This window comes from Cibotium barometz, chromosome 36 (assembly GCF_041138505.1).
Source record: "Cibotium barometz isolate CiBa-2024 chromosome 36, ASM4113850v1, whole genome shotgun sequence".
NCBI classification, from domain to species: domain Eukaryota; kingdom Viridiplantae; phylum Streptophyta; class Polypodiopsida; order Cyatheales; family Cibotiaceae; genus Cibotium; species Cibotium barometz.
The window spans coordinates 6,088,724-6,160,812 of record NC_141081.1 but is presented as its reverse complement, the minus strand read 5'-3'; the positions used below and the strand labels follow the sequence as shown (position 1 = coordinate 6,160,812).

At 42.5% G+C, this 72,089-nt stretch overlaps 1 protein-coding gene across 2 annotated transcripts; it reads right to left on the bottom strand.

Annotated features, from left to right (window-relative positions):
• Positions 1–27,920: 27,920 nt before the first annotated feature.
• LOC147617443 (uncharacterized) lies at positions 27,921–67,761 on the bottom strand. 2 transcript variants are annotated; one of them, XM_086775713.1, is made up of 10 exons: positions 66,637–67,754; positions 66,278–66,528; positions 65,941–66,158; positions 62,839–65,846; positions 62,250–62,704; positions 61,944–62,162; positions 61,393–61,832; positions 61,182–61,273; positions 29,197–29,344; positions 27,921–29,048 (listed from the first exon to the last, which is right to left on the bottom strand). In XM_086775713.1, exons 1-9 carry the CDS (start codon positions 67,349–67,351, stop codon positions 29,211–29,213), a joined length of 5,532 nt encoding a protein of 1,843 aa, XP_086631839.1. In that variant the 5' UTR covers positions 67,352–67,754; the 3' UTR covers positions 27,921–29,048; positions 29,197–29,210. The 2 variants fall into 2 exon arrangements, with proteins under 2 accessions (XP_086631839.1, XP_086631838.1); XM_086775712.1 differs by having other exon boundaries at positions 66,278–67,761.
• Between the last annotated feature and the right edge of the window lie 4,328 nt (positions 67,762–72,089).

Below are 72,089 nucleotides of genomic sequence, written 5' to 3'. Positions count from 1 at the left end.
ATCCACATCCATTCTTTCACATACATCCACATCCATTCTTTCACATGCATCCACATCCATTCTTTCACATACATATCCACATCCATTCTTCACATACACATTCACATCCATTTTCATCGCATATCATCCATTCACATCCCATATCATATTCATTTACATCTCGATTCACATGACATCACATCTCATCCATCGATCTAGTTCACATGTCATCACATCTATTCACTCAGGGACCGCTTCGTCGGCCCTTGCCCACCATACCGGAAGCGCACCATTTTTCAACCATACCGAGGTTGGTCAAGACCAGGCTTTGCCACGTGAGCCGTCCTTTGAACACTCCCCGCCAGCTGATTGCAACCAAACTTCCCTTAGAAAAACATATACCAAATGCTCCCAGCATTCTGGCGTAAGACAGACCTTTAGGAAAACAGGGTTTCTATGCAAGTTTTCAGTTTGATTTTCTTTTGAATCCAAGGAGTATTTCTTGAATCAGTATCCCAAAACTTCTTGATCGAAATTCTGAATTTCTTACTAGAATCCCTTGAATTCTATAACCTTGATCGATAGATCAATTTGAAGGGTCTCAAACTTAGTTTCAAATTTGGCGGAGTTTTGAGTGTATTTTTCTTAACTAGTCGCACCACCTTCTTTCCTCGAAAACTGACGAAAGAAATTGGTCTTGGTCATAGTCTGATTCAAGGTTCGAGTCGGATAAGATTTTTCCTGAACTATCTTTCTCGAAAAGATTTGATAATTCAGTTACTATTTTACTGAATTTCTTTCTTTGAATATTCACTTAATCGATTTCTAAATTAGTTACGAATTCCAATGAGGAATAAATTTGCATCTTTCTATGCATAGAAATCAAATTTAATAAGAATAACACTTTTGTAATTAAAAAAATTTTCTTTATGCATCTTTCTATGCATAGAAATCAATTTTAATAACAATAACACTTTTGTAATAAACAAATTCCTTTATGCATCTTTCTATGCATAGAAATCAAATTTAATAATTAATATTAAATTTAATAATTAATATCAGTGATATCCATGCATATTCATAGGTGAATATGTACATGGAGTAATTAGAATATTTCTTTAAGATGCAAAAATGGTGGGAATTACTCTTTTGAAATATTATAAAAATAAACTTTCTTTTTCACAAAATTCTGGAAAATTTTGCCATAACCTCCTTTGTATGGCTAACCATTTCTCATTTTTATCTTTCTCCACTTAACTTAATTAACCCAATTTAGAATTATAGAACTCTAATCTACACAATTTTTGAAATTCAAGAGAGTAAACAATAAGAAGAGTTTAATTAATCACTTAGTTAATCTTTCTAGGATTAAGAAAGGTTGGAATGTAAAGAAGAGAAGGGGTGGCCTTTTCAATCAAAGGCATAGCATTTGAATTCAATCATTTGCAAAACATAAAAATCAAGAAAACCATAGATTTTTCATTAAAATTCATAAACAAAGTAAGAAAATTAGCTTACATGGAGCTTGTAAGCTCTCCTTTGGCTTGGGGGATTGAGGGTTCTACTCTTGTTTGAAGCAATAGTGGCCACCAATTCACTTTGGAGAGGATTAGGCCAAAAACAATTGAATTATTAAAAAATTCAATGTAGATGGCTCAGGACGACAGGAGTAGAGTAACAGTGCATAAACACCATTAAGCTTTTACAAAGAGGGAGGCTTCTATTTATAGGAAAAAGTGAGCCTCTAACAAGCAAACTCCAGAGTTTTAAAATCATATCAACCACATTCGAATTGATCATCTGGATAGCATTTTTGTTTATAATTTCAAGGTCTTAGATTTACTCGTATATATACTGCCAGTAAAGAGCTACAATTATACCCTCAGTATATACGGGTAGTCGCGGTCCTTGGAATTATAAGGTAAATACCATCATGTCTAGGCCTCAAGCAAGTCAGGGATTCCATACAATTGCAGTACTTCCATTTGAAGACCCAATTACCTATTTATGAATCTTCATTCTGAATATCAATTTGTATGAATTTCATCACACAATTACAACCTTTTACTGCTACTCCATAAATTTTTGACATTTGTGGTTTCTCGGTTAATCCACTTTAGCCAATTCGCTCTGATACCAGCTGAAAGATCCCTGTCCCCACCGCGCAACGAATTCTGGGGTGCTAGCAGCGGAAGTAGCACTTCTTGCGCGGGGCAGGGTCCCTCACTCGGGGCCTCGCCCACGTATATCCGGACAAGAGACTAATCCCTCGGTTCTTCCAAAACCGACGAACCCGGAAAAACTTCCCTCACCCGGAAAGCACGAGCGATTCCTCCAGGATATTTTTACTCTAACGTAGTCAAGAGCCTTAACTAACTGAACTGATCTGACCGAACTCGTAATAAGTCCCATAGTCAAATCAAGGAAAAGACTTGCACTTGGATCATAGAGACCAACGCTTTTTTCCTCATTGAGAGGCACAGCCGTTGATCCTTTTCCATAGAATAATTTTTATCCGGGATTTACTTCATCTATCATATCATAACAGAATTGAGTCTCATTTTAGGGATCCATCAAACCAGCCTAACCCCATCGAGGTCCCGTGGGTTAGCCAACCGCCCAACCACTGTGGTGATGGGATCCATTTAAGAATTTGGTTAGGTTTTGTCCCGGGTACCAGGGAAAAGAGTTCCCAGGGCCCCTAGTTGGATATTCATGCAAACTTAAACTTAGTCACACCACTTACACACCCAATATGAAATTGCCTTTTTCACAGATTCAACTGTCTTTAAAACAATCTTTTAATGAAACTATGGTATCACTGATCATAATCCTCCAAAATATCCTGTTGAATCCTAATTTCCAATTTTTCCTTCATCGGTGTACCTATGGCATCATTGGCAACCATAACACTCACCACCTGTCCACTCAAAGGCCTTTTCGATAGTTCCTATCGCATAGTACTCGGCAATATATTCACTTATAAAAATCAAAATGGAAACTCCGTTGAAGATCAGCAAGATCAACCCAACAGATCCATAAAAAAGAGCCACGTTGAGGACCAGCAAGGTCAATCAACCAGATCCACCCGAATTCAGAAAACAACTCTTACTCCTTGATCCAAATATCTTTCCCGACGCACGTGTGGGTATCTTCGGTGACCCAGATCCCGAGCACCGTATGGTCAGCACCCTCTAGGATCCTTCATGTCACCTAGCGCTTCACTCATAGGCCGCTTCCTTGGTCCCTCATCCACCATACCGGAAGCTCACCATTTAAATCAAACTGAGGCTGGCCGACCTTGCTACGTGAGACATCCTCCATTGACTCTCCGTCAGCTGTTGCAACTTTATCAGTTAGGTCTCCAGGACCTCATTCAATCACAAGACGGTCAAAATGCTTCCCCAGCATTCTTGACACAAAATAGTCATTTAAAAACAGGTCATAAATACAGTTTCTATAACGAACTCTCGTCTTTCCACATTGTTCCACATCAATCCACATTATTTAATCCAGATCCATTTCATATGTACTCCCATTCTCAGCCAATCACATCATTTTCATCTCATCACATCTTTCCTCATTTATCCTCATCAGATCTCATCCACTCGCATGTACCCATATCCACTCGCATGTACCCATATCCACATCTCATCACATCACATTCATCCACATCACATCCATTCATATCTACCCCAATCCACTCGCATCTACCCATATCCACATCTCATCACATCACATTCATTCATATCACATCCATTCATATCTACCCCGATCCACATCACATCTCATTTATTCACATCCCGATTCACATCACATCACATCTCATCCATTCACATCCCATATCATTCATTCACATCCCGATTCACAATACATCACATCTCATTCGTTCACATCCCGATTCACATCACATCTCATTCACTCACATCTATCCATTTCACATCACATTACCTCCATCCATTCACATCCATCACATCACATTCATTCATATCCATCACATTCATTCTCATCACCATTCCATCACATACATTCTATCCACATAACATCACATCACATCTATCCACATCATATCGCATTCATACACATCTCATCTCATTCATCCACATCTCATTCATTCATTCATATCCATCACATTCATTCATATCCATCACATTCATTCTCATCACCATTCCATCACATACATTCTATCCACATAACATCACATCACATCTATCCACATCATATCTCATTCATACACATCTCATCTCATTCATCCACATCCATCCAATCGTTCACATGTACGACTACCCACATCCATCCATACATTCATCCACATCCATCCAATCGTTCACATGTACGACTACCCACATCTATCCATACATTTATATCTATCACTTCACATCCACATATATTCATGTCACATCACATCACATTCTTTCACATACACATCCACATCCATTCTTTCACATACACCTACATCCATTCTTTCACATACACATCCACATCCATTCTTTCACATACATCCACATCCATTCTTTCACATACAAATCCACATCCATTCTTTCACATACATATCCACATCCATTCTTCACATACACATCCACATCCATTCTTCACATACACATTCACATCCATTCTTCATATACACATTCACATCCATTTTCATCACATATCATCCATTCACATCCCATATCATTCATTTACATCCCGATTCACATGACATCACATCTCATCCATCTATCTGATTTACTTATCATGACATCTATTGACTCAAGGCCCCCTTCGTCGGCCATCGCACATCGTACCGGAAGCGCACCATTTTTCAACCATACCGAGGTTGGTCAAGACCTGGGCAGGCTTTGCCGTATGAGCCGTCCTTTGAACACTCCCCGCCAGCTCATTGCAACCGAACTTCCCTTAGAAAAACATATACCAAATGCTCCCTCCAGCATTCTCGCGTAAGACAGTCCTTTAAGAAAATAGGGATTCTATGCAAGTTTTTAGTTTGATTTTCTTTAGAATACAAGGAGTATTTCTTGAATCAGTATCCCAAAACTTCTTGATCGAAATTCTGAATTTCATACCAAAATTCCTTGAATTCTATAACCTTGATCCACAGATTAATTTGAAGGGTCTCAAACTTAGTTTCAAATTTGGCGGAGTTTTGAGTGTATTTTTCTAAACTGGTCACACCTTCTTTCCTTGAAACTGACAAAAGAGTTTGGTCTTGGTCATAGTCTGATTCAAGGTTCGAGTCAGATAAGATTTTTCTTGAACTATCTTTCTCGAAAAGGTTTGATAATTCAGTTACTATTTTACTGAGTTTCTTTCTTTGAATATTCACTTAACTGATTTCTAAATTAGTTACGAATTCCAAATGAGGAATAAATTAATCATTTATCTTAATATTTCGATCTCGATAAATTTCTTGAATTTTCTTTTTACAATCCGTGTGAATATAAAACGATAGAAATTTCTCTCTTAGAGTATTTAATTATTCATTTATCAAATACTCATAGAATTTAAACATAGAATTTAAGAGAATTCTAATTTTGATATAAAAATTCTTTATGCATCTATTTATGCATAAAAATCAACTTCAATGGGAATAACACTTTTATTAAAAAAATCCTTTTATGCATCTATTTATGCATAAAATCAAATTTAATAGGAATAACACTTTTAAAATAGAAAGAATTTCTTTATGCATCTATTTATGCATAAAAATAAATTTTTTATCAGAATAACGCTTTTATAATTTAAAAAAATTCCTTTATGCATCTTTCTATGCATAAAAATCAAATTTAATAAGAATAACACTTTTATAATAAAAAATATTCCTTTATGCATCTTTCTATGCATAGAAATCAAATTTAATAAGAATAACACTTTTGTAATTAAAAAAATCCTTTATGCATCTTTCTGTGCATAGAAATCAAATTTAATAAGAATAACACTTTTGTAATAAAAAAAATTTCTTTATGCATCTTTCTATGCATAGAAATCAAATTTAATAAGAATAACACTTTCATAATTTAAAAAAATTCCATTATGCATCTTTCTATGCATAGAAATCAAATTTAATATGAATAACAATTTTGTAATTAAAAAATTTCATTTATGCATCTTTCTATGCATAGAAATCAAATTTAATAAGAATAACACTTTTGTAATTAAAAAAAATCCTTTATACATCTTTCTATACATAGAAATCAAATTTAATAATTAATATCAGTGATATCCATGCATATTCATAGGTGAATATGTACATGGAGTATTTATAATGTTTCTTTAAGATGCAAAAATGGTGGGAATTACTCTTTTGGAATAACATAAAAACAAACTTTCTTTTTCACAAAATTTTGGAAAATTTTGCCATAACCTCCTTTGTATGGCTGACCATTTCTAATTTTTATCTTTCTCCACTTAGCTTAACTAACCCAATTTAGAATTATAAAACTCTAATCTACACAATTTTCTAAATTCAAGAGAGTAAATAATAAGAAGAGTTTAATTAATCACTTAGTTAATCTTTCTAGGATTAAGAAAGGTTGGAATGTAAAGAAGAGAAGGGAGTGGCCTTTTCATCAAAGGCATAGCATTTGAATTTAATTCAATCATTTGCAAAACATAAAAATCAAGAAAACCATAGATTTTTCATTAAAATTCATAAACAAAGTAAGAAAGTTAGCTTACATGGAGCTTGTAAGCTCTCCTTTGGCTTGAGGGATTGAGGGTTCTACTCTTGTTTGAAGCAATAGTTGCCACCAATTCACTTTGGAGAGGATTAGGCCAAAAATAATTGAATTATTAAAAAATTCAATGTAGAGTAGCGTAATAGTGCATAAACACCATTAAGCTTTTACAAAGGGGGAGGCTTCTATTTATAGGAAAAAGTGAGCCTCTAACCAAAACTGATTCTAGAATTTTCCAGATCAGTGTGGTCAATTTTTGACCATTTTTGGGTCAGTTTAGCTTACTTTTTGGATCTATTTTTGAAACAGGAGAGAGGAGAGATGAAAATATCTCATTTTATTGATTAAAAATTGGGGGTAATGATGAGAAAAAGGCGCCTACTTCATGAGGGGAGATCCCCACACTGAGGTGTCAAAATTCAGTTTTTTAATTCTTTTATTTGGTCCTTAGTCCACTCTTCATCTTATGTGAGCATTTACTCATTTTTGGGATATTTTTCTTTTATTCTTCAATTTATCTCCTCCCTTGATCCTATTGGCCCATAGGAACCTTAATTGAACCATAATCCAAAAATTTCTGAAAATCTAGACCCTTAGGCTAAGGTAAAAAATAGGGTAAAACAGGATCTTTCTTTTATTTCAGAAAGGGGAATAATTATAAGATCAGAAGGGAAGGTTCTTACACCTGTACACCTCAAAAGCTGGAGGGAGGAATCTTACAGAAGACATATTTGTCTTCTCAAACACAACATCTAAAAATTTTATCTTTTCCCTACCTGTAGAGTGGCCTGCAATCAATTGATAGTTGGCCGCCTGTTTAATGAGGCATTGTGCACGATCTTTGTTGAGGAGTAGGTCAACTGGTAGGCCATTGGCTAGGAAGTGTGCAACCTCCTCTCCCCATTCTGGAATTAAGCATAGTTGGAACAAGGCGGCATCTAGTAAATTGTCATTGACTCCCACCAGTGGCTCGTCGTTGTTGGGGATGCGTGACATATGGTCCGCCAAGAAATGTTGTGAGCCCTTCTGCACTATGACAATGAAGTCAAACTCAAGCAAGATCAGCAGCCATCGGCGGGTGATTCTTCTGATTGTATAGGGTTTGTTTACCAGATATAGAAGAGCTTAATGGTCTACGAAGAAAATAAATTTGGTCTCACCAAAAGATAATGGCAAAACTTCTTGACCGTGTAAACCATAGTTAACCCTTCCCTCTTAGTGGTGGTATAATTTTGTTTTGCCTCATTGAGTTGGCGACGACTGGCAAAGCTGATGGGGAAATCCATCTTACGCTCATCATCGAGTTATGCCAGCACACACCCAATTGCAAAGGTAGAGGTGTCAATGTGGACATAAAATATGATGTCCGTGTTGGGGGACCTTAGAATAGGAGCACTTGCCAAGGCTTTCTTTAGGGTGGTAGATGCTTGTTAGCATTCCTCTATCCACTCAAAGAGGATCATGAGTCTGTAAAGGGAGCGAGCTATATCAGTATACATGAAAATGAAACACTGATAATACCTAACGTGTCCCATGAAGCATTGGACTCCCTTAAAGTTGGTTGGTGGTGGTATCTCAAGGATGAGCCGCACCTTGCTGTCATCCATGGAGATTCCTTATTTGGAGACACTATGTCCCAGGATGACTCCATGTTGAACCCAAAACTGGCATTTCACAGGGTTCAATGAAATACGGTAGAGCCTACCTCTTTCTAGAACCTTCCGTAAACATTCAAAGTGTGCTTTCCACGTGGTTTTTACATAGAGGTCATCCATAAAGACCTTAAGGAATTTTCAAATATACTCCTTTGGTTTTGTGTTGATCTTTGGGATCAATCAATATGTGATTGTATCTCAAGAATTCATCCAAGAAGCTATAAGCTTTCTTTCCTATGACTCTTTCAAGCATGTGCTCTTCTGTGAAGGGTAAGGGATAGTGATCATGTATATAGTAGCGGCATTCACCTTTTTGAGGTCCACACGCAATTGTATCATTCCGTTCTTTTTGGGGCACTATCACTATGGGTGATACACATTCTGTGTGCTCAATTTTATAGATGAATCTGGCATCTATGAGTTGATCGATTACTTTCAGACCATCTTGGACTACTTTGGATTCCTAGGGTAGGCTCTTTGGTTGACCGACCTCACTCCATCAACTATAGGAATGGTGTGTTTAACTACTTTGGGAGGTACACTCTTCACATTCGTATACTTCCAGGCAAAGCAATACTGGAATTCAGTGAGGAGAGCGATGAGTTTGGTTTCTTCCTTGGTCGAGATGTCATCCCCAATTTAAATTATCCTCGGGTCTTCGTCGCCTAGGCCCGCCAGATTAACTTCCTTCACCTTGGTTGGACCATCATACGAGGTCCCTGGTTCTCCATTGTGAGACCTTTGGGCCATGTCATATTGTACAAATCTATCCACCGTCTTAAAGTTCTGAAGTGTTTGGGCACTTGTTTAGTCTCTTCTACTTTAGTGCTTTCTTCTTCTATCAAATTATTGGCTTCTTTTTCTACAAGTGCTAACTTCTTGTTGCATGCTTTGCATGTAGAGTGGCAAAGCTTTTGGGGTTCAGGTTGGGGAGGATCAATGGGTTCCATTGGTTTGGGGGTGGTCATGTGGACCAGGAGGGAATTATTGGTGAACTCCTTTTGCCAGACTTGGTAGAAGTGTTTAGTGGCAAAGCTTTTGGGGTTCAGGTTGGGGAGGATCAATGGGTTCCATTGGTTTGGGGGTGGTCATGTGGACCAGGAGGGAATTATTGGTGAACTCCTTTTGCCACACTTGGTAGAAGTGTTTATGTTCCTCAACTCTCTGTGAAAGGTGAGTCGCTCATGGAATGAACCTTCCAAATGTGTAGGTTGATCTTGACTGTTTGGTCTTTTTGTCGAATGTAGATGTGGTCGGTATCCCAGTCATGGATCATTTTTGTCTCCCTCATGAAGGGTCTTCCAAGGATGCAATTGTACAAAACCGGTTGTCGGCCAAAGTTTATCACCACACGAAGGTGTGGCAAAAGGTGGTTCCAAGATCTTGATTAAATCCTTCAAAAGACTAATGGGTCTAGTAGTGGCTCCATCAGCAAGTTTTACCAACAAGGTGGTGTCATCCATGGCTAGCGCCCCCCATTTCTCCCAGCATTGTTTGGTGACAATGCTTACTCATGCCTCCCCATCTAGGATAGTGACCTAGAGGCCATCAAAGGTTATTGGTAATGCCGCATTGAGTTCATCACCTTCGAAATATTTTTCGAATTTGTTGATGCGAACTTGGGGGTGTCAGTGATCTCATGGGGTTTAATGAGTTCATCCTCCTCGGTCTCATTAGAGCTAACTAGCTCCGTGGATTCCTGCATCCCTGATCCGAGGCATACCTCCATCCAATATTTTAGATCCTTCCATAAGCTTGGGCTAACTTGAAGCAAGGTGCCGATAGGGATCTGGATCTGAGAGGAGAGGAGGGAAGAGAAACCTGCAATGTCTCTGGGAGCAGATGTTTTTCCTTGAGGAAGGTCACCTTGGCTTGTCCTCAAGCTCTTATTCATATAGGGAATTGGGATTTGGACCTCTGTGTGTCTGTCCTTTTGAGGTGGTCATCCCCTACGTTCTTAAGATATTCAGCTACCCGGTTTCCTTGGTGGGGGGTAGTAGTCGCAGTAGTGGGTGTTGCTGCTTGTGTTGGCCTATTAGGGGGTGCTTGTTGTGGGAGCTCTATGTTATATACCTCAGCCTCTTTGGTAGGTTGCATGTTGGAAACCAAGGGGCAAGGCTCTAGGTAAGCTGTTGGAGGCTCATCTTCTAGTAGCTGAGCTTGGCAGTCCTAGACCAATTCTTGGGCTACCATTAGCCTTTCCTTTTCCTAAATGGAATTAGGGTACTTGGCTAGCTTTTGGGAAGCTGGTTAGGGTCAAGTGGCACAGCTTTTGGTCAAGCTGGTTAGGGTCAAGTGGCACCCTGGCGGCACGAGTGGCTGAAGGTAATAGGTGTTCCTCTTCTAATGAAGAGGTTGATGCATGGGCGTTTGTGCCATCTTTCGAACCGTTTTTAATGACTACCCGGCTATCCCCTTTGCCGATTTGTGTGGTCTTCTTTCACAAGCGTCTAGTTGCGCGCGCGCTTGCCCAGGACATTCTTTTGGGATGAAACTTTTGTGTCTCCTTTGCGAGGTCCTCGATGCCTCTATTGCAGCATGAGTTGTGGCCCTTTGTCTGTTTTGTAATCTGGTCATTGCATTGAGAGGGGGCGTATAGATGAAGCCATCTCTTACACTCAGCAAGTTAATGCTAGTGCTAGGATTAGCTTCACGATCTTTTCCTGATGTGCCTGCTCTCAGTTGGCGAACAGTCCTTATACATGTGGTCTATCCCACACCCAACGCATAAAGGGGTTAGTGTGGAAGCACCTACAGAGGTACTTGCCATCCCTTTTTTGATTGGACACTTAGCTACTCGGTGAGGTCCTGCGCAATGGTAACATTTCATAGGGGGTCATTTAGCCATAGTATTCATGTCTCGTCCCCCATGGAGTTAGGGTGGCTAAGTATACAAGGAACATTTGGTCACCCTCCATCACATAGTGGCTTAAAATTTGGGAGGGCAGACTGTTTGGCTCAAGAGGCTCGTAAGTGGGTCCTTTAGCTACTCCCCCCCATCCCCTTCTTTGAAAAGTTTCGTCACAAGGTTAGCTGAACAAGGGTGACTCGTGGGTAATGGGGGTTGAGGTGGGGGCGGTAAGGGCATCTTTGGTACCCTAAGGATTCTTCTTTGGGCCACTTCCTCGCCCGGTTGCCGGTTGAGGTGCGTTATGAAGTGCAGAAGGCTAGCGGTTGCCTTAGGTTTGCTGCTGGGCAGGCTTGAGCAACTCTTTGCTGATAGCAATTCGTAGAGCTTGGGCTTGAGCAACTCTTTGCTGATAGCAATTCGTAATTTCATAACTACCCCATCTTTGGCAGTATGTGCAGTAGAGGGTGGGATGGGGACAGGTTAGCTTGACAAATTGGGCACCACACTAGATCCCTTTGGGGTAGAGATGGGGTTGACCGGTTCTCCAGTGTTGTGTTATTTGCTGCATTAATGCAGTCGGCCCACTAGTTGTTTGACATGTTGTCCCATAATGGACTCCTTGCTTTTTCCCTCAAATCTGGTACTACTTGTTTTGAATGAGGATTTCGATGTACCCTTGTGAATGTGTTCCCTTGAAGTTATCCTCGAAGTCCATAGCACTCCTACAACATTGCTCGAAGGAGATATGGGCGAGGGCATACAAAGAATTATTTAAGTGTACGTCATCTAGGCCTTCCAGAAATCTTGTCAGAGAGCTTGTCTCTAGCACTACAACGGGAGTGGAGATACCTTACCCTATTGATGTAGTCCCAGATGGTTTCGCCATCCTTTTGTTTGACATTGTGTAGCTCAACGGGACTCCATCTAGTTCCTTGACGAGAGTATCCAACCTTGAAGGCCTCTTTCAAAGCTTCTAAGATAGTGTTATCTTCTGTCTTCAAGGACCTAAACCTTTGGCTAGCTTTGCCATCTAGGGTGAGGCCGAATGCACTCACCTTGACTTGGTCATCCACATGGCCAAATGCTTCGCAGATTTGATTAAACATCTGTAAGTGCGGTATGGGGTCTCCATTCCCATCAAACTTGGTGATCAATTTAGACATATTAGCGGGTTTGCTCCACTCTTGTTTGGGCCCTTGTGCAGGCTAAGGAGCTGGTGTTGGGAGAGTGATGCCGGTAGCTACTCCCCTCCTTATTTCCATGGCTATTCTTAACATTTCAGGGGTTAGCCCACTGCCATGGTTGGAGCGGGTGATGGTTGGAGAATAATAGGTGGAGGAGCTGGGCTGGGTGGATAATAGATCATTGGGGGTCCTTGTCTCATGGGAGGATTGGATTGTGCCTCATATGGCCCCATATGATATCATGGGTATGTTCCTCGAGGTAGGTATTGTTGATATATTGTTGCCCTAGGCTGATATGACGGGGCTAGGTAGTCCCTCTCTCTCTGATAGGACATCTTGGGCCCTTGGAGAGCTGGATCTTGTCCTGGGTTTAGCATTGGTCTCATGGCTTGGTATGAAACGGCCATTCTTGTGGTGGACATAGCCCTCTAGACCAGTGGTGGACATAGCCCTCTAGACCAGTGGTGGATGGTCTAGGTTTGGTTACTTTCGATTCGCCCTATCTCTGTTCTAGGATCTAGAGAGTGTGGGCTTTCTTTCAAGTTGGTTTTCCATACCACTATCCCTAGGATGTGGCTCGTCTCACTATGCATTTCCCAGGATAAAACTCTGGAGCCTCAAAGCAAGGCTTCTTTGTGAATGGGTAGGGGATGTTGGGTCTTGCTTCAGGACAGGTGGTCTGTCCCTCTAGTCCTCCTGCTTCTAGGTCAAGAGTGACTCATCCTATGTTGGGATGATCCTCACTCTCACTAGTGCTGTCAAACACTAGCACCATTTCGCTCCAAGCGGTGTTGACCAATGGGTCTAATCTTATGAGCAAGGGAGCATCATGAGAGTTTATATCATCAAATAGAGGGTTGTTTCACACCAATTTTCTCGAGCGCAAGTGCATGAATGTGTGGAATAGCAGTGCTGGATACCCCTATGGAGGAGAGTCTCTCTGTCTGTGTTTTTTTTTGGAAATCATATAGCTATACGCTTTCAAGATGGTATGGGCATACGCTTTGATGATGAGGACATGAGTGTACGCTCTAAATGGAACGAGTGTGGTAGAGGTGACATAGGCATATGCTTCCAGGAAGACACGGGCGTGGCTACAGGAAGGAACAGATGCGCTTGTGAAAAATGAAGGAACGGGCATACACTCGAGATTGTACAGGCGTAAGCTTTGAGAAATGGAAGACGTGGCAGTGGCAAAGAAGAAGGAACAAGTGTACGCTTAGCTATGTGGTGGGAAAGAAGGAACGGGCATGTCAGAGAGAAGACACGGGCCTACGCTTTCTACAAAGGGAATGGAATAGGCATGGCTTCTGGTGGGAAGGAATGGCCATATGCTTTGGATGGTACGAGTGTATGATTTCAATGGTACGGCCGTACGCTTTTAGTTCAAATAGATTTTGAATGGTGTAGGTGCTAACAATCACCCACTAAGATTCCCTAATAGTACAGTTGTACTCCTTGTTTAATGCTCTTTATGCTTAATTAATGTAATTTTTTCATTTTTAATTGTCCTCTGCACAATTTAATGCTGGAGATATCAGAAGATATGCTCTAGAGAATGGAACAGGCATGGCAAAGTGCCATAGCCATGGAATTGAGAAGGGTACACCAAAGTGAAAATTTTGCCTCTTCTCCTCCTCATATTTTTGATAAATCAAGTACTTCCCAAATGTTTTTTTTTTTAGTTTTTGTTTTTGTAGGAGGCTAGAGCTAGTCTCTAGCTACCTAATGATGCCTAGAATGCCTAAGAAAATCTAATTAATTGAGATTAATTAGAGGATTAAGCTAATTATACAAAACTTAACAAAGGTTGAACAAAACCCAAAAATTGCATGAATCTTAAGAGGAAAGTTCAAGCACCTACTTGTGTCTCCCGCATCCAGTGAAGACTTTGACACTCCCATGCTTTATTTATCTCCATTGATCCATGGTAAGAGTAAACAATATCAAACAACAAGCAAACAAACACATATAGCATGCAACAACCGGTGGATTTGCACTCCAACTAGGCAATGTGATGGCTCTAGAGCAAGTGAAATGTATGGAGGACCCTAAGCTAAATGCTCATCCCCGGTAGCGGCGCCAAAGATGTTTACCAAAACATACTACCTTGCACAAGAGAGGGAGAGAAGAAGAGAATGAAGTCATGCGAGGGTTGATTCAGAGACTTGTATTTAGCCAACCCTAACGAGGGTTAACTCCCCTATGTGAGGCCGCTAGGGGCTCACTCCGCCACCATTTGTGTCACCTAAGTGGAGATCCACAAGCTAGGTAATGAGAAAACGAAGAAGGGAGCTATGGAAAGCTTTACCTCCACTCAATGCCAATGTGCATGCAAGAGGGATCTTGAGAGAAAGACAAGGGAGAAGAGAAGCTAGACTAACACCATCCAATCCATGCATACACAAAAATCAAGCAAGCAAGCATTCACAAACACAAGCATGCAACCATAAGCATGAGTGAGAGAGAGAGAGAGAGAGAGAGAGAGAGAGAGAGAGAGACTCAATTGTGTGACAAATGGGATTGTCCCTTTTCATATTCCATAAATCATTTATATATATGAGCTCGCTTTTTGCAGTGGCCGACTGCCTATTTACAATTGGGGGCCCAAAATTGGCTCTATGTACATCTAGCTCATTCCATATATCACAAGCTGTAAGCTTGGCCATCCCATATATCTTTTATCAATAAGCGCTTTGAAGGAGAGGAGGTTGTAGAGAGGATTTACGAGTTTGAGGGCAGCCCCATTTTGAAAAGGAGATAGAATGAGTTAGAAATGTCAAAATAGGGCAAGGACATAGTCAATCTTAGGGTTTTAAGCCATGCCGAACACAATGGAAGCATCCATTCTATGTTTTGAGGCATGTATGAAAATCTACTAGCAGTATTAATTTTGTAATTAGGATAATTAACATGGTAATTAGTGATTAGAGAGTGATACATTGATGATTACTGAAATTAGAGTGGAAAAGGAAGAAATTGGAATTCTAGAAGACTTGGCAACAACACATTTACTATCAACAGTGCATCCAAATCAAGTCAATTATCGAGGTATTTCTCTTGTTTATGCTTAAAAATGGTAGTAATTCGTGAATATTAAGAACTTCAACATGTACTTTTAAAAATACTTTTAATTGGAGTTAGTATACACTAAGATTGATGGAATGTATGAGTTTCATAAAAATCTAATAATGTTTAATGGGTTAATTAAGCACTTAATCAAATCAGACTAGAATGTCAATTAACAAAGGAAGCGGTTGATAGATTAATGATAAGTGAAATGTTATTTACAACAAAGAAATAATTTGATGAGAAAATTTTATTCTGAATTTTTAAAATTTTGTGGTTGAGATTTAGTATTTAAAGATTACTTTCCAAAATTGGCAATATTTTAATAATTATTTCAAGAAAGTGGGTTAAGGAGATAATTAAGAGTCATAAAGAGGGTCAGTTATGATTATGAATGTTTTTTAAAATCACAAAAAATTTTCAAAATGTTTAAGTGATGTTTAGTCTTTCAAACTGGGTTTTACATGTTTTTGAGAAGGCTACAAAATGTTTGGGAAACTATAAATAAATAGAAAATTATAGAAATTGAATACAAAAAATTAAGGGTATGTTTTTTTATATAGTAGGAGGAAAATATTAAAAGGCTTTAATTTAAAAATACTATTTTGTTGCAAAATTAATAACTCACTACGGTTAATGAATTTGGAGATGAACTAAATAGAAAATATGCTTTATTTGTCATAAATAATGTTTGTGTAAAAGGGTTTTGACAGAAAATGAGTCTAGATTAGGGCTGTAGTTCAAATTGACCATTTTCAAGGATTCCTTGGAGGACTCTTATTTTACAATGCATCAAAAATTTGGGAAAGAGTTGAACCAAGATGCTATCTTATTTAAGTAGTTATTTGATTGTGTAAGAGGTTTTGGTTAGATTTTAAGTCTATGATATAGTTGTAGTTCAAAATGGCCATATTACCTAGCTTAGTGGAAGATAAATAGTGAGTGTCATAGAGTGAATTAAAGGAAAGTTGCTGAATATAAATTAAATTTTTTGTGTGTTATAAGTGTCTACAAATTTTGAGTTTGATATGAGTTGATTTGACCATAGTTTCTTTGTAAATTTGCCTCATTTTAAGCATAGTGAAGGGCTATTTAAAGTACCCTTGAGCGTATAAGTGTGATACAATGAGAGGGGCTTGTTGGTTATGCTCTCTAAAGAGTATGTGCAGACCTTATATGCTGAGAATAACCAAGGAGTGGTATTAGAATCCTTTAGAATATATCATGAGTTAGACCACGAGTGGACTATTTAGGAGACTACAAGAACTAGTTGGACTACATTGGCCAGAGCCTTATTCCACCTTAACTCATATCTTGTTAGACTTTAAATACCTCTTATGTAGCATAATAGCCTAATACTTATCTAGCTAAAAACCCGATTTATGGATATATTGAGGGGAAAGTATTCGTGGGTCATTTTTTGTGCGTTCTCCGAGAGCTATAGTAACGATACAATAATGATAGAATAGATGACCGATATAGATTTGTTACGACTCAATGAGATCTTTCCCAAGGATGTTAAGAGGAACATCGTTACAAAAGCTCCTCAATGAGATGTATACAATCTATTTTAAAAGTAAAGAGCAGGCAGCTTTACAAGCAAGCCTACAAAATGAGAGTGAGGAAGGAACCAGCCAAGAAAAGGAAGATAAACAGCCAAATTGGACCTTGTGCATTGATGTTTTTAGGTTAGAAAATGTGAATTATTATTACCCAAATTGGACCTTGTGCATTGAGAGTAATATAACTAGTGACTTATTGGAAATTACTAGATAAGTTAGAATTTAAGACAATCAATTTCTCTAGTTGTTCAGGCTATTGGACAGGACCTAGGCCCTCAACATTAATTCCTAACTACGTGCACTTTGAGGACTTTAAGAAATACCTTCCCTTGTGTAGTGGTATGAAAGTAGAATTTTGTCCAAACACTAAAAAGGAACTAGAAGATCTAAAGTGTGAGAGGAGAAACCTTACTTAGAATAAAGGAAATTGTTTGAGTACTTAGGAGGGTTAAATACCTGGACATATTACTAAAAGGGAACTTAAGAGGGTGTTAGGAAGACTAGCATACTATAGATTATTTATAAAGAATTTCTCCTATTGTAGCACGACCTTTGCAACAACAGCTGCTATTAAGTGAAGCCTCCATATCACTACCAACAATAGAAGAAGTGATACCTATTTAGAGGAAGAGATAGAGTGGATTTAGGAAAGGAGTGAGTGAGAATTAGTATGGATAAACGGGGAAAGTACAAGAGAGGAATTAAGGGGGGAGAGAGAGAGAGAGAGAGAGAGAGAGAGAGAGAGAGAGAGAGAGAGAGAGAGAGACGAGTGACGAGCGACGGAGATGAAGAGACAAAAGACGTAGCCAACAATTAGCTGAGAGACTGGAGAGAATAAACGATTTAATCCAAGAAGGATTAAGAGGGAAACAAACATTAGTATAAAGTTAGATCAAGGATGTGTAACAGGCAGTACTCCCTCGAGTATAAGAAAAAATGATCCCTTATTTTATGATTTATTAGTTTCAAGTCCACCAGTGACGAAATAGGATGTCATCCTAATATTAGTCTAATCAAAGAGGAAAGTGAGAGAAGTGCTAAAAAGAGTGAAAGTAGTGTCCATACTCCTGTTCCAAGTGTGTGAAAGAATCTTGAAAAAATTTTGGATAGCCCAGAATTTGGACACACAGAACTCTTTAAATTACCTAAAGCAAGGCCTTAAACTTCCTTGACAAGGAAGACTTTGGTCTTAATCTTCTATTTTCAATGGCTTTACCTACACAAAGAACGGTAGTACGTCTCACAGACTTTACTCAATGTAGTGGATTATGGGATGAGGATCCTAATGCTCATACGCAAAACGATTTGAAGTCACATATGTGGCTAACGAGATCGTGGATGATGATCAAAATTTGCATATATTCCCACCTAGATTAAAAGATAAAGCTGCTAGTTGGTATGGGAATCTTGACCCAGCTTTAAGAGCAACGTATCGACCTGACACATGCCTTCCTTACAAAATTTAGAAGACAAGGTTTTCAAGATCGATTAGCACGCATTCCAAGGTATTAATGAGAGCATTGACCATTATATTGAGAGGATGGAGACAATTATAAGGAAGATGGGAGCTACTGCCCCGAATAAAGAGACACAAAAGCGTCGATTCATAGATGGACTTAGAAATACAAAGGCCCAAACTCATGTGCACCTTAATCGTCCTGCGACATTAGTGGATGCTAAACAAGAAGCCAGATATAGGGAAGAAGTTCAATTAAGTTAGCAACAAAGACGATAAGAATTATTACAAGACCCTAAGGTCTCACAGGCAGCCATCGTATGTGGCACCAGTGAGGCCAGTAGAGCCATCACAATCTTATGGGATGTCTCAAATGCCAGGAACTAGTATGCAAGGGAAAACTATGATGAGTCCTAACCCATCAACATATGTCCCATATAATCCTTATGTGTAAGCACCTGCTTATATGGTTCAAAACGGGCACGCCTCAAGTACCTTTAAGTGAGGCTAAAGTCACTGAAATAGTGGCAAACTCATTAGGAAAGTTTAAAGAAGAGATTCTACGTGTGGTACGCCCACAAGAGAAAGAGGCATATGTTGTAGCACTGCAAGGTGCGTCAAATACTCAAAATCCACCTAGATCAAATATTTGGTGTGGGAAATGTCATGGGTATGGTCATTTGGCAACGGAGTGTCCAACAACGTCTAGGATTGTTCCAGACCAGCCCTGAACCCTTTTTTACACAACTATTGTTTACAAAACAATCACACTAAGGAACAATGCTATATAAAGTATAATCATCAACAACAACAAGAAGCTCAGGGATTGCAAACTAATTATAACCTTATGGATAGATCAAATGCGACTCATGAGATAGACCCACCACCACGACCGTTTATGCAAAGAGGATTTCCTACACAAGGGCAACCTCCGTTACTACCTCTAGGACCTCATTTCTTAGCAATAGTGGGAATATGCGAAGAGGATCTCCTTTTAGAAGAAACTTTGGGAATCCTAGGAATAGTGGAATGGGTGGCAATCGTTATAGACCACAAGTTTCGATAAAATGCTATCGTTGTCAGAAAAAAGAAGGTTATACTGCTGCCTATTGCCCCAATGAAATGAAGCATCGGGAGTACACCCATATATGTAGGACTTGTAGTGGGGAGGGGCATTACGAACAAGATTGTCCATAGAAAACTAAGTCTTCCATTGATGACAAGGGTAAACATGTGATTAGTGAAAGACCTAGCTCTTTAGCAAATCTTGTGAAAATAGAAAGTGAAATAGCGAGTGTGATAGTCCCACACAGGCCATTAAATTAAAATTTATGCCACGTAAAGTGACTTTTGCAAAGGATCCAATGATTAGCATAGTGACTCGTTCACAATTGAACCAAGAAGGGATAGAAGGGAATTCACCTCAATTAGTTGAGAAAGTGACAGGGGAGCCTAAGAGAATAAGTGTGGGGGAAAACATAGGCCATAACATTGAGCCAGTAGAGTCTGAATCACAAGAAAAATCTTCAGATCACCCTATATAACATGTCCCTCTACAAAACCTGCAAATCCAGTGGGAGTAGCACCATTTCTAGAACGACTAGTACAAGTGGAAAGAAGGACGAATAGAGAAACTGATAGGTCCTTTGAGAATAGAGAGTTTGATTTATGGACCGAATTAGAGAAGATGCCCTTGTCCATAAACTTAAGGCAACTATTAGAAATTGCTCCTAGCTGTAGAAAACAACTCTATCGAAAGTTGGTAAGATGAAGAGCACATAGAGTTAGAGTCCAGCTAATAGACTAAACCCTAATCCAGGAGAAGCAAAAGATGTATGAATAGTGGATTTTTTCCTAGATCCAAGAGCCCCTGTTATACACGTGAACATAGGTAATATGTCGATTTCACGAACACAATTAGATGGTGGAGCAACTGTCAAAACTGAATGACAGAGCAAACTGTGGTAGAGTTGAATTAAAAAACTTAGAGCCAACTAATTTAGTCCTACGATTAGCGTATCAATGAAGAGTTAAACCCTTGGGGGTGTTGCAAGCCCTAAAGATCACTATTACAGGACTTGAGTTTAGAATTAGCTTCTTATTTGTACGTCCTACTTCTCATGTCACATCATATCCTATTTTATTGGGGAAACCATGGCTTTCTCAAGCTCATTTTGACCAAATTTGGCACAAGGGCCTAATAACAATTGGGCCCTTGGATGATCGGGTTAAGAGATAAGAGTAGTGCCTAAGGAGCGGCTTAAGGAGATAATCAAGGAAGATACCACAGATTATGGTGGAGATGTCTCCAAAGGGGAAGCCACAAGTGTGAGTGAGGAAGTGGGTTCTGAAGGTGAACAACCTTATTCATGTGGTTGATTAGAGCTTTACAATGTAGTGTATCTCCTTTGGGGGATAATATAGAAGTTAGCATGGTACACCAACGAAACTATGCAAAACAAAATGGGTTAGGAGAATATAAAGTGCATTACTCTTCAAGGAATGACTCGGTTATCTACATCTGAAGAATAAACAATTGAATGTCTTATGACAGAAAGTGTAGTAGAGAGAGAGAGAGGGGGGGGGGAATTTAGAAGTTGTTGAGGAAGAGTTAGTAAGAGAATGTAAGAAGGAATAAAAGGAAGTGTTAATGTGTGAGAATGATGTTAGAATTCCATTTAACAGTTGTGGTGATGATTGTGAATCATTAAAAGTCGAAACCCTACAAGGAAATGAGTTGATAGAAAAGAAGAAATGTAGTGAAAACCCTAAACAATGGTACATAAATGAACAAAACCAAGAAGTTAAGTTAGGATGTTCTAGAGAGTGGATAAATAAGCATACTAGCGGCAAAAGAATTAGAAGAGATAAAGAAAGAGACTTTCTTAAAGGAAACAAGAAACGATGTTAATGGAATAGGAAATGGAAAAATGGCAAGTTATAGTGCCAACGAGTGGAGGAAGTTGTACATCAAGTTAGAACGAGAAAAGTCAGCAGTAGTTGAAGTTGCATTGAGAGCAAGAGTGGTTATCTCACAACTAAAAATAGATAAAGATAGAAGCCTTACTAGAATCCCGAAAGAATAAAGACTTAGCTAAGGGAATTGATGAATATCATCGAGAGGAGATAGTATTATTGGAGGACATTTTAAGGGAAAAGGATGAGATAATCATACAAGTGTGTGTAGGCTATAGCCAAGAGATATCAACCAATAAAGGCTACATAAGAGTGCTTCAAAATGAAATAGAGAGATATAAACAGGGAGAATTAGGAGGTGAAATTCAAAAGACAAAGTATGAAAGGAAGCATGATAAACAAATGGGCGTGAGCATAGGTGTTCACTTAATGGACTTACTTATGGTCCACACCTAAGGAGTCAAAAGAGTTTGCTAAGGTAGGTTCAAGCTCGAGTTATCAACCTAAGTGTAGATATTGTGAAAAGTCAAGACACATCGCAAAAGATTGTAAAAAGAAGAAAGAAAGGGTATCAATTCAATAAATTCAAGCTATATCAACTGTACAGTTAGATAATTAATCTTCTTTACTGTGTGAAGTGGTTAGGGCATGGTATACGCGTAGGTTACTATAGCTTTTTACTCAAAGTAGGTGATTGGACCAGGTGTAGATGCCTGCATACCATAGCATAAGAGAAGATTGGGCTATCCTTACTCTACAGTTGAAGTGGTGGTTAGAACCCTTTCGATGTATATTGAAGTAAGGTTAGGATGATATGAGCAAGTAGGAGAGTAGAATAGATCTTTCCCATTCAGAGCTATTACGGTGATATTGTGCTTAGACTTGTGCTTAGACTGTAGTAGTTAGTTTTCTTGGTTAGGAGTGATAGTTGTAAATTTCTTGTTTATTTTCTCTTAAAAATTAAAGAATTAGAAAAGTATTAAATAAAAAGTAACATTTGGAGTAGGTTAACAATGTTGTCCATGTAGTGTTTAGTGGTTTAAGTACATGTAATATGTGTTCATGAAAGAGTATTGAGGACAAGAGGAGTTGTGAATGAGTGGAAATGAAGAAGTGAAGATTTGCAAAACAATGTGAATGATCAGGTGTATTCAAACCCTCTATAGTTATGGTAATTTGTTATTAAATGAGATCTATTCAAATTAAAAGGAAATTAATGAGTGAGATTAAATGAAGTGTAAAGAGTATAAAAGGGAGAAGAGACACTCTGGGAGGATGACTGGTCTTATGACCCATATAGTTTTGCTATCTAGATCAATCTTAAAGCTTTAACCCTATTTAGAGGCTCGTATTATTCCCTTTATGTTTAGATATTCCTTGCATTGTGTCGATGGAGCATGCCGAGATACTTGTGCACTGTATTTTTAATGGACTATTTGAGACTTTATCCTAGCTTTAGAAATTTATTGTGAGTGAAAGGGTGTGCTAGCAATGTAGAACAAAAAAGAAGGGAAAGATAAAGAGTTGGAGGAAAAAAAAACCAAAAAAAAAACCAAAAAAAAACAAAACAAACCAAAACCAAAAAAAAAACAAGAAGATAATTATCGCCATGTGAGATTCTTGGTAGGTTTCTAGGAACACCCTTAAAAAAACGTTTAGGCCTAGAGACAATGCCTTGGTTTTCATGGGATGGGACCTTGTATGAAAAAAAACGATGGCAAAGAGGAGTTTCGCTGAATAAATAATAAGTGTTGGAGTATTAAAAGCTTCAGAGTCGCCCAATTCTTTATATACTATTTGTAGAGTTAGAATATGTAGTCTTTGATAGTTTCATGATGAGATATTGTATAATGGGACTAAGGTCATAACCGTAGACATAGGTTAACTAGTGTCTAAGTGTAGAGTGGATTAGGTCTAGTTTCTGAGAGAGGTAAGGTTTTATTATTTGTCTTAGTATCAATTCTATATGGAGACCAAGACCAATCATGAGATGAGTAATGAGTAAATAGGATTTCAAGAGAGTGGTTATACAATTGAATTAGTATTAATATTATCATGAGTGGGAGTTTTTTTTTTCAAAAGATGGCATTATTGGTGATATTTGTTATATGCAAATGTTTTGTAGTTCTCAATTATATTGGAACTATGTTTTATAAACCAACAATATAATAAAAAATGTTATTTTTTTATCCATGAGTTCCAATTTTGTGTACGAGTGCCTAAGTACTACAACTTTGTTTGTAGGATACTTTGTTCTAGTGATGTGGATGTCCCATGTTTATGTATTGCAGTTGATTGGTCAGTAGGGGGTTTAATGCATGTTCTTTGGGTGCCTTTTATCCATGAGTTACAATTTTATGTATGAGTGCCTAAGTACTACAATTTTGTTTACAGGATACTTTGTTCTAGTGATGTGGATGCCCCACAGATAATTAGTGATTAGAGAGTGATACATTGATGATTGTTGAAATTGGAGTGGAAAAGGACGAAATTAGAATTCTAAAAGGCTTGGCAACACATTTACTATCAACCGTGCATCCAAATTAAGTAAATTATCGAGATATTTCTCTTGTTCATACTTAAAAATGATAGTAATTAGTGAATATTAAGAACTTCAACGTGTACTTTTAAAAATCCTTTTAATCACAGTTAGTATACACTAAGGTTGATGGAATGTGTGAGTTTCTTGAAAATCTAATGATGTTTGTTTTAATTAAAAAATACTATTTTGTTGCAAAATTAATAACTCAATATGGTTAATGAATTTGGCGACGAACTAAATAGAAAATATGCTTTATTTGTCATAAATAATATTTCTGCAAAAGGCTTTTGACAAAAAATGAGTCTAGATTAGGGCTGTAGTTCAAATTGATCATTTTCAAGGCTTCCTTGAAGGAATCTTATTTCTTATGTGTGAGGAATTTGGGAAAGAGTTGAAAAGGACCCTAGCTTATTTAAGTAGTTCTTTGACTCTGTAAGAGATTTTGGTCAGATTTTAAGTCTATGATATAGTTGTAGTTCAAAATGGCCATATTCCCAAGCTGAGTGGAGGATAAATAGTGACAGTTATAGAGTGAATTAAAGGAAAGTTGCTAGATTTATTTTGATTTATTTACTGTGTTATAAGTGCCTAAAAATTTTGAGTTTGATATGAGTTGATTTGACCATAGTTGCTTTGTAAGTTTGCCTCATTTTGAGCATAGTGAAGGGCTAGTTAAATTACCCTTGAGCCTATAGGTGCAATACAATGAGAGGGGCTTGTTGGTAATGCTCTATAAAGAGTATGTGCATACCTTATATGTTGAGAATAACCAAGGAGTGGTATTAGAACCCTTTAGAATATAGCATGAATGGCTACCCACTAATGGACTATTTAGGAGACTACAAGAACTAGTTGGACTACGTTGGCCAGAGCCTTATTCCACCTTAACTCTTATCTTGTGAGACTTTAAATACCTCTTATGTAGCGTAATAGCCTGATAATTGGCTAGCTAGAAACCTAAATTATGGATATATTGAGGGAAGAGTATTCGTGGGTCAAAATGGTACAGAGAATAGCACTATCGGCCTTGGCTAGTTGGGCAGTGGATGGTTGATTGGTACAGAGAATAGCACTATCGGCCTTGGCTAGTTGGGCAGTGGATGGTTGATTGGTAAACTCCTTCAATGTGCCTGAGTTTCTTGAAGGAGAGTCCTCATTGAGAAAGTTGATGTGTTGGTGCCCCAGTAGAAGTGGGACAATTGGCACAGGTGTATCTACCATTCGTAACTCTTTGAAGGTTTACAAAAATGCGTGATCCACCAAGTTATGACGAATAGGTGAAGAGGTTTCCCTTTGGTCTTCGACCAATGGTTCTAATCCCGCCATGGCCTTGGATTGGGCATGGGACATCTGCAGTGTGTTGAGGAGAGCAACGAAGGGGTTATACCCAAGGAAGAAGATGGGATGGGGAGGGTGTTTTGTTCGAAACATTCTTGTGGAGTATGGCCTAGCGTTTGGCAAATGGCACACCATACTCCTTGCTTTGCTTCTTGATGTCCTTTTAGAGCTTCAATCTCCCTCTTCAGCTAAGCCAATGTGCCATCCTCACCTTGTGTCTTTTGAAGCTTCAAAGCTTCCAACTCCCTTTCGAGGATAGCCATTGAATCTTCCAGTCAGGTTGCAGCAACTGAGGTTAAGCCTTCAAACATTTGCCTTGCATTTTCTAGCTGGGAGGCTAGTTCTCGAAACTCTAGCAAGGTAATGGCCAACTTACTCTCCTAGATCTTTTGTTGGGTGGTCCAAGGCAAGGCTTGCAACACCCATTGTCACACCATGAAATCACCACGATAGGCCGACAAACAAGCCACCAACACTGTTGTTCTTGTCATGAGTTCAGATAATGTTTCTCCATGACGTAATTGTAGAGTTCCCAGTTCTTGGAAAATGTGCTCCTCATATAAGGTTTGGACAAAGGTGTCCCAGTCTGCAAAATGATCAGTTGGAAAATTGTTAAACCACTATCTGCGAAACTTTCAAGTGTGGGCGGAAAGAGAACCACATGGGCAACTTCCATGTCCAAGCCTCTGCTTCTACACAAAGAGAGGAAATGCCGCACATGGTCATCCACATCTTCTGAAGCAGAGCCTTTGAAAATGGAAAGTTTGACATTGACCCAATCCAACACTGTGGATAGAGGTTGTGGTTGGGGATTCCCTTGGTTGTTCCCCAAGTTCCCCCGTTGATAAACTTGGTTGTTGCTAAAATTAGGATCACCAAGGTTTGTAGTAGCCATGTGTAGAGGTGGAGGGGGGGTTCTAGATGGTACGAAATTGACCTTCCTACGCGACAGTAGCAACATACATCCAAAGGACTCTTGAGTGGACTGACTATACTAGTGTATTGGGTATACAGCCACTATACTATCATGGACTCAACAAGAACTCCTGAAAGTTCCCCAACAGGATCGCCAAATTTTTAGCGTACCTGCAGCACATCTCTTTGCCCGACACGCTTGGACTAGGACGGTGTTCACCATAGTGAACACAAGCTTCTCTCTAGGTTAGTATGCCCTTTGGATTTGTCACAAGCTAGGGGGAACGTGAGCTATGGGGCACACGCATAGCTCACTAGCACACAGAACACAGAGATGAGCAAGAACACAGATGGGCAAGAACATGCAAATGAGCAAAAACAATAAGAATGGCGAGACACGAAATAGATGGGACTCAAGTTGCAGTAGTATTACCAAAATGATCCCAATCACACAATCCCCTATCCCTCTGTACAATGCCGCTTGGCCTTTGACCATGAAGTGGCCTTGTCATCACTGCCAAGGAGCATGGTGTTCATTAAGTGAGCACAAGAGACAAGTGGTGTAGTAATAGTCGGTGCAAGTGGTGCGCCTGCCCAGGTGTCAATGCAATGGGCTGAACCAAATTAAAGTGACAATGCAAGTGGTTGGACCGGTCCAAGGTGGCTGGCACTTTTGTCCAGTCCAAAAGTTAAGGCCAAACACTGGCAGCAAATATTGGGCAACAAGGGTGGCTACAATAAGAAAACAAGCAGAAACTTGAAAAGCAAAAGGTAAATGAACGAAATCCAAAAGGAGAATCCGGATAAAGTCCTTGGGAACAAGAAAAAAAGGAGAAAGATACGAGAAAGCAAGGAGAGATTGAGAAAAGGCAACACAACTTACCAAAGAAGACATGGCATGAGCATGCCAAGGCCAAGGCATTCCAAATAAGGAACTACAAGCAAAAAGGAGAGGAGGAGAGCATGAGAATCAACAAAAAAATCCACCAAGATAAATGGAACCAAGATGGAGACTACAAATTCAAAAGGACAAAAGAAATAAATAAAAATTGACAACATTCAAAAAAGTAAAAAACATAGATGATTGGAGGAAGGAAAAGCCTCAAAAATAACACGAAGGAAGAGGTGGCTAAGAACACCATAGACAAGGTGTAAAGAGAAGGAAATAAAGGATGCATAGAGAGAAGGAAAGCCCAACGACAAAAGCTAAAGACTGGAACCCAAAGCTCAAGGAGGTCAACACAGACCCAAAAAGCAGTGGAGAGAGCAGAGGAAGCCAATCAAATCTCCAAAGAAGAAAGAAGGGAAAAAGGAAGCAACTAGAGATGATGAAAAAAGGAAAAGACCATGAAATGATTACCGAAGACAAGGACTCAAGAAGGAGAAAAAATCAGTAAGGTGGGAGAATGCATAGAAAGGGGATGCAAGGGTACAACGTTGCACTTTTCTTTACATGTACTTTTGATAGGCACTCCAAATAAATAAGACGAGTCAAGCATAATTTGGATGGCTTATTTGGAAGCTAGGTATTCTCTTTCATGAACTGTGGTACCATTCACATCCTTAAGTTGATCTTACGTTATAAGACACCCAAGAACACAAAGCCCAAAAATGAAAGTGTCGTGAGAGGGTCCATGTAAATTGAGCATGTGAGCTGGATTTTAGGAGTGGGAAAGAAGAATAGGAATTAATAAAACTGAAATTGGACTTAACAACAGCAAACATCTAGTAATCAATTGAACACTTGATGAGAAAAATAATCTTACAATCAAGACCTCAGAAATGCATCCTTTGACTTCTTGTTAAATCAGGGATAAGATGTAACAGCAGGTTTTTGGTATATAAATATATATCTATTGGTCCAAAAGAAAAAAAATCTTGACACAAGTCTTGTTACATTGAGCAGAGGGAAGGAAGCAAAAAGTACAATAAATTTCTAAGAACACACAACTACTAGTTGCACGTCATAAAAATCCATTTGTGTGACGTTTTGCAAACAACAATCAACCCGTACTATTGGGCGTGTTACACATGAGCTGCTGTGTTACACATGAGCTGCTGAATAGGCACCACCACACCAAACACCAACCTTTCCTTGCAAGATCCCACCATCTTGATGTTGAGATAAGCTCATGGAAGGGGACGCTTCAGCTTGGGCAAGAAGTACCCATAGGTTTTGGAGGAGTTTCTCACTTTGCCAGATACGCTTAGCAACCATCATGTAGTAACTATGGGCTCTTACTTTGGTCCAGTGTTCAGTGATTGAGACAATGTTCTCAAGCATGGCTCAGATCACTCATGAAATCTGACCAGACACACATGCATGCTAGTGCACATGGTTGCACCATGTGCATTACATTAACATGCTTCTCTCTCTCTCTCTCTCTCTCTCTCTCTCTCTCTCTCTCTCTCTCAAAAGATGCACTATGCATTCCTTTGACATTACCACTAAAGTATTTCAAATACTGTGCTTTCTTCCATCTGTTAGCCTAAGGCAATGTAATGTGGCAAGCACAGATTTACCCATTGAGAATCCGCAAGCTCTTGTTAGTAACATGTACAGTACCACAACAATTTGCAAATGACTGCATCTCTATCAAGAGAGACACTGTTGTTAGGCACTCCTATTGCGGAGCACTATTGTGTGAGATGAACATCACACTGAAAGACCATCACAAATTTCCCATTAAATATGCCATCCCGCACCTGAACAGGCCAGGGAATCCTAAACAAACACAAAAGCCTAAACAGAAGTTGAAACAGGATAAGCAAAACCTTCTTTGTGCCCATTATGGCATTTGCCTCAGACTTTATCCCACTCTCCTCTTGCCATTGCCAAGCTGAAAGCTGTGATGCTTTTGACTCATGCCCAAGAGCCCAACAAACAGCTATGCATTGATGCTGCACCTGAATAACATGGAAAAAAATGCTTAGAAACCATATAACAGGTCATCATTCTGCCCTCAAAAATCTCCTATAGAACTGTCATGGTGCTAGCCTGAGCTTGTTAGTCAGAAACAAGTCGAGTGAACAGCTCTTAACACTCCTAGCTTACCTTAAAGCCTTACGTTAATGCTGAATGTAACCCATTGTTTTCTTGTAGTCAAGCTCCTCCTTCCAGGTTGCATGGTCCTCCAGCCAGTCACCACTTGTACTCCTTTGTTTGAAATTTTTACACTTTTTTGAACCTGTTGTCCCGAAAACTACCCAAAAAAGAAAAAAAGCAAGTGGAAACTTGATGCATTTAGACCTTTCTCTACAGCATAAGGCACATAATGATATATATCGCAACAATTATCTTCAATAAAGAATCGGGCATGCACTAAACGGTGACACTGTATACACCATCAGTTTCATGCATTTACTAGACTAGCTTGGTACAATGAGGAATGCATAAAAGACGTGTGCCCAGTCCTGCTCTTGGAGAATTTTAGCGAGACCTCAATAGAAGCCTCAACATAAGATGCTTGCTTCACACTCACGCTAATCTCCTGTGTGTTTTGAAGTAAACTATGGTGTCCAATGTGGGCATTATCTTTTGCAGCCACCAAAGACCAGTGGCCAGTAATGAGAAGCAACAGCTGCAAAACTTGACTACTTATAAGAGCAGGTGAGGAACCTGCACCTTGGGGTTGGTGTCTCTACGGTACTTTCAAGCAAGATTCAACAGCAAAAGCCCCCTGTACTGCCACGGAAAATACTCCGCTGCACATCCATACAGTACCCAGGCCAAGGTAGGATATCAGGCTAGCTAGGTATTTTAGATTTCTGACACATGGTAGATGGAAATTGGAGTGACCGTGGAAAGATTCAATATGTTTGGAATATAGCAAACACCAGTGACCATGGAAAGATTCAATATGTTTGAAATTGGAGTGACCATGCACGTGCATTTGAAGGGCTACAAGCCAGGACAAGACATAGGATTGGTCCTTCAAATAAGAGATTATTTTGGGCTTGGATTGCCAACCAAACCCTTCCAACCATCTCATGGTTTATCACCACCTCCTCAATTTTCTCTTCAACTTGCATTCAACACATGCGGAGGGTTTTGATTTGGAGGATTGACATGAAGAGGGCATGGTGTTATTACATGAGTAAATTACTCATCACAAAGAATTTATACTATAGTGAATACTTACTGAAATATTGATTCTGATCCGTTATGTCAGTAATGGAGTATTTTTAGTAGAGGAGAAAAGCTTTTATGTCCTACAAAAAAAAATTGGGTTTAATGACGTTTAAAGTTGATCCCTCAATCTCTCATATGCTTTGTGATGAGTAAGTTACTCATCACAAAGCATAACTTACTCATCACAAAGCATTTATAACAGGGTTTAATGATGGTTCAAAGTTGATCCCTTAATTTCTCATATGCATTAAAACATGCACACAATGAGTGTGTGTGCACCACACAGTATAAGAAGAACCTCTTAAGATTTTTTTATTTTTTCCCTTTTTTTGAACCTTAATATTAATTAATGCCCTTTCTATTTTGGAGACTGAGATAATTATCTACTGCATCGCACCAGCAAACGTTATAACTGCACACATGCACATGGCTCTTCAGGTTGAACTTTGAAGCTTACCTCTCAAATGTTTTACTTATAACATCCAAGGCCTCTATAGGTTAGACAAATGGAGGCTTTTATGGGATTACATAAATAAAAATCAGCCTCAAATGGTTTGTTTACAAGAACACAACCAACATGCTTTTGCTGGAAGGGGAGGTTCTTTTGCAGGGTATCACATCTTTTATGCTGGAGCTCGTCACTTCTCAAGAGTAGTCATGTTGATTCACCATGAACTTCAGCCATGTGTCACATATAATGATCCATTAGGAAGATGGATAGTTCTTCAATGCCATGTCCATGGAGAGATTTTTGAATTTGGTGGGGTATATGCATCACAGACTTCTTCGATGAACTCAAATGTGGGAAAAATTGAGAGCTTACCCTTGGCTTTCAAATGTGTTTCTACGTGGGGACTTTAATAACTCTCCTGAATATGATGATAACAGCAACCACAAATCACATAGGCTTGGCTCTGAAATACATCAATGGCATGCCACACTTCAATATATGGGAACATGTGATTTGTGGAAACACTTGATGCCTGCCACACAAGGGTATACTTTTCATCACAATGCTCTATTACTGACTATTGGGCTCGTCTAGATAGATGGTACATGTTGAATGCAGATCAGTATGATACTTTCACTTGCAAAGTGTCTGTAGACTACTCGATGTGTCTTTTAGATCATTATCCATTGTGGATGATGTTGCACTTTGACATGTGGACATAAGATGTACCACTCCCACAAAAGAGGCTACTCAATAGCTATTTGAAACATCGACTTTTTCTTGATTTGGTGGCTCATGCAATGCAACCTTTGAAGATGCATATGTTTGTTGCCATTGACATGGCTTGGTGCAAATTCGCCACTCGCATGCAGGCTGTTATTTGGGAATATGATAAATGGTTTTTGGGAGAAGAAAGACAAAGTGAAGGATGCAAAACTATTGACTCAACAACTCACTGAATGTAGTCATCAAGGAAATCTTGATGATTTGGAGCAAGAGGCATTGATGCAAGCAACCATTTGTCTCAAGAAAAATGATGAAAGAAAGCTACAAAAGTGGCACATCAAGTCTAGAAAAAAACCTTTGAAAGACAGAAATTGCTCGTCCAAAGGATTTTTTAAGGGTTTACATGTTTCCAAGACTTTACAATGCATTCATACAGTCAAGAATCAGGATGATTGTTGGATTGACAATACGCAACAATTAGAAAGGGAAGTTTGTGGCTACTTCAGCAACCTTTTTGCTGGCCCAAATGAAACAACTCAAAGAAGTATGGATGCACGGCACCAATTGCTTCGCAATGTGAATAGAATTCTGTCTTGCCAACAAGCATCTGATTTGGAGGTTGAATTCACCATGGATAAATTACAACATGCATTGCACAATTTGGGCAAATGGAAATCCCCAAGCAGGGATGGCCTCACAATAGAATTTTTTTTGGCTTTCTCGAATATGCTAAAATCTGAGTTGATTTTCATGATCAATTGTTGTTGGCATTCGGGCAAACTCCCTTCTTCTTGGAAAGAAGGATTGGTTCGTTTACTTCCCAAAAAACACCTTTGTGAAAAGTTATTCCATTGGAGACCAATAACTCTTATGCTTGTGGTTTACAAATTGGTTGCACAAATAATGGTTAACCGTTTGAAGAATATTTTATATGAGGGTCTCCACCCTGCACAATATGGTTTTGTGCCCAGAAGGCAAATAATGGATAACATTGTCAATGCTTACATTGGCATCGAATATGTCAAATATACTCATCAGGATGTACTCATAACGCAGATTGACATAGAAAAAGCATTTGACACAGTGCAATGGCAGTTTATTGCCAATGTCAAGAAAAATATGGGCTTTGGACCTAAGATGAGAAATTTTGTTTCCTGGCTCTATGAAGGAGGAACTGCTCGATGTATATTAGACAAGGACCTTTCAGATTTCTGGTCTCTAGGCAAATCAGTGCGACAAGGCTGCCCTCTCAAAGCATTGCTCTATGCAATAACCACCCATCCTATGCTCTTATTATTGGACAAACTACATGCAGAGAATAAGCTACATGGCATAAAGATTTCCGATGTAAATCACTTTGTTACCTAAGCTTATGCGGATGACTCGTTTTTCTTTCCAAGGAACACTCAAGATGATGTTGAAATAATTATGGATGCTTTGGACTTGTTTGGTCTTGCGAGACAGGCTTGAAAATCAATTTTGCTTCTTTCGCTTGAGCACTGTGATTGGCACTCTATTCTTTGGCCAAGCCACATAATTTCCCCATATCAAATAGTCAGATATCTTGGGTATCCTCTAGGCTGGAATGTCTCTCTAAAGAGAGAACGACAATGGGTGTTGGACAAGCTCAATTTCAAACTTCAATATTGGAAATTATCTACCTCGCCGTTGCATGTTAGATTGAGAATTGTGCAATCCATTATAATGGCTTACATTCAGTTTCACTTGCCTCTTGTTCCCTAGTCTTCTACTGATTTGGATACTTTCATGTCTGCAACCTTAGCATGTTTGTGGCGTACCACGGTGGATAGAAAACCCATAAGACTGCTTAAAAAGCATTTGGTCTGTACCCCAAGAATGCATGGTGGCCTCAATTTATTGAATTTACACTTTCATGCTATTGCAAGGAAAGCTTCTCTTCTTTTGAGTTTCTTGGAGCAAAAACACCCCTAGGCTTAAATGTTATCAAGACTTGTTACAGCAATGAAAACTTCAACTTTTGGGAACTGGATGCTCACTCATGTTGAGGTTATATTTGGATGCTTATAGGAGCGCATTCCTGGATGCCCGTTCTCCACAAAACTGATCCGAAATCGGTAGATTCTCATGGCTCAAATAAAATGGTCTGGTAGACTGCCTAATCAAGGCAATTCTCTTCGCAAAGAGAGCATTAATTGGAGTCGTGCATTTCAGCAGCCTTTTGCTCTATTACAGCTGAGGAAGGCCTATTATCTTTCTACCAAAGCAGTCAGATATGTTGAGGATGTACTAAATGATAGCGGCTATGTTCTTTCTTTTCCACAAGCTATGGCCCTTTACAATCTAGGTTTACATCATAGACCGATATCGCGAATCACAGCTTCTTTATTGCACGATTTTCAACTTGTACCTCCTCTACAATTGAGTCATACCCTGGATGACTGGATTTGGGTGAGTCAGAATGCAGGTTGTCGCGCGGTGCATCTTTGCAATCTGTTTGCAACCAGTGCATACGAATTGCTTCTTCCCCCTCCTTGGATACAGGCTCGCCGAAATTTATTATGGCACATTCACAAGCCTTCTAGGTGGTGGAGGGTGGCTCTCTTGAAGATCTGGAAGAGTAGATTACCCCTCCGACAAAAAGTCTTCTTCTGGAGATGCCTCGTTGGTGTCTTACCGGTTGGCCGTTTTTTGGCTGAAAGACGTATTGCTCCACCATCTTGTAGAAGATGTTCACATCCACGTGAGACAATCTATCATCTTCTATGGTCCTTCCCCCATTCCCGTGCACCTCTAGACAGATTGTCACCACACCTTCGTCTCAGATTTGTGGGCAAAACTTTTGGAAAATTCTTTTGGCTATTTGGCACCATTTCTCTTGGTCTCCATAATTTGATACTTTCATTGCATGGACCAAATTTTGGGCCTTATGGTCCATCTATAATGCAAGAAATCAATTGTATCTTTGCCACACAAGATATTCCATGTTTTGCTTTCTTCAGGAGATCTCTTCTTTTATCTCTTTGGGATTCTTTTGACCTTGGAGATCTTCCCTTGCATCAGCTACAAGTGTTCTTTGACTGCTTTTGAACTTTAGCTGTCTTTTACTTGGATAGTGTCAGAAAATGCAATGGAGATGAAGACAAAATCTGAGAACAAAAGAGCAAGTGCAGAAAAATAGATAGCAGTGGAGAGAGAGAGAGAGAGAGAGAGAGAGAGAGAGAGAGGCGTGTAACTCTACTCTATATACACAAGGAAAATCCCGAATACAACAATACAATGGCAAGGGGCTATGGGGCCATTTTATATGGCCCCAAGCATACAGTCGGCTTGTAGAAAGGCAGCCGACAGGGCCTGAAAACTCCACGACCAGCAAAGACCACTAGTCAGCCAGCTGTACTCTGTCAGCCAGCATGTGTGAGAGGACGTGGTCCTGAAGAGTCAATCGGCCAACCCATCTATCCTCCTGCCCAACACAGGGCAACCACCCAAGCCAAGAAAAATAGGGAAAAATGGGAAAAAAAATATGGAGAGTGGGGAAAAATGAGAAAACACCTAATAAGGGCGGGCACATCCACAACAGAGGCCCTCGTGTATAGGTATAGACAGGAGATGACTTCTAACACCCCCTCTCAGCTCCTGGCTATGGAACCATCCCCAAGGAGCTAGAGTTCCGCCAGAGCAACGCCTGAGATAGAGACTTCGTGAAGAGGTCCACCGCACTGTCCTCCGTCGAACAGAACTCTAGCAAGATGTCATCAGCAACGATCTTTTCACGAACAAAGTACCTCTGGATGACCAAAAAATTCCACCAGTGGAAACCCAATCCTGCCAAGTAACCTCTGCAACTTCACCACCTCGCAAGCAGCACCATAAGCAACCCGGTACTCTGCCTCTGTCGACAAGGCAAGAGATACCTGCCTCTTACTACTCCATAAAACTGCTCCTGAGCCGAGGGTATAACTGTCACCTGAAGTAGATCTCCTCGTGTCTGGATCTCCTCCCCAATCTGAGTCACTCCAACCGTGGAGGAGTCGGACTCCATCCATCAACCCCCCTCCTGTGTAAAAGAGTCCAAACCACAAGATACGCAATCCTGCCTCGCAAAGAGTCCTCTGCAAACATGAGCTCAACAGCCTCATCAAGAATCTCCCGTCCAATCTGGTATACATCAACCAAATCAATGAACCATTCTGCTTCCGAGTCAGAGAGGCACCATACTGCTCACAAGGATCAACAACTATTACCGTAGGATGCCAAGTCCTAGAAACCTGCTGAAGACCACTCAAGGCCTTCAGAAACCTAACCAACCCCCTCTGAATCCGGAACCACAAAGCCTAGAGAACGTGCATCATCCACCTCCTTCTGCAAGTAATCAACTGTCACCTGCTTGGCTTCCCAAGAGGTCCCCGTGGAAAGAACTTCCTCATCTACAGCGTTTCTTTGTCCCGAATACTACGAGACATCAAAGCATAAGTTACCTGTAAAGTTTCCTCTAACTGACAAACACGAACTACCAACATCTGTACTAAAAAGTTCCTGCCAATGCTGCCATCAACTGGCATGCTATCCACCATCCGGTCCCGAAAAGCCTGCACCTGCAACATATCCACACTTAAGTGGCCATTACCAGACTGCCACTCATCACAAAACTGAGGACCTAGGAGAGAGTGTGCTGAAAGTTTGTAAACTCCATTCTCCACTCCGCCCTCTCAAACTACCTGGCCTGTTGCCTTGTCCCGGAGAGCAACAAAATGCTCATCAAACTCCACCCGTACGCCAGTCTTGCAAACCTGATGCACTGACAACAGATGAAAACCAAGTGATGGAAGATACAACACCTGGGAGGAATGCTTCCCCCCTCTGCCATTGGGAACTATCTCCAACATGCCCTCACTGTGAACTGGGATAGTGGATGTATCCCCAGTAAGAATGTGACCAGAATACCTGCAGAGATCCTATAAATCTGAACGGAAAGGAGTCATGTGCCTGGAAGCACCACTGTCTAGAATCCACTCCCGAGTATCCGTAGTAGCGGCGAGTCCTCCAACCTCCTCCCTGCCCGAAGAAAATGAAACATCGGTGTCCATCACCTCCAGGTGCACAAATGTTGGAGTCTTCACGATTGCTGCTCAAGATTCTTCACCCTTCTCGGTGTTCTGCTTGGGACACTGCCTCCAATAGTGGCCTTTCTCGCCACAATCATTACAAGTCCTCTCTGCCTTCAGTTTCTCGCGATCTGAGTCGGGGACTTCTTCTCAAAAGACTTCTCCGATGAAGCCTTCCCTTTGCCCTTGTTGTTACGGCCTTTCGACCGTTGGCCAGTTAAGGCCTCCGAACCTCCGTCCTTTGGAGGGTTCGAGAATCTTTCGTCCTGGTCCAAGACCATGGACACAAGCTCCTCCCACATGATGGTGCTGAGCCTGCCACCACTGGTAATCAAAGACGAGTAGAATGTTGAGTACTGAGAGGGCAAATGCGACAGCAACGTTATGGCCATATCCTCTAATGATATCTCCTTCCCAGCCTAAAGAACTTCCTACTGAAGAGCCTGCAGCTTGTTAATGTGCTCCCGCATTGTTGATGACTTTGCAGGGTTCATAACCCGCATTTGTACTTCCAAGGAAATCCTCTTCATGGGCGATACCCTGTTATAAAGAGAAGCCAAATGTTGCCATATACCTCTGGCCAACGTCATATGCTTTATATGATTGATTACCTGCGGTGTGCAGTTGAGGAAGATAAATGAACGGACCCTGGCATTGACACGATCCCACAACTGTGCCTGTGCCTCGCAGTCCTTTCGAATCGACGATAACTCCCCTTTCTCTACCTCCGGCCGTGGAACCCCAACAACGATGAAATCAACAAGGTCGTATGACTCCAGAACAGATTCCATGATAACCTTCCATATGCCGTAGTTATTCCCGTCCAACTGACGGTCCACCAGGAACATGAGGAGTGTCGGGATCTTCACATGTCTCTCAGCCATCTCAAGCAAATCTTCCATTGCGGGGATGTAACTGAAAGGGTGGGTGGGTGGGAACAAAGAAGAACTTACACTTGCAAGTGGCTGTCCAACAAATCAGCCCGCCTTCCTCTTGCTTCTCCTCTTCCCAAACAGTCCAAAACAGTCCACCAATCAGCAACACAACAATCCCCCTCTTGCTCACAAAATTCCCAAGAACTATCAAGAGCCTAAGGCTCTGATACCATGTCAGAATATGCAACGGAGATGAAGACAAAATCTAAGAACACAAGAGCAAGTGCAAAAAAATAGACAACAATGGAGAGAGAGAGAGAGAGAGAGAGAGAGAGAGAGAGAGAGAGGCGTGTAACTCTACTCTATATACACAAGGAAAATCCCGAATACAACGATACAATGGCAAGGGGCTATGGAGCCATTTTATATGGCCCCAAGCATGAAGTCAGCCTGTAGAAAGGCAGCCGACAGGGCCTGAAAACTCCACGACCAGCAAAGACCACCAGTCGGTCAGCTGTACTCTGTCGGCCAGCATGTGTGAGAGGTCGTGGTCCTGAAGAGTCAGTCAGCCAGCCCATGTGTCCTACCAACACAGGGCAACCACCCAAGCCAAGAAAAATAGGGAAAAATGGGAAAAAAAATATGGAGGGGGGAAAAATGAGAAAACACCTAATAAGGGCGGGCACACCCACAACAGAGGCCCTGGTGTATAGGTATAGACAGGAGATGACTTCTAACAAACAGCTGGGTTGTAACTTCCCTTATGTTTCCTGTATTTGATTGTGGGTTTTCCACTTGTCAAGGGGTGAAACGCTTCAGCATTTCCTAGACCATTTTGAGGTGAAACGTTTCGGGGCCGAAACATTTCACGGTGACATTGTTCGCACATTCATCCCCAGATTCTACTGTTTTATGGTTCCCATTTGGTCCTTTTTGCATGCTTGCTTAGTATTTTTCGGGGATTTTTCCCAGCTTTTCTGGCATTTTTCAATCGGCCTGTTTTGCAACTCCAGTGGGCCAGCTTACCTCTACTATAAATAGTGGGTGCTGGCCTCTCATTGTTCATTCAGTCTTGTACATATTTTGCTCCCTCACTTATGAGACTTGTAGTGTCTCTTGCTTGGGACTGTTTTGCTTCAGTATATTCAGCATAGTTTTCTCCATATCTCTCTCTCTCTTGCACTCTCTGTTCAGCACATTCTAGTGCCACTCTGCTTCCGCTCTGTGCACTCTTTCATGGTCTCATCGCTCCCGGTTTAGCAACCTCTTTGCTGCCCCAGATTCAGCACTTTTTTCAGCACCTCCTTCTCTGCGTTTTCCTTCAGATCTGCAGCTCTTTCATGCTGCGTTTTCTGGACTGAACCTGGTCATTTTGCCTCTGCGTTTTTCTCTCAGATCTGCAGCTTCCTTTGCTGCGTTTTCTCGACAGAACTTGCTGGTTGCTGCGCCCTTCAGTTTGGCTTCATCAACACAGCCTTCAGGTACTGTTTGACCAGTTTCCTTCTCTTCCACGTGGAGTTTGGGACATAGGCAGCCAGTTTTCTTCAGGATAGCAGCTTCCTTTGTTGCGTTTTTCCTCTCCCGTGGGTTTTCTCCTTTGCAGAGGGGGTCTTTGGTGTTGCAGGCTTTGGTGGCACTCTTGGTACCTGTGGAGGACACTCCTACTTCAGAGTTTGTGCAATTTTTTTTCTTGAGATTGAGCCCAAGCTTTTGTGATGGCTACACCAACTTCTCTTCATATGTTTGTTGAGTCTGCCAAATTGGATGGTCCAACTACACCCTATGGAAGGTGAAGGTGAAATCGGCCTTGCGTGGCGTGGATCTTTGGGATTGGCTTGTTACACCGGCCAATGCCACCCCTCTCACCCTTGCTTCCGGTGGTGCGACTCAGGCACAGATTGATATTTATGATCGACGCATTTTCTCCTTTCTGATGTTGAACTGTCAGGATTTTGTTCTTTCTCATGTGCGTACAGCAGATGCTCCACATGAAGTTTGGAAGGCTTTTGCAGATCTCTATGAGATTAAGTCTCCGAGTCGGATTTTGGCGTTGGAAAACCAACTTATGAACTTATCAGTTTCTGCCTTTCCATCTTTATCTGCTTTCATCTCGAAAGATGAAAGAATCTCCGGGGCGAGCTTGCTGTTTGTGGCAAGGACATCCACAGAAGACATGGCTATTCGGCTACTCTCCAAACTTCCAGAGAGCTTTGATGCATACTTCCAATCTCTTGTTTCTTCTCCTCCTCTTGTTCCAGTTGTGACAATCAGAGTTGCATGAAGTGAATAAAGGGAAACTCCTTATATAGTGCCTCAATGAGCTGGCCGACTCTCTCTAGGGTTGGCCGACTGCTCACAAGACAAATTAATAGGAGAAATACAATAAATTGTCAGATAAATAGTAGCAGCCCCAAAACACTGAGATGCACAATTCTAACACCCCCTCTGCAGCTCATAGTGTGCAAGAGTCGGAAGAAGATAAGTCGATGAAGATGCAACCATGGACCCTCCAGCACCGCGAATACTGGAATCACCTCGGAGAGAGCACCCACCAACCTGTTTCCTCGAAACAAGATGCCACCACGAACAGCAAGGAACTTTCCTTGGCCACGAATTCCTACACAAGTGTGCAGTGAACTCCAAAAATAGATGATGAGCTCCTAGACACACCACGCCCATAATCCCCAGCAGTGAACGGAACACATCACGTCCCAAAAGCCTTGAACAATGAACTTGGAACGAATCCAGTTCATAATCGTTGATGTACCAAAGATAACCATGTCCTGACAGATGTCTAATGCTTGGAACTCCGAATCACGGTCCCCATGCACCAGAAGGTGGAGCTGTAATCAGCCCCCTCTCCCACCCACAAGCCTCTTCTAGCTAGAAGCACATGGGGGGAAACTGCATGTGTACTAGAGAAGCACACCATCTGGGGTCTCTTGAGCCAAAAGCGCCCTAGGAGCCCTGGAATGGTACTAGAATCTGTATCACTATCCTGTGTCGTGTCTTTGCCTTTTCTCTGAGATGAAGCCTTGCCCTTGGTCTTTTCCTTCTTGGACAAACAATCCTTGGACAAATGTCCTCTTTTCCCACAAGAGAAACGACTCCGACCTTTCTTTTGAACTGAGGAAAGTGCTTGGTCAAAACTGTTGGGCTGACACCTTCAACTTACCCTGTGAGATGAGAACGGAGTCCTCTTCCAAAAGTAGGGAGCTAAGATCATCATAGTCCAACTGAGTGGATGTGACCTGGCACCGCAAAGATCGAGAAATCACATCATAGTCCGGAGGAAGCTTGGTGAGGATAAGAGCAGCCAGCTGAGAAGAGGACAAAGCAGCACCCATAGCCAGTAATGGATAACCTTGGCCTTCATGAGAAAAGACTGCATGGAATTGCCTTCAGGAAATAACAAACCGTAGAGCGGTAACTGTCCTCATCGATGAATTTCGTGCAAAGAAATCCTCCAACTTTGACCATACCTGATGAGCACTGGTGAGAGTTTGCACGGCCGGTGAGACCTCCTTGGGTGATGGTCCGTACGAGCACAGAATGCGCCTTTGAGTCCCGATTCTCCCAGTCTTGTAATTCCACAGCAAATTCATCCTCTTGATCATGAGTCCACCTCCTAGAGTTTTGAGGACGCTCAGGCTTCCTTTCAACGCCTTGAACAATGTCCCACAAACCCTTGTGGATGAACCAGACCCACATCTGAAGCTTCCAATGAGCGTAGTTGGGTTCTTTCAAATTGTCATCTTTGTTTGTACAGGGGGGAGCCATATCCACAGCAGCAAAGAACAAATCTCAGCTCTCAAACACTTCTCTCAAGTGCTTTCCAACGAAGCGAGGCACCAGGAACAATCAGCCCCCTCTCAAACCGTAGAGAAAGAGGCGGGACAGCAACAAAACAGTCCAAGATCCACTGGGAACCTCCTATCGGAAGGGTAGGGACTCGTGGAGGAAGAAGAAAATGTACAGCCACTTGTTTGGCAACTCCACATGCAAGAGAACTCACCAAATTTGATGCCGGTGCACAAAACACAGCCACAACTCCACCGTTTGCCTCTATAGAAGAAAACGCAGCCACCAAAACTGGCCGGAAAGCCTCTATAGGAGAAAACGCAGCCAAAACACTTCGAGATCTGCCTCTGAAGAGCAAAACACAGCCTACAGAGCTGGCCGACAGCAACCAGAAGAGGGCTGGACCAGAAACGCAGCAAGGTACTGAAAACGCAGCAACTGTATGGACTGATCTGCAGCAGCCGGAGAAGTGATGGAGGCAAAACGCACAGCAGAAGTGGCAGATTTGCAGGGTGTGGAGCAGCCTGGACCTAAGCGAATGATACCAGGCGGAAGCATAAACAGTAAACATATGAGAGAGTGCAAAGGAGAATGAGAGTTGGACAAGATCACCTTTTATAACAGCAGTAAAGCTTTACAATGGCAATGGCCAGCAACTGTATGCTGAACTATGTGCAAGTGGATTGGATGAAGAAGTGAATAAAGGGGAACTCCTTATATAGTGCCTCAGTGAGCTGGCCGACTGCTCACAGGACAAATAAATAGGAGAAATACAATAAAATGTCAAATAAATAGTAGAAGCCCCAGAACACTGAGATGCACAATTCTAACGCGTTGTTCTACGGAGAATGCAAGGTGTTTGTCCCACTTAACACCATCTCTACTCCGGATGCTTGAATCAAGGACTGGAAGTGGGTAGATGGAGCTCCCCTCTACCTCCCTGTGACTTGATGGCTCAAAAAGTGGACATTGCAGATTTAAATAGAATCTAGAGGGTTGATCTAAAACCTAAAATTTGGACAAGAAGATGTGTAAGACTACAGAACTTTGAGATTTCAGAACGTGCAAAAACTTTCTGGAAGATAATGACTAGAGCCTTACCCATGGGATGCAAGCTGGTGGCCAAAAATACTACTTCTAGGAAATGCCCTAGATGCTCAACTGCCAAAAAAGACTTTTGGCGTGGCCTTTGAAGCTGTCCAGCTCTAAGGGGTTTTTGGTCCAAGATGTCAAGATGGTGTAAAGAGGTGTTTGGCACTGTGATATCTTGGTCTTGCAGGTTGATAGGGAAAGTGTGGGACCCTAAAAAGATTCTCATTATGTTCGTAGGTCGTGAGTTTGGAGCTGTGCCCCCCCCCCTCCCTCTCTCTTCACTAGCCCCTTCTACGCCACCTCCCCCCGCTATCCTCCTGCAACCCCCTCTCTCCCCCTCTTCCCACCTGCGATCACCCCCCTCCCCTCTCAACGCTCCCCTTCTCCCCCGTTTTTCGCAGCGCCTGCAGGCCCCCCCTCTCCAGCACTGCCCCCCTGCGTGATCCCAACCCCTCACCTACCCCCCCCTCTCCTCCCTTCTTTCACCTCTGCCTGTGCCTAGAATACCTTCCCCTTCTCCCGGTGATCAGTGGAGCCATTAGGAGAGTGATGGAATCCCCCCCCCACTGCCGCTTCGTCCCTCGCACGAGCGGCTGGATTCCATCCCTTCGCATATGTATTGCCTCTCGGAGATAGTGCCCCATGTCATATCCATTCCTTGCTTCGGGGAGACCCCATCATTCAACGAGTGGAGTACTCAGGCCTTCCCGACCAGTGTTTCATTTGCAAGCAGATGGGACACCATGCCAGAGCTTGCCCTCAGCGCGCCAATCCAGGAGACCGCCTCCAGTGGTCCCCCACCCCCCCCCCAGGGTCCCCGTTCAGATCCTCACCATGGGGTAGAGAGAGACGCAAGCTCTCAGGCAGCTGAGCACCAAGACCCGACCACGGACGACTCTGCTCTGCCGAAGAGTGGCAGACCATTGGCCCGTGCTAGGGCCATCAGCCAACTACCAAAAGTGAGCGCCACCGCCGCGCGCGGCAAGCTGCAGAGTACAAGAGGATTCGGTTATGTCAAAGAACCGTTACAGCATTTATCGCAACACCCACCTGTCGGCGATGGCCCCCTCCAGTCCTTGCAACCCCTTCAGTTTGGCGGCCGTTTCTCCACCCAGACTCCTCTGGTTCTCAGTTTCCAATGAGGCCAGTTGGCCCCACTGAACCCTCGGCGAGCCCCTCCCAGCAGCCTTCCAACCGCTCCCATCTCCCTCTTCTCCCCACCCACCCCCCCCCTCCTCCTAAACCATCTTTGCCTCCAACTCTTCCCGCAGAGCAATCCCCTCTGCCCCGTCTTCTTCCTCTGAGCCCGCACTTCCCCCTCCCTCCGCCTCTCTTGAGCACTCCCATCGCCCTCTTGTAGCGCATGATTCGGAGCGGAGGCAATCGGCGAGCTTTGTCCGCTGCTTCATTAATCGATTCTCAAAGCCTATGGATTACAACTTCTTCCGATGGAAGGAATGGATATTTTTAGGAGACTGTAGCTTCCATTTGGATCTATGTGGTGTTTCATCATTCCATACCTTCTATGCCAGAGAGTGGCGCGATGATCTTCTCCTTTCCCTTGAGTGCAGCCCTAGGGACGGAGTGGGATTCGGAGTTGGTGGTTGCCGCCATCCAAGGGGGCAGGCAATAGTAAAGCTCTCACACGATCTTCATGATCTATGCATCGCCGACTTGCTTAACCACCTCTAGTCCCTCGCTAGGATGGAGCTTGGAAGCTCAAGCCATAGAGATCAGGACAGGGAGGTGGTGTCCTCTAGACTAGAGGCACTGCTCTTTGTGTTCCTTCATATCTCAGTTGCAGTACCCCTCTCCCCCTCTTACAGATACCTTCATTGTGATTGATAGAGTTCAAAGTATGCCTACTCTCGCGATCAGACAAAGTGGCAACACATGGAGGACAGGATCCGCACCACTTGGCGCGCCTTCGCCCCAAGTCTGATTGCGATTATTCCCCATCAAAACCCACGCCCAAGACTCTTCAAGTGGAGGGCAGCTCCGATAGTTCCGCCTCCCACAGAGATTGATATGCGAATAGCCTCATGGAACATTCAGGGTTTAGGGGGGCCTCAATGCTTTCAAAGGCGAGGCGTCCTCAGAGGAGAGCTTCACAGAGCTACAGTTGGGGGACCCATCGACATTCTTTTCCTCCAAAAGCACCACCTTTCCGAGGGGCGTACCTGCCGCTGTAGGAAGATTTTACCGAGCAACAGCCACACTTTTTGGTCTCCCTCTTTCGGCCCCTTGGGGACACAAGGAGTTTGTATTTATGTCAACGATAGCTCTTGTCGGCAGTGAGACAGGCTCACGTGTCATAGTCTCTGGGCGAGCACAGTGAGTTACCATTATGATTGGAGAGGACTGCCTGGGCTTCCTCAATGTTTATATCCCAAACGCCACAACAAGTAGAACCATCTTCTGGAGCACAGTCCGTCAAGCTCTTCCTCAAGCTGACTTTTGGTGCATGGGTGGAGACTTTAACATGATTGAGTCAGCAGAGGACAGACTCGGAGGAGGCATAGCTACAGTCTAAGGCGCAGAGCACTCTGCATGGAAGGTGTTGATCCTGGCCCTCAAGGAACAGGACCCTTGGCATCTCCCAGAGTTTGGGCGCAACCCCGGGAGCCTCTGCTTCTTGTGGTGGTCTGATAGGAGGAGCATTGGCCCCAACCTCTCTCAACTTGACAAGTTTTATGTGGATGAGTGGGCTTGCAGTCTTGGGAGCATGATTGACATCTTGGCAGGCACCACTTTACTAATCACGCTCCGGTTATTCTGTCCTTAGAGGACCCCTGGAGGCAGGACAGGCATGCAAGCACTAGGATTCCAGATAGCCTCATACACAACCCCGAGATCTACAGCAAGATAGAGCAGGTATGGGCGGGACTGTGTTGAGAGACGCGTTGCATTTGGCAATGCTACATTGGTGTTATGGGTGATGGGTGAGTTGTGAAACACCTCGATTAAGAGGGGGTGTTGAGAGATGTAATCGCGGTGATGTGTGTATGTGGGAAAGCACCCTAGAGGTGCAAGATATTGTGGTAAGATAACAAAGCCACGTCATATTGTATGATGTGTGAGTGTTGACCAAAAGAGTGGAAAAGGGAGTGCCACATGGATGATGATGTGTAAAGTGGGATAAGTATTAAGGCTAGAAAGCATATATCATTGTATGGTTCATTGTGATATGCAATAGAGCTTGTGTCTTGAGTGTGCAATCTCTCTCTCTCTCTCTCTCTACTCATGGAGTTCTAGTGTGGTATAACCCACCTTAATTATGTTGCTTAATCTATGTCTAACACCATGATCAATCCCATTTTAGAATTGTTAACAGACTGGACTTTATTTCAGGCTCTGTCGCATGCACCTTGGATGTGGGCCTTGGTGAGATCATCAGATTTTTGCAGGAGGCAACATAGAGCAGACTGGAGGGATTTCATGAGCAAGAGAGGAGCCTGAGGAGGGGTCTTTCTTCTCTCCAATGGCTTCAGGAGAGTTCCCCCAATAGCCCATGGATTGAGAGCCAGCTTGCTGCCACCCGTACGAAGATCAAATCCATCAAGGACGAGGGTGGAGTACACGTACCATGCCAGAGCTTCCTTTTGGACCCAGGTCGGCATTAGAGTCATGAAGACTTCTCTAAGATAGCAGGCCCCCATAGGCGGAGGGATGGTATTCGCAGGTTGCGTGGCCAAGTTGGAGCTATTGTTTCTGACCCCCCCCCCCCCCCCCGCCCCCCCATGGGAGAGCCATCGCCACTGATTTTTCCCGATCTCTCCTCTCACAAGTGCTCCATTATCCCCTCAAGTGATGGACGTGCACGAGAGGATCTGGCGACACACGAGAGAGGTGGTTCCCCCCACTCTACGGTCGTTCTTATTGACTCGCTTCATAGCAGAGGAGCTAGTAGAGGCATTGACGGCTCTCCCTAGGAGCAATTGCCCAAGGGCAGACGGGCTTCCAATTTCCTTCTTTCTTCGCCACTGGGATCTCATGGAAGGCCGCCGCCTTTGAGCAGCCTTCAATGAGATTATGATCACAAGTGTCATGCCAGAGAGGCTCTCAGAGGGTTTGATAAACTTGATTTCTAAGGGACATGGTAATAGATTGGAGAACTGGTAGTGGAGACCCATCACCCTTCTTGGGACCGCCTACAAGATCTTAGCCAAGGCCATCAGCCAGAGACTTCAGCCTTGCCTTCCTGACTTGATCCATGACACTCAGACAGGTTTTGTTCAGGATCGAAGCATTATGGACAACATTTTCACCTTCTGGGAGGCGATAGCTTTGGCTAAGATGCGGCAGCAGGACCTCATAGTGCTACTCCTAGACTTTGAGAAAGCTTATGATAGGGTTGATTGGAGCTTTCTGGAGGGCACGATGCACCGGATGGGGTTCCCAATGGACTGGATCCGTGGTGTTTCAGGACTTTACTCAGCCTCTCACAGTCAGGTTCTCATTCAGAGAGCCCGAGGCAATAGATTCCCCCTTTCCCATTCAGTCCGAACTGTTTTCTCTCAGCTCAAGCGACGGGGCTCCAGGGATTGCATCTCCCCCTCCGTACTCAAGTGGAGTTGCTAGACTCAAAGTTTGCAGATGACACAACACCATACCTATCAAAGATGTAGGGAATCTCTAAAGATTCACTGAGATCTTTTGTCGCGCATCAAGAGCGCATATCAACTAGCACAAGTCATGTAGTTTTTAGGTAGGCTCTACACCCGCCCCAACTTGGCGCCCAATTGAGGCTTTCCAGTGGATCTCGAGGGGCACTCCACTCTGCTATCTAGGATGCCACGTGGGCATCGATCTCTCTCCGGAGCAACAGCTCGCCCCTCTTCTTTTGAGCATTCGGAAGAAGCTTTTGTACTAGAGTTCTGCGAGGCTCTCCTTAGCTGGTCGAGTGGTGGTGGTGGCGAACCAGGTCCTTCTTGCCACCATGTGGTACATTACTTCTTGTTGGCAGAGCATGCATTGGTTAGGTACAGCGATTGATCTTCCAGAACTTCTTGTGGGCCGGCAATGAGAGGGGAGGCCTGCCTGAGCCAAGGTGGCCTGGAGGGTGATCATTCAGCCATGATGCAGAGGGGCCTAGGCATCATTGACCCCGTCATTCAAAGCCACGCCATTGACCCCGTCATTCAAAGCCACGCCCTGGTTGGCAAGCTGATTGTTAAGAGGACTCGTTCCCGGTGGTGAGGCTTGGAAGGACTTCCTCTTGGCCCAGATTCCTGCCCGTACCCCGAGCCTAGGGGGCCCCTCGTCCGCAGAGTACCAAATGGACCTTCACAAAGATGCAAGCCCGCGGATTTAGCCCAGCTTTTGAGGATAGATTTGCAGCCAGCTTACTCTGAGCTTGGGATCACCTGAGGCTGGTCCTTGGTCAGCTAGCTTCGATAGCCTGAGAGGAGCGTCTTCGACAGCTACCCACTGATCTGGCACCCCCTAATTTGTTGTGTGATGGATGGGTGATGGCCTCTACTACACCACCAACAGACACACAAGAAGAATACACAATGGGATTAGAACTGGGGGACACTGAAATCCCGTCTCCAAGGGCACCAATCAACTCTACTACTTGTCGTTGGCCCTCCAGCTGACACCACCAGACACTAAAACACACTCCAAACCTCTCAATCTGACCCAGCTGACTCCCCAAGTTGTCCTTTCAGGTCAGCACTAACCTCCCAAAGCTCTGATCGTTCTCCTATAAGCCTCAACTGACCTCAGCTAACCAGAATAGCTCCCAGCTGACACAGAACTGACTACAAACCGCTTTCGAATGGCTGATGCTGACTCGAGTCAGAAAACTATCCACGAGACTCTTCTATTGTCCTCCAGCATCAACTGACCTTACATACACAACCCCAGGACCTTCTTGGACCCTTTGTTGGACCTTCAGCCGACCTTCTACTAACACTCCTCTGACTGAAATTGATTGAAAAACTGCCTCAGCAGTCTGACACACTGGCTGACTCAAAAGCCTCAACTAAATCAAAATCTTCTCTCACTTGTCCGCAGATTCTCTTTGGCCCTCACGTTGCCCTCACCTTGCAAGGATACCACACTATAGACTCTTTGTTGACTACAACTGACACACAGTTGCCTCCAACCTGACTGTCCTCTCAAAACTGACCAATGTGACTCAGCTGACCCGGGTTTCCTCACTTCTGTGTCCGCTGACACTTCTATACCCTCAAGGCACTCAAACCAAACATGGATCCAACCTTTTGGACACTTAGCTGACACAGAAACACCACTTAGATCACAAACCCATTTGATAGCTAGCTGCTGTGCTGACAGTTGACAAACCTCTGTCAATCACCTCTGACTCAGGATCACTTCCCTTCAACTCCGACAAACCAAAGCAAGGACCCTACACCTTCAGCTGATTGTTCTGAAGTTCAGCTAACACTATACCTTCTCAACTGACTCTGACTCAAAATCGGTTCCTCAGTCATCTGACTAGAACTCACAGGGGATCAACCTCCATTAACTCAATCAAAGCCACACTTTCATCACAACAAAAACATCAAGACAACAGACTATATACCCAAACACTCTGTCTGCTTCAGATAAACAAAAACACTTCACTGTCTCAACAACCCTAAGACATGGGCACACACATATCAAAAGAAAACACAAAGCCTTTGAAGCCCTCCACAAATAGACTTCAGCAACTGTAACATGTCCATCTTCATTAATAAAGAAATATCCATGTAATAGATGAATTGATGAGTTTTTATGGTATAAAAATCAGTGATTTTATTAAACGAGCCATTTCTACTTAAAATCTTCAAATTCGGAGTCCCAATTTGAAATCTGCGCACGATTTTACCCTAATATAGGATTTTACAGCATCCAAAACAGACATCGGATCAAGCTTATATGCGAATTTTGGTTCTTTTTAGTTAAAAACGACGAGCTTTAAACCTTAATAAATGCACGACCGGGCATCCCATTGACGAACGGTCTGCACCCCAACGACCAAGGAAACATCTCGGACATTTTCGCTCAAAAATAATAATCCCCCCCCTCCTCCCACCGCGGGCGGTCCAACACGCAAATCGAGGCCGGTGCCCCAAATTTGGGGACCCCGTCCCAAAAAGGATCATACACACTCACCGGGGCGCCCGTACAATGGCCGCGCAAGGACCAAAGGCCGACCGCCCACTGTATGGTCCACACGCACCGCCACGTGGACATCCATGCTGCCTCTGACCAAAAGGATACATGCGTACCCATAGTTGTTGAAAAAAAAAATTCCAAATGCTAAAAAAATATATAGAAACCTTGCTTTACGAAGATCCCAAATGCTCACAATACTTCGCAACTTTTGTGTCCACTCAGTATTCCATATGGGGTTGTTGAGAGACCTAAAAAAACTGGCGAGGTAGTCCGTAGACTGGTAGTGTACACTTGATTGGTAGGATGAGAGAATCTTGCTACATCACTTGGGGATCCCTGGTATAGGTAGGCTAGACAATTAGATTCTCAAGTTATGTACGAGGGAGAAGATTTGGACATGGCCATTTTGATCTAGAGAGGAGTCCCTAAACTTATCACCCTAGATGCACTCCTCGTATTTGTGCAAGGACGGTCCCTTAGTCATAAACGCTACACTGGGAGACCTTTGGTATTGCATTACCCATCCAGGCTCTTTTTTGGAGACAATCGGGAGATCCAACCGAGAGAGACACATATCCATGTTCTGGTTCCTCAAGCATTGTAGACTCCTCCCCTCCCAACCTTCCCTCACATTCAAGCTTGAAGCTCCATAGGTTGTAAGTGTAAAAAATAAAAACCGTATTTTATCGTACGGTATCCGAGAATTTCATATCGTACCAAAAATTCCCGTACGGTATCGTATTTTCGTACCGTGACAACCATGTGCGTACCACTCCTTTGCCTGTGCACTGCCATCGTACCTTTCCCAGGCCCATGCAGACCACTGATTGGCTGTCACGTGCATCCCGCACTTGGATGCCACGTCGACATATCTGTACAGAAGGCGCAGGAGCTGGGATGATAAACTGGTCCCATGTGAGCCCAGTCCGGGACGAGTCAGCCAAGGATCCATCCTAGTCATCCGAGGTCAGGTGTGCATTGTCCTGCACAGGAGTCCAATGTCAGGTGTGCACTGTCCTACACATGAAACAGTGCCAGTCCGCGCTGTGAGTCTCCCTCTAGAATCATGTCAATGATTATGTGTATCTAGTATGGTACTGGATGCCAGATCTTTGTGTAGGCAGTTAGGGTTTGCTTTTAGGAAAAGGGGCCAGCCCATAGGGCTACCTCGAGTCTTTGTGTGGGCATGGGGATAGTGTGAAACCACTCCCTAAGGGCTAGGAATGCCCTGGCTGAACCCACCAGCCATGGAGGGGCTGTAGGACAGCCCTAAAGGCAGGCTAGGGGAAGCTTACAGGCTGTACAGCCTAGTTACTATATGCGCCTGATGCCCAGCCAGCCAAGAAGAGATGCGCAGCATTTATATTATATTATTCAGCATTAATACTGAATATTCAGCCGTGGGCAAAAATAGAACTGGCTGCCTGGTTTTAGAACTGGCCGACTGCTTTATTGTAGAAGTATAAATAGGAGAGCCACAATCCCATTGTGTTATCTCATAATTCACCAAGTGCTCAAGCAACCAAAGGGCCAGGACAGCCAAGGGCTTGCTAACGCAAAGGGGGTGAAGGACTGCAGGTCAAGGGCAAAGATTTCTCAACCAAAAAAACCAAGATTTCTGTATTTTCTTTTCAGATTTACATCATTCTAATAAAGCAAATACACCATTCGTGGTGGGGGCCCTACATAGGGTATTTGGGACCCAATACTGGGTCCTCTCCTCTCTCCCTCTCTCTCTCTATTTTCTGCACATTTTCATTTAGTTTTGTGCGTTAATTCCGTCGTGAAAAGTGTGCTGATTTCTGAGCATTGAAGTTACCGATCTTCCCCGAAGCTTCCGCATGTTACATTGGCACACTTTGACGGTACACCGTCCTTTCAACCGTACTTTGCTCAGCACCCACACCCGTACCCCGCAACTATATAAACCCCCAGGGTACTCCATGGCCAACACGCATTCTTGCGTAGAGTATACCCTGCTTAAGGCCGTACCGCCAGCCCGTACCGTCCTTCTGCGCCTGCATACTGTACATACAACAGCACCTTCAGCCGCCCCTTGCAGCCTTCCTCTCAGCACCCCCTAATCTGCCAACTCTCAGATAAGCCCATTTCTAGCCAACCCACCCTTGTGAGGAGAGAGTGTCCTTAGCTCTTCCCCCCCATCCCCCCCCCCTCTCTCGAGAGACTTACAGCAGGCCTCACCCCTCAGCAAAACGTTTTTGCCTTTTCCTTAGGGGCATCTCACAAATCCCCCCCCCCCCTTAGCAAGAGGTTTTCTACCTTAGAGAAGGTTCGCACGCTGCAGTTTTTGGCCCATAGAGTGGGCAAACGATCTCGAAATCGAGATCCGACTGAAGCATTACGATCGCAGCATCAGTACAAGGCGACATTCAAGATAGCCCCATCCCGGAAATGCCATAATATCGCCTTGGGAGGAGCACGCAACAATGACATTGGAGAAGATGCTCCTAATGCGGCTCCAACCCTCCCGTTGTTTGCAAGCTTCACAAGGGAGCGGTGGCCAGGTTAGCTTGGTTATCTTTTAAAAAGAGTTTTTCTTTAATATTAATGTCAATAAATGAAGAAAAAGATCCGTATCTTTTTCTTTGAAAAAAATCTATGAAGCTACTATTTGAAGTGATGCTGTATTTAATGGTTTGTATTAAAATTGTTATCTTTAAGAGAAAGAGTGCAGGTTTTTCCTGGCTTCGACGCTAACTTCGTTCCGTGCTTGTGTAGCCGGGCAACATCGTTAGCAAAGCCCGGGATTGGCCCATGGTATCCCTCATACCATTGGGAGAATAAAGTTCGCCGATTGAGGCGAGAGATTGTGATGTTGTCTAGTTCTGAGGGTCCAGGCTAGTGCGGTGAATAAGCCCACCCTAGTGCATAGACATCTCTCTGAGGGGCGCGAGGATCGAGCAACGGAGCCTGAGAGGGCAACAACCTAGCTTGAGTCCTCACCAGCGACCGACAACGAGATGTATGGTCCCGTAGGGTTTTGCCCAGCATGTCTCTGTTGGATAGCCGAATTCTAGATCATCGGCAGTATAAAGGAAAAGAATAAGAGAGCTGGTTTGACTTGTATGGAATTGATTCATGTATAAACTTTTTTTATAAATCTTATCTTTGGCATTATTAAACTGTGGAAAAAGGCTGTTTTAATGAACCTTGTGAAAAGGGCCTTAATTAAGGAACATGTTTATTTATGTCAAACAGTGTGGTAGGATTAATTAGAAAACAAATTGACGCTAGATAAATAGGTTCTCAGAAAACTCTATTCTAGAAGACTAGGCCAGCGGCTGTGCCTTGCATGGATGAGAAAGAAAGCGTGTCTCTAGGAATCAAGACTAGTAGTTGCCTAAATTATGATCGATTACTCTATGAATGATTTGATTTTAAGAAGACCGCGCTCCCCCTGGGGGATAGGACTAGGTCTTACCTATGAATCGTATCCTTGAATCTCTGCATGGTCAAGGTGTCGATGAGTAAAAAAAATTCTCCAAGTTAAGACTTAGTAGACTATCTTAAGTGTTTCCCCTATTTTGGAAAAGGGGAACCTTACAATTGGTATCAGAGCCGACCTTAGCTCCTAGGACTTGCCATTTAAGGATTGTTTTGCAATGTATGTTTTACCTAACATAATGCTAATTAATAAAAACACCTTACTAAGAACAAATTGAATTAATGTTTGAATGATTGTAGGAAGAGAAAGATGCCTACTCGAAGTTTCTAGTTTTCTAGTGCGTCTTCGAGACCCCTTGTCACTCATCAAATTTCGAGTTCCGTGACACCATGGTGCAAATACTAGAGAAGATGTCCCTCCCCCATTTCTCTCCTATCGAAAGAGGATGGGGTAGGGATTTACAGAGTCGCGGGCCGAGATATTTCTTTATCCGAGCGAATCGAGTGGAAACCTTACCACTGACCTAAAGCGGATTCGTTGGATTGAAAAGTTGAAGATGGTCCGTTTATTTTGGTTCGTGGGTACTCCTAGGTCCGACATCTCTGTGACTATAGACGAGATTCGCATACCACAAGATTGTTGGATGTATGAACAAGTGATGCAGATCTTACCTGCCGACAGAGTAGCTGTGTTGGGACCTATCCCAATCCAGAGTCTACCACCCTTACCATCAGTTTTTGGAACCCCATACTTCACCAATGTGGACCGCTCTACCCTTATGTCATAGTTGAGCTTAGGGATTTCCCTTCATGACAAATAAGACTAATTATATTAGTCTCAAATCTTTGTAATAAAACTTGTCCTTGTAAATATTTGGGAAATAAAATGATTTCAATGTTTTACTTTCAAAAACGCGTGCAAGGTATGAATCTTGTAATCTTAAAAATTTAATCTTATAATGATGGCCAGGACGATCAACCTCCACTTCCCAATGCGCTTTTTACACCGATATCCAGGAGAAGAAGCTCCTGCTCAAGCAAATGCAACCTCCCTCCTTTAAAGGAGAAGGTTCAAGATTGAGAAGGATGTTGAAGTCTGGATTCAAGCGATGGACAATTATTTCTCTGCTGCCGATACTGGAGCAGCAAATCAGTCTATGCTTGCACGGTTTCGCCTAACCGGAGATGCTAACCTTTGGTGGAAACAGTGGTGCCGTGACAAGGGAGTCGCCGAGCACTCTCAAACGTGGGAAGACATCAAGCAGGCCATGAAGGAAAGATATCTTTCCCCATCCCATGAATCCATAAAGATGAATGAGTTTTTTAGTCTCAGGCAGTGCAGCTTAACTCTTGAGGACTACTATTCCAAATTTATCACTCTTCGGAAGTATGCCCCAGCTATGACTACTTCCCAACAAGTGGCTCGTTTCTGCCAAGGGTTAAATGAACCCTTAGATTCCCGCCTTGAAGCAATGAGGCCAAGCACGTTACAGGATGCTCTCATACGAGCAAAGCCCCTTGTGAAAGAAATGAGGACCGACAAAGCTAAGCCTCAAAAGAGATCTTACCCTGAGGCAAACCCTAAAGATCAGCCCTACAAGAAAACCCAACAGAATTTCCCCTACTACAACAGAGGGCGGCAAAGCAACTCTTTTGTCCCCCGCTCGTATGCTGCTTCTTCCAGAGAAGGCCCTTTGTGTTTTGAATGCAATAAGCCGGGACACTTTAGGGCCAACTGTCCCAAGCTAGCAACATCATTTCCCCAAGGTGACAGAGGAAATCAAGGCCATGGAACCCCAATCCACCAAGGTGCAAGAGGCGGTGGACGTGGAAGAGGCCGCGGAGGAGCAGTTGCTAGAACCGCCTCTACTATAAGTGAAGAACCGACCTTGGAAATGGCTGAAGAAGAGCGCACCACCGTCCATGCGGCGGTAGAACACCAAGGTCCGAATCAACAATTTGGTGTAATCCAAACCCCAATCACTCATCATGGTAAGCCATCCCAACTTTTGATTGATTCTGGCAGTACCCATTCATTTCTTTCTCCTAGATGTTTGCAAAAATTGAACTTGGGTCAAAAAACAGCTAGAAGAATGATTGTAGAATTAGCTAGTGGAAAAGAAGTAGTATCTCGCTACTCTGTAGGAAACCTTGATTTTGAGTTAGATAACGAGCAAACTCATGGCCACTTTAGAGTCCTGCCATTAGGAATTTATGATGGAATCCTTGGGATGGACTGGTTAATTGCAAACAAAGCTAGCATTCACTGTAACCAAGGGAGTATCACTTTTGAAAATGAGCATGGCCAAGTAGTATCCGTTGAGGGGAAAACAGGTAAACCTAAATCTGGGGTAGTCAAGGCAAAACATCTTCTCAAGGGAGCACGTAAGGGTTAGCAAGTTTTCCTAGTCAAGCTCAACAAAGCCATTGAACCTAGTAAGGAAACAGAACCCTCTTGGCTCCAAGAATTCTCTGACATCTTTCCTAACGAGCTTACAAGGCTACCGCCTCCTCGAGAAGTTGATAATGAAATCGAGGTGATCCCTAGAGCTCAACCCATCTCAAAAACACCCTATAAAATGTCCCTCCCTGAAGCCATTGAACTTAAAGAGCAACTTTCCCAACTCATTGAGCAAGGATTTGTACGCCCCAGTAGCTCTCCTTGGGGGGCACCAGTTCTTTTCCAAAAGAAGAAGGACGGAACTCTCCGCCTCTGCATAGATTATCGAGGGCTAAATCAAGTCACTGTCAAGAATAAGTATCCTATCCCTCGCATCAACGAGCTTCTTGACAGGCTTCATGGGGCCAAAGTTTTCTCAAAAATAGATTTGAGGTCTGGTTACTATCAGATCAGAGTCAAGGAAGCAGATATACCCAAGACAACCTTCAATACCCGTTATGGCCACTATGAGTTTACTGTAATGTCATTTGGGTTAACCAATGCTCTTGCAACCTTCAACCGCCTAATGCAAGATATATTCCGTCCTTACTTGGATGAATTTGTGCTTGTTTTTTTTTATGACATCTTAGTCTACTCCAAGTCAATGGAAAAGCATGAGGAGCATGTGCGTAGGGTTCTGCAATTGCTGCGCAGACATAAACTTTATGCCAAGAAGAGAAAATGTATCTTCTTTACTCATCAAATTGAGTATCTTGGGTTCATCGTCTCCGAAGATGGCATCTCAGTAGATCCCGCCAAGATCAAAGATATACTGGAGTGGCCACCTCCTAAATCAGTTCGTGAAGTTCGTGGGTTTTTGGGAATCACTGGATGGTATAGGATTTTTATCAAAGATTATGCCTTGGTAGCTGCACCCTTGACGGATCTTCTTAAGAAGGATTGCAAAATAGTGTGACTGCCAATCCATCAAAACAGTTTTGATTAGCTCAAGGCCATTATTACTTCTGCCCCAATCCTGAAACTTCTTGATTTCACCAAGGAATTTGAAGTGGTTACTGATGCCAGTAATCTAGCTCTTGGTCGTGTCCTAGGCCAAGAAGGAAGACCGGTCGCTTATACTTCCCGCAAGCTGAAGCAATATGAAGCAAATTATGTCACCCATGATTTGGAGCTCTTAGCAGTTGTTCATTGCCTCAAATTATAGAGACACTATCTCTTGGGGGACAAATTCCAGCTTGTAACTGACCACAAAAGTCTGAAGTGGATCTTCACCCAGCCTAACCTCAACATGCGGCAAAGGAGATGGATTGAAATTCTACAAGAATATGACTTCGACATCAAATTCCGCCCTGGGAAAGATAATGTGGTAGCAGATGCACTCAGCCGCAAATCTTTCTTAAGTGCAATTTCGATGCCAAATGATCCCATACTGGTCAAGGTGAAAGTAGTCTATTCTCATGATCCAGATTATCAGAGGATGGTGAAGTTAGTAGAAGAACGGAAAAATTCAAAGAAAGAGAGAAATCTAATCAAGGGATACTCCACTCATGAAGGAAGCCTCTACTTCAATCACAGGCTATGTATCCCTAAGAATCCTGCTTTAAAGAAACTAATCCTACATGAAGCTCATGATAGTCCTGCCTGCAGGGCACCCAGGCTATGCAAAAACATTAAATGCCGTAAGGAGGAGCTTTCATTGGGCAGGCCTGAAAAATGATATCCTTCAATACTTGAAGCAATGTCTCTCATGCCAAAGGATCAAAACTAAAAGGGTCAAGATGCCTGGGAAACTTCAACCCTTGGATATTCCCGAAATGAAGTGAAAGTGCATTAGTATGGATTTTGTCACAAGTCTCCCCACTGTACAAGGAGGATATGATGACTCCATTCTGGTAGTAGTGGACTTGCTTACCAAAGTAGCTCAATCTTATACCAGCAAAGAAGACCTTCAAAGCTTCTGATGTTGCTCGATTATTCATCAAGGAAGTATTCAGACTTCATGGTCTCCTAAAGAGAATAGTAAGTGACCGGGATTCTGCCTTCACTTCAAAGTTCTGGCAGTCCTTATTTCAAGCCTTGGGCACTCAACTTTGCTTTAGAACAGCTTATCATCCAAAGACTGATGGCCAGACTGAGAGAGTCAATCAGGTAATTGGTGTCCTTAGCTCTTCTCCCCCCCCCCCCTCCCCTCCCCCTCCTCCCCCCGTGTGAAGAGACTTACAGCAGGCCTCACCCCTCAACAAAACGTTTTTGCCTTTTCCTTGAGGACATCTCACAAATCCCCCGCCCCCCATTTGCGTGGACTTTAGCAAGAGGTTTTCTACCTTAGAGAAGGTTCGCATGTTGCAGTTTTTGGCCCATAGAGTGGGCAAACGATCTCGGAATCGAGATCCGACTGAAGCATTACGATCGCAGCATCACTACAAGGCAACATTCAAGATAGCCCTATCCCGAAAACGCCATAATATCGCCTCGGAAGAAGCACGTAACAATGAGATTGGAGAAGATGCTCCTAATGCGGCTCCAACCCTCCCGTTGCAAGCTCCACAAGGGAGCGGTGACTAGGTTAGCTTGGTTATCTTTTAAAAAGAGTTTTTCTTTAATATTAATGTCAATAAATGAAGAAAAAAGATCCGTATCTTTTCCTTTGAAAAAAATGTATAAAGCTACTATTTGAAGTGATGCTGTATTCAATGGGTTGTATTGAAATTGTTATCTTTAAGAGAAAGAGTGCAGGTGTTTCCTGGCTTCGACCCTAACTCCATTCCGTGCTTGTGTAGCCGGGCGGCGTCATTAGCAAAGCTTGGGATTGGTCCATGGTATCCCTCATACCATTGGGAGAATAAGGTTCACCGATTGAGACGAAAGATTGTGATGCTGTCTAGTTCTGAGGACCCAGGCTAGTGCAGTGAATAAGCCCACCCTAGTGCGTAGACATCCCTCTGAGGGGCGCGAGAATCGAGTAACGGAGCCTGAGAGGGCGACAGGCCGACTTGTGTCCTCGCCAACGGCCGACGACGAGGTGTATGGTCCCATAGGATTTTGCCCAGCATGTAGAGACTAGAAAGCCGAATTCTAGATCATCGGCAGTATAAAGGAAAAGAATAAGAGAGCTCCTTTGGCTTGTATGGAATTGATTCATGTATTAAAAAAAAAAATTATAAATCTTGTCTTTGGCATTATTATACCGTGGAAAAAGGTTGTTTTAACGAACCTTGTAAAAAGGGCCTTAATTAAGGAACATGTTTATTTATGTCAAATAGTGAGGTAGGAGGGAGGATGGAATGCCCCGACGGCACCATCCTACGGACGGGTGGACCCGATTAGTCAGGTAGCTTTCAAACAGATTAAGTAAAAGCCTTACGCTAGATAAATAGGTTCTCGTGCAACTCTATTCTAGAAGACTAGGCTAGGCTAGCGACTGTGCCTTGCATGGATGAGAAAAAAAGCGTGTCTCTAGGAATCAAGACTAGTAGTTACCCAAATTATGATCGATTACCCTATGGGTGATTTGATTTTTAGAAAACCACGCTCCCCTTGCGGGATAGGACTAAGTCTTACCTATGAATCGTATCCTTGAATATTTGCATGGTCAAGGTGTCGATAAGTAGGAAATTTTCTCCAAGTTAAGACTTAGTAGACTATCTTAAGTGTTTCCCCTATTTTGGAGAGGAGGAACCTTACAACAACAAAGCTTCAAACTTTGAATCTATTGTCGTGCATGACAGGTCCTCCTCACACAAAAACCAACACTCAACTGATAGAAAACAGCAACAGTTATGAAGAAACTGATCTGAATCAAGTATCTAACAGAGTTCAGCTCCTAAGAGATCCTAGGGGACACACCTCCTACAAGACTCTTTGGCCTCAACTCTCCCTCCGCTCTAATCCAACCAAACCTTCTCACACCGCACTGTCCTCTCTTCGACAATCTTGAAAATATACAGGAACTCAAGCTTGCGACCGACAGTCCTGCGCAGGACACACACTACACTACAGTCTAGGCTCTCCTCTCTCTCTAGTGGGATCTCTAGGCACAACTTCACTTGGAAAGTCCCCGAAATCGATCCAAATCTCCCTTTTCTCAACCCATCGCCATCTTGATTTCTACCAGATTCCAGAACACTACGTCGCCCAGCTTACTCGTTCACCCACACTGTTTCCATTTCCATTTGCGCACCTGCGTTTATCCACTCTATTGCCACGCGTCTTTTGCCACTTGGGATCCATTTTGCACCATGCTATACCCATATCTTCTATCTACACCATGTTTAGGATGGGCTTGGGATTCCCCTCACACCCTTTATCCAGTGGCCATATGTTGGGGGCCTGACCTCATGTATCATGGGAGCATTGAGGATAGGACCCACCAAGTCCCTTGGAGATTGGCCTGCACACAAGCAACAACCCCCAGAGGTTCAGGAGAGAGGCTTGGCAAGGATTCGGGGTAGAGACAGAGACTCAGCCTCAACATCGACTCTGCTATTCCTCAGAAGTGGCTGATACCTATTCCAAACCCGACCCCCCCACATTGGCTAGGAGTGTTTACTAGGCATGATATTCTATTGGTAGTCCATGGAGATGAGGGTTGTGGTTAGCTCACTTTTTTTCTTGGTCCCCATGGCAGATTAGAGGGATCATAGCCCCCCTTGGAGGATTTCAATGGCTGCACCTTACAAAGGGTGAGGATGATTGGATTTCAAGCACATGAGTGGCACATAGCCCCCGCCGGCAAGGTGGCCAGGGAGAGACTCTGTCGGCTATGGATTTGGGAGAGCCGACCTCTAACGCGCCTCCAATGGGACCTAGGAGAGTGGACTTGGCATGATTCTGTTGATCGGGAGGAGACTCTGGATACCCCCTTTCTCGCATACACAGCACGCCTAGGCCGCAGGATTCAGATGCCAGAGATTGATGGCACCCTGGCAACAGCAGTACATTGGTAGTAACAGGGCCTCTCACACCGATTTCTCTCAAATTTTAGGAAGAGGCTCTGGGACAGTTTTCGGCCTCGAAAGGTCACCCTCTTTCTTTGGTTATAATTATTATTTCTTCAAAAGCCAAAAAAACAAAACAAAAACTTGCTAGCTTCTTCAAACAAGAATGGAGAAATAATGGTTGTAATGACTAGATGCAGGTCTTTTTTTTAGACATCTTAATGTTTCAATTGGTCAGTTATATGCTATATCTGGCTAACCATACATGGCTGCTTGGCCAACCCTTTAGAGAGATGTTGATTTTGTTGCTGCTGCTGTTGCTACCAATTGGACCACCCTTAGTTGCTAAGCATGTGCCTCTATGCTGCTTACTAGCCCTACACGAGAGACCAAACTTGGTGCCCTTGATTTCCAAAAAAAGATTATTGCTGCTGCTCGTACTTGATACATCTTTAGTTATCTCTTCATTCTCTCTCCCCTGCCACCAAGCTGTAGTGGCCAATGATGATGCCATCTGTTGATATAAGTCCTTTCCCACATGCCATGCATGATCTTGCACATGATGTTGGCCAAGCAGTGTCATGGTCAAGACGCAAAGGAGAAGTTTAACATTTTATTTTTGCTACTTCAAACCAGTTATTTAATATTGTATTTTTTGGCAATAACTGAAATTTTGAGAAGCTCAAGAAGTGGCCCCACTTGGTGGATCCATCATGCATGGATAATGGTGGCCCACTGACATTGGTCAGGGAGGCTACCTATTTCTCGGGATGCGGTTATGCTTCTACTCCAATCCCAGAACATGAACATATGCATCTATAATTCATGAGTGGTGGTTCTCATGCACGAGATGGGCCATACACCACCACTCCATTGGTGAAGCAAGAGTTCCTAACTGCCTCATAATTCTCAGTCTGAATCATAATTCTCAGCCTAAACAGACAATAAAATTGATATGACCTACCTTTATCCACACACAAAAAAAAGATGGTCCTTAAAACTTACTTTCTGGAAGGCTGCAAGTTTTGTCACTCAAGAAAATCTGATCAGGATCAATACATTGCTGCCACACTATATGAGGCACCAGGTTCTCTTTCCTGTTTCAACCATGAAAGTCCAGACCTTTTATTATACAGCATGGACACACATAATGCATTCAGGGCAAATGCAATCAAGCAGAGAGGGGGAGGGAGGAGAACAAAGCATTAGAGCTTACCTTGCCCACAGAGGAATTGGTTTCTTTCGTTTGTCATCCTCATCCTCATCTTCTTCATCAGAAGAGCTTCTATAGGGAGAGATTTCATACGACTGAATCCCATTTTCTCGATTAGCTGATTGTGCAGGGGCATTAGCTGCAACCCTGACATTAAATGGAGTAGAATAGTGAGATCTTAAGCCTTTGGATGCCTCACACTTGAAACTGGTTTCGTTCAACACTTCCTTGGCAGAAGAGTGTGACCCATTCTCATCAAATAAAGCAGATGTTGAGAGCTTTCCTGCATTGATCTGACAGTACACAGAAGACCCAAGGCAAGGCACACTCAGCCCCCATCTTTCTTCCGATGTTGGACTTCTAGTGGGTACAATACTTTTGAATCGTACCACCCAATCAGCAGATGTGCTCACTGCTAAGCTGTCTGTTGATAATTCAGATAACTGAATACCACACCTTATAAACATCAGGTTCTTTTCACAGTCCAGCCCAACAACATGCTCAAAAACAACAAAGATTTCAAGGGTAAAGCAGATGATGGCCAAGCTACCCACCTTTTTGCCTGTGGCATCTTGAGCAATGTGGCCATCCTCATGACCTCTAGCTTGCAGCATGGCTTCTTTCCGCTTCCGTTCTGCTTGCTTCTCTGCAAACCGGGCAACCTTCGATTCTTGCTCTTGTTTCCTTCTGCGTTCAGCTTCTTTCTCCTTCTCTATCCGCCGCTGCCTCTTGGCTTCCTCCTCCTGAGCTTTCCTTTCCCGTTCACGTACCTCCTGCATAAATTAGCCAAATGTTTAGCACTATGATATGAGGGTTAGAACTTGCTGATGAAGTTTTCAGTGCTGTTTACCATCACATACCAGCACTCTCCGCTTGTGCTCTTTCTCATCCAGCTCCAAACGTTGCCGTTCTTCTTGCTCTTTTCTTAATCTCTGCACTTCTTCCACTCGCTTGCGCTTCTCCTCCCGTTCTCTCCTGTCTGCATCTTCACGCTTCCTCTTCTTGTAAGCAAGCTCTGCCTCCTTTTTTTTTCGTTCTTCTTGCTTTCTCCTCTGTTCCTCTTCTTGCTTCCTAGATTTTTCCTGATCCATTTTCATCTTTAACTCTGCAACACGTTTCACCTTATCAGATACACCTTTCCCTGCAATAGGTGATGCACAACTTTGCAGCATTTTGTCCTTTAAACACTCTGATTCAGTACTTTTCGCTTCATTACACTCCACTCTTCGCATCTGCCGCTCATATTCACGTCTCTCCTCTTGCCTCTTTGCAAGTTCAGCTGCTTCAAGAGCCTTTACTCTTACCTCCCTTTTACCTAAAAATCATAAAGACGACACGTTGGTGTTCAGCCGCATGGGGCAATTTCAGACTTACTATCTTATGCAAAATATAAAAAGATTATAGAAGATAAGAAGGCAAGGTCTGAGATACATTAAAACGAGGTCTTACCACTAGGATAAGGCAAGGGCACTTGCTTTTGCTGTACAAGGTCCAGAAAAGAGCTGGTGTTTACAGCAAGATTGTAGCGCTTGTGGGAACTGTCCACAAACCCAAGGGGTTGATTTGCATAGCCCAAAACTTTTCTTGCTTTAGCAGTCTTCTGCTTTTCTGACATTATACCTGTCCCACTGCAACCTTTATCAATCGACGAGGGATTGGGGGTTTGATTCTCCTTTCCATCCTCTTCTGTATGGGTATCAAGGTGCAAGTCTGACTTCTGCTTTCTTGATTTTGCACTGTTCCTATCAACCAAATCAGCTCTAGCAGACCTAAAATGTGGTGTATCTAAGTATTCTCTTCCTAAACCAGAAACCCCTGAATAACTATTGCAAAGCTTCATTTTACCCTTGATCTGCCTCTGTAAACTATCAAAAGCTAGCCTTTTATTGATAAACTCTTTACTGCAAGGACTGCCTTGAAAATTATTCCCGAACGTATCCCGCAATCCTTGCACTGGAGAAAATAAATGAGGAATTTTTACAAGGCCATATGAAGGACTATCACTCTCTCCAAATGATGGCCTTGGAAGACCATCATATGAAAGGAAAGTATTTACATTCTGCACATCATTTTCATTCATTGACAATTTCATCTTTTTGAAAGCTGTGTATGATTCTACTGACAAATCTGCAGGTGATCGAGCCCTTTTCCTTCGACTGCTGTTCACAGTCCCCTGAGCCAAAAGCTGATTGAACCTCAAAACATCTTCATCCACTTGAATGCACCCACTATGGACACTACGATCTTCTCTAGGAGTGAAATTCCATTCTGTAGTAAACCCTTCTTTTTCCCTATGCAAATTGTCACTTTTAGCCTCCTCGGGCCTGCAGCTTGGACTTGAAGATTCACCACAATCCATCTGACTGCTGGTATTGCTGATTTTATGATGATCATCAGAATTGTAAGCTGTCCTCTCCTTTGCTTCTCTTTCCTGGATGTGCAGAGGTGACTTAACACTCGAGTCACACTTTGGAACATGGGGAGAAGGCAAATTTACCAAAACATTCCTTGATATGCTCTTTTCCTTCTTGTCTAGTTCAGGTCTAGGGGAGGGACCACAATCTATAATTTGGCTGCTAGATTTCTTGGAGTCGTTTTCCAAACAACACCTCTCATTTTTCTTCATCTGAGAATGCAAGGCTGGCATCATTATTGACATGATCTCTTCTCTGCTGCAGTTTGACAACGTGGTAGCTATGGCTTCCTCATGTCTTGTTGGGGTTAGAAAGTGGATATGAGAAGCAGGATTCATCCCCAACGACACAGCCTTTCTGGACCTCTCTGTATTGTGGTCTTCAAAATCAGGTTCTTGAGCTAAGAGATTATTATTTTCTAATGTAGGGCTGTTCCTTGTCAATCCACAATAATTTGAAGTCTTTGTATAAGAAGGCCTTGATGAGCTTCCAATCTCACTGTTCCAAGCTCCTTTGCCCAATTTATGCTGTGATTCAGGAGCTTTTGTAGCAAAACTCAGCTGCCTAGGGCTTTCAATATTGTCTTCAGAGGCAGAGTCATGCAAGGAGAGAATCCGTACTACTGCTGACTCAGATATGCAGCCTAACTGAGTTGCAAGTGCTACTTTCATTTCCATGACTGGAAGATGTTTTTCTTCCATGTTATCTAGGGAATTTCTGATTTTTTTGCAGACTTCCAAAGGTTCAGAACCTGGGGAATGCATTGTCTGGCTACCTACACCTGTACCATCCAACACAGTGTCAGCAGCAACCTTCTTCTTTTCAGTTGGGCTTGCTAATCCAACAGGTATCACTGAGCTTGACGAGAGTTTTCCCTTCGTGTTGAGATTAGGTGTAAATTCACTGCTGGAGAGCTGCACTACAGTTTCAACGGAGGGACACTTAATTCTCCTACTGGATTTCGATGCAGAAAACAGAAGGTTTGATTCCTTCATATGTTTCTCATTGTTCAAAACTGACAGCCTCCTCATCCCAGGACTCAAAGACATGCAATCTTTGGAAACTACCTTTACCTTTGGTGAGCTAAAGACATCATCCTTGGACTCTCCCCATGTATCAGAAAACATTACCTTTGTAACAGTCTTTTCTAACTGAGGCAAGTCATCGAGCACTGCGGCACTGTTTTCTGAACCAAGCCCCTTAGTTGGGGGAATTGATGTCTTAAAAGGGAATGCAAGTTGATGTTCTGCAAACTGACACATGCATGGCTCCATTGCCTGTGTTTGTGTCCTAGTCGCATGTTGCTTCATTGCACTAATCAAATGCAAGTGACCATTATTAACACTTTCCAAATCACTTTTAGTCCCTGAACCCGTCCCTCTACCCAACTTAGGCTGCAGCCTGGTTGAATGACAAACATCGGAAATGTTTGTCACTGATAAACATGTTTTGTCAGCACATGTATTCTTCAACGTGATGTTGCATTGTTCCTTGGAATAGGCGGATTGATCATCCTGGTTCATCATCTGTGTGTGTGTATCTTCCATGTTGTTTGTGTGAACCTCAATCTTCTCATTGGTTTGATGCATCTCTTGAGCAGTCACTCCAAAAGAATGTTGCAACTCGGGTGTTCCTTTGTGAATTGCTTTCAAAACACTTTCTGGAGTATAATCCTGTGAACATTTTTCTGAATCATTAGCTCTATTCCCTGCTGCCTTGCAGCTGGCTGGTGATACAGGCCCACAGGGCCCCTCAGAAGCAGCAAAATCTCCAAATCTTTTGAAGCCTGGCTCAAATTTTCCATTGCTAAATTCCTTATTTGCAACAGATCTCTCATCCTCTCCTCCATGAATGCTCACTTCTCCTGATGCAAAATTTGGTGCTTGATCGTGAATGTTCTCTGCAGAAGGATGTTCACCACTCATGTTATGATACAGACTTGCCGCAGACTTGAATAGTTTTGAGCTCTCTGAAAACAAAGTCTCCTCATCACTGTCAAATTTGAAAGCCTCCAGCTCAGTAGAGCTCCTTGATGTTGGAATCCTGCCATTAACTCCATCCATCAGGACCAAAACAGCTTTCCCAATGCTCATGTTAAAGAGGTCAACATGGTGAGATAAGGCAAAAGGGTACTGACCAGTTTCTAGCCGCATGGTAATCATTTGTGTCAACACCACATGCAAAACCTGCATAAACAGAAAGCTTTCTCTTGCCCGGGAATATAGGTAGACTAATGTCTGTGCCATGAAATTCTAGACTAAGGGGTTTGTCAACTTTGGAATCTGATAGCTGAGGTGAATGCTTGAGAGCTACTTGTACACAATCCTTCTGAGGACAAGTGACACAAGGTCCACCCTGCATGCAAAGAGATTGATGCATGTCAGCCATCTTACTAGATGTTTCTAAGCTGAAAATCAGGGAGAATGCAGCAAAGCAGTTCTTGAAATGTGGTCCTAAAATATATATATATATACCCCTGCATTGAAGGAAGACTGTTTTTCCTGCTTTCTCTTCGATTGGACAGCATCAATTGTTTCTCTGAAATCACGTTCTGCCAATGTTGAATATGGTAGAAACTCTGTTGAAGATCTCCCTAACGCAGCTGCACCTGTTCCCATCAACTGCTTTTCATTAAACTTATTACCTGTGCCCAGCAAAGGTTGTTCATTATGCCTGTGGAGAAGCTGTCCTTTGTTACCCTTTCCACTACTTTGCCAGGAAGTACCTGATATGCTTTCTCCAGAAATTAGAATCTGCTGGATAAGACATGGTGAGAAAAGTTTAAAATGCTCAATTGAGCCAATAGCTTGCCTCCCAATACCTGGGACAGTACCTTTTAATCTTTCCTTGTCAGGATCTCTTGACCTTTTCATGTCTGAAGGTGTGTGTGTTTCCTTGTAAGTTACTGATTCTTTCGACACAGATCTTGCTATTGCAGCTATTACAACTGGGGAGTATGTCTGCTGATAATGCTCATTTTTAGGGTTTCCCTTTGCACTGGCTTCTGCGAATATTGATATTGCAGGTTCTGCAGGGGTTTCATTTCGGAAGGATATCTGGTGATGTTGCTCAGTTTGAGTGTTTCCCTTTGCTCTGGCTCCAACAAAATCCCCTTCCAGTGCCATAGATTCTGCCTTGCTGGGGACGCCGCAAGCTGCAGCGCTAGTTGTGACAGGGTGTTTTGCACGAGACCTAGTCATTCTTTGGGGTACGGCTGAAGTGCTCAGCTTCCTGGGAGCCCGCGGTCGTAAAGCATACTGCTTACCACCATGATTCTCGATATCTTCCTGCTCACAGGTTTTGTCCGCAGCTGGTTTCGACGGCCTGCATCTCGTTTGCATGCCATGCGAAGGCGGAGGTGCTTCCGCTCCACACATAATCGTGCAATCCCCTGCCTGCGGTGGCCTCAAGCTTTTCAGTTCAAACAGCGACTCATGGAACCTCTGCTTATGATCCTTGAACTGCTGAACTGCGTGCTCTAGGGTTTTGAAGGAGTGCCGGTCCAACAGACCAAGAATGTGATGAACCGTTGCTTCTTCGGAAGCCATGGCGAGAACCTTAATTACTGGCCTATTAAATTCCACAGAAATAATTATCGTCCTGTTAGTTGTGGCGCGCCATGATGTATTTCCCAGTAAACGTAATTATAGCTTCCACAGAAACCCTAATTAGGGGCCTGCTAACTTTCCAGCGCCATCGACATGAAGTTCGGTATGGATCTCATCCGTGCCATGCGAGCTCAGTTGAAGCACACATGGAGAACGGAAAAGACAGATCATTGAAAGACGAGATGCGGAAGAAATCGAACCAGGTTACATGAACCGGACTGTGTCAGAACCGAATCTGCAGGTGCAAATTAGGACGAAAGGCGGGCGAGGCGAAGCACGGTACACGTCTGCCATCGAAGTTGCGAACTCGGCTGATAAGCCCTCTCTGTTGATGCCCCTTTCAGATGGTAGTTTGATAAGCCAGTAGTTTGAACTTAGCCAACCGTTGGCGTCTGAGTAGAGAGGGAAACCATAGTTTGAAAATAAAATGATTTAATGGAAGGAGCAACTCTAGTTAAAAAGGGGTGTCATCGTAAATTTTTTATTAAAAAAAACTTTAGTTGAGTAAAAAATCACCTCAATTTTTAAAAAAAACTATAACTAGTAGATATTGGCATCCATAAATTATACTAAGGCGTTGCTCTCACGTTCCTTAGAGGTGGCACCACTGGTTGCATTAGCTCGTGGTGATGAAATTCACATAGGCTAGTACAATTAACTCCTTGTAGCCATTAGTTTTTGTGTGCAAATGTTGTTGATTAAGGTTCCATGGTTGTCTTATTCTCTTAACAGCTTAACTATAGCCATCATTTACCTAGAATCAAGTGTTGGTTCCATGGTTGTCTTATTCTCTTAACAGCTTAACTATAGCCATCATTTACCTAGAATCAATTGTTGGTACCATGGTTGTCGTATTCTTATAAAGGCTTAACTATGGCCATCATTTCCTTGGAATGAGTTGGGGAGATGCACAACACTTAATCAGCCCCAATCTAGGTTGTTGAGATCGAAACTTAGTGGGCAGTTGGAGGCCACCTGTGGCATTTATGTGGGCACATGAACCTAAGTAATGGTCCATTAGAGGCCCACTATATCAACAACCATGTCAACGGCCCCTCTAAGATTACTGAGTGTGGACATACCCACCATGTGAACAGCCTCTAGGGATACTAAAGGTGAACATTATGGACATAGATGAAAGTTTTATTTGCAAAACTTAAAGTACAATCAAATATATATTGAATTAAAGTAAAGTATCCATCATATACTAAATGAGAGCATTATGGACATTAATAAAAGTTTATTTTCACAACTTAAAGTATACTCAAAGTAAATTTGGAATATGTTAGTTATATATTAGTTATTCACACGTTCGTTATATAGAGTAATTTGAGATTAATCAATGGCTACACCTTATTGGGGCTCACCTAAGAATATGTAAGATATCACTTTTTAAGAGGGGTTCTAATTTCCATGGACTTCCAAAAAAAATCAATCTACTTAAAAAGGTTTTTAATTAAAACTGTGAAAAACCCAAAACATATAAGCTCTAGGAATGGTCTCTTCCCTTTTTGTGCGAGATTATTGGTCAATGTGGTCAATTGTAATAGTCAATAGTAATGATATTGATCAATGGTAATAGTCGATGGTGGTCATGACCAACTGTTAGTGGTGAATGGTAATAGCCAATGGTCAATGTAATCATGGTCACAATCATGATCAATGCTTAGTGGTGAATGGTAATAGCCAATGGTCAATGTAATCATGGTCACAATCATGATCAATGGTTAATGGTCAATGACATTGACACTAATATAGTTCAAGACTAGCGAGTGTCATTTAAAAACGCTCCTAGGGATGCCAATTTCTAATCGTTGTGATTCAAGGGATGCTTTGTATTCCTTGAACCAAAATAAATTCCAGCTCCCCATCACTATTCATGTTTCTCACGCAAATTTTCCATCTTGCATGTAGCTTAGGTGAAGATCAAATTTCTCTCCTAGAAAAAGGTGAGTGTTTATTTTCCTTTCTTAATTTTAATCTATTGTAAAGCCTATGTTTTATTTTATTCCAAACTGTTTTAATGCTATTCTTATCCTTGGAAATCCTAGTAATATTAGGGTTTCTTAGCTTAACGTTATTAGGGTTTATAATAAAACCTAGGAAACTCTAATAGCACATATTGGGGAAGAGACCTTCTTTTTCTTACTCTTCTTCTCCTCCCCCTATGATATTTAAAAGAAGAAGGAGGAGGAGGAGGAGACTTCTTCTTCTTCTTATCTTTCATGATGCTCAAGCAAAAAGTTTAGGATGCATAAGTTTGAAGCTTAATGCATAAATCATATATTTTTATGCATACGTTTTATCTAGTGTTCAATGAGAATAATATCCAAAAACTTATGTGTTTTCATTAGTTGAAAGGAGATTCTAAAGGAAAAGAAGGGTGAGATTGAGAGCATAAAAGAACATAGAGAGATGGAGAAGGAAGAGCATGTGCAGAAGTTGAGAAGATATGCTAGAAGAGAAGGACATGTAGATAGAGAAGCTACTCTAGAAGGTGAGGAAAGCCAAGGATGCATCCTCATCCTTCTAGAAAGCCTTCTCATTTGAGAAAGGTGATGCAACATAAGAGTTGCTCGCAAACATCATCCTTCTAGAAAGCCTTCTCATTTGAGAAAGGTGATGCAACATAAGAGTTGCTCGCAAACATCATCCTTCTAGAAAGCCTTCTCATTTGAGAAAGGTGATACAACATAAGAGTTGCTCACAAACATCATCCTTCTAGAAAATCTTCTCATTTGAGAAAGGTGATGCAACATAAGAGTTGCTAGTAAACATCACCAACCTTCTACAAAGCCTTCTCATTTGAGAAGAGAAGTAGCAACAAAAAGAAATGAGGTGTAGCACAAGGGTTGCTACCAAACATAATTTTACTTCTTTTTTTATTCTCTATGTTTGTATTTATTATGCATGTTTATATTTATGTCCATATCTTTTGGGTTTTTAATTATAATTGAAGTGACTTTCAAGATATTTTACTTTTAGTGGCATAAAATTGCATAAGTATAATCTAAAATCTTATGCATGAGCTATTCTCTCTCTCCAAGTAGAATTAGAATCCTTTGACATGGAAAAAAATTCACTATCATTAGATGCTCTAATGTAAGGTGACATATTTGTCTAGGACGCCACATGAAGTATGGACATAAAAAATAAAGGGTCAACATACCTAACTGTATTTTGAGGTATTTTGTGCCCCTCGGAGTTAGGTCTTCGGCTATGTCTATGTTAAATTGAAGAAGTGTGAGGGTTAGCATAGCGAAATTCAATAAGAGGGTATGTAGCAGGGCCTTAGGGATTATTGATAGAGCAAGAAGTGTTGAAGCCCTTTCAATGAGCTTGTCCATTTGACTTGAGGCTTCTAGAGGTTTGATCTGGCTTATTCTGATGAGCAAGTTGTTGGTAAAGCTTAATGATGATGTCATCTTTAGACTTAAGCCAATCAGTGATGTTGAATCCGTGGTAGCTCTGGCTTCCTCAAGTTTCCCTCAGCTTCCTTGGCCCTCTCTTTAGATGCCTCCATCTCTATCCTTGCATGTGTTCATGTAGATGTATCACCACATCCTAGTTGCAACTTGTGTTTGGTGTGAAAATCTTAGATTTTTTTAAGATAAGGATAAGATTCTTTCAGTTAAGAGCTTTTATATTTGGCAAGGCAATCCCTTCACTCTCATCGTGTAATTTAAGGGAGTTTTTCACAATCGCGAAAATTTGTTGGGGATGTGAAAAAGTAGGGAATGATAATTTGGAGGTGTTAATGAGTGCTTTTCATGTCCAAAGTTTCCAGGTTGAGTTCTTTAAGCATTAATTTTTCAATTTTGATATCGATGGAAAACAAATGAACACATTTTTTCCCATTTAATGATATTTAAAAAAAGATACAAAAAGCACAAAACGAGGAGTTTCATGGTGTGAAAAAGTAGGGATTAAAACATGTAGAAATACACATAAATGAAAGGTTCTCTTTTCTCAAAGTTACCTAAGTACTCACATAAACCTAAACACAACAACATAAAAATAACCAATCTTTTCTTCTTCTCTTCTTCTCTTCTTCTAAGCCAACACAACACCACTCGGGAATAATGGCTAAGGAAAAAGATACTTGCATAAGGGAGTGAAGGCTCTAAAAAGAGTATAGGAAGCAAGGATGCCTTCCAGTTAGTGGTGCCAAAAATGTTATGGCCCATTTTAGCCCTCTGCAAAACTAACCCATTCATAGGAGAAGAGCACAAACATTGACTTACGGAGAGGGGTGCTTGAGTGCGATCCGATTTGATATGTGTCATGCATGCGAGGCGCGAGTGGGTGACTAGTGGTATTAATCGGCTCGTGGGAGTGCATGCGGGGTGTACGTTAACGTGTGGTTAGCATATCGCATCTTACATGGTAGTCGCCTCTAGTAGTTGGCTCCTTTGTGAGGATGAAGGGGCGGCAGGATGGGGATATTGGGACCCAGAGGCTGAGGAGGAAGCTGAGGAGGAAATGAAGCGAAGAGGTGAGGAGGCTGAGGCAGTCTGCGTCAAAAGAAAGTGTGTCCCTGATTGGCTTAACGAATGCCTATGTAATCAAGTCAAAGAGAAGGTATGCCTGAAGCTGAGCCAAGAATTCATCAGAAGCCAAGTAGGTTTATTCTCTATGTGTAGTGTGTTCTTATTTTGTCTAGGAAAACCTTAGTCGA

What these genes read in the sequence shown, in the direction of transcription:
- LOC147617443 (XM_086775712.1), bottom strand. Translation starts at nt 67,351, where the DNA reads ATGGCTTCCGAAGAAGCAACGGTTCATCACATTCTTGGTCTGTTGGAC. An exon ending in GCCCTTGCCTTATCCTAGTG is followed by an intron (nt 62,705 to 62,838) that starts GTAAGACCTCGT and finishes TATGATTTTTAG; the next exon opens with GTAAAAGGGAGGTAAGAGTA. An exon ending in AAGATGCCACAGGCAAAAAG is followed by an intron (nt 61,833 to 61,943) that starts GTGGGTAGCTTG and finishes TGTGGTATTCAG; the next exon opens with TTATCTGAATTATCAACAGA.